General features: G+C 38.3%; 5 protein-coding genes across 5 annotated transcripts in view; 3 read left to right on the top strand and 2 right to left on the bottom strand.

Moving 5' to 3' along the window:
• The window catches only part of naglu (N-acetylglucosaminidase, alpha), a 7384-nt gene extending 3229 nt beyond the window's left edge, over window positions 1-4155 (bottom strand). The window contains exons 1-5 of the mRNA XM_030770090.1: window positions 3698-4155; window positions 1775-1922; window positions 1418-1564; window positions 1090-1175; window positions 600-856 (exon numbers count right to left, since the gene is read on the bottom strand). Coding sequence (XP_030625950.1) covers window positions 600-856; window positions 1090-1175; window positions 1418-1564; window positions 1775-1922; window positions 3698-4116 — 1057 coding nt within the window. The 5' untranslated portion in view covers window positions 4117-4155. The remainder of the gene's footprint in view (window positions 1-599; window positions 857-1089; window positions 1176-1417; window positions 1565-1774; window positions 1923-3697) is intronic.
• Window positions 4156-5490: 1335 nt separating this feature from the next.
• LOC115806353 (NLR family CARD domain-containing protein 3-like) lies at window positions 5491-11238 on the bottom strand. The gene is made up of 7 exons (XM_030767027.1): window positions 11051-11238; window positions 10565-10614; window positions 8007-9798; window positions 6650-6823; window positions 6378-6551; window positions 6245-6291; window positions 5491-6014 (listed from the first exon to the last, which is right to left on the bottom strand). Exons 1-7 carry the CDS (start codon window positions 11236-11238, stop codon window positions 5491-5493), a joined length of 2949 nt encoding a protein of 982 aa, XP_030622887.1.
• Window positions 11239-16888: 5650 nt separating this feature from the next.
• Window positions 16889-18812, top strand: LOC115808654 (uncharacterized). The gene is made up of 2 exons (XM_030770099.1): window positions 16889-17011; window positions 17112-18812. The coding sequence occupies exon 2, from the start codon at window positions 17119-17121 to the stop codon at window positions 18580-18582; it is 1464 nt and encodes a 487-aa protein (XP_030625959.1). The 5' UTR covers window positions 16889-17011; window positions 17112-17118; the 3' UTR covers window positions 18583-18812.
• A 10768-nt stretch (window positions 18813-29580) lies between these two features.
• LOC115806355 (MORC family CW-type zinc finger protein 3-like) lies at window positions 29581-43300 on the top strand. Its single transcript, XM_030767028.1, has 15 exons — window positions 29581-29619; window positions 31902-31974; window positions 32698-32830; window positions 34285-34511; window positions 35139-35298; window positions 35448-35595; window positions 36672-36806; window positions 36908-37024; window positions 37790-37887; window positions 38058-38165; window positions 38661-38789; window positions 38898-38960; window positions 41548-41766; window positions 41845-41967; window positions 42550-43300. Exons 1-15 carry the CDS (start codon window positions 29581-29583, stop codon window positions 43298-43300), a joined length of 2523 nt encoding a protein of 840 aa, XP_030622888.1.
• A 3393-nt stretch (window positions 43301-46693) lies between these two features.
• LOC115806357 (MORC family CW-type zinc finger protein 3-like) lies at window positions 46694-59098 on the top strand. The gene is made up of 14 exons (XM_030767032.1): window positions 46694-46732; window positions 48554-48626; window positions 49261-49393; window positions 50524-50750; window positions 51354-51513; window positions 51663-51810; window positions 52633-52767; window positions 52867-52983; window positions 53358-53455; window positions 53714-53821; window positions 54848-54967; window positions 55070-55135; window positions 57600-57836; window positions 58570-59098. The coding sequence occupies exons 1-14, from the start codon at window positions 46694-46696 to the stop codon at window positions 59096-59098; spliced, it is 2190 nt and encodes a 729-aa protein (XP_030622892.1).
• The last annotated feature ends 1850 nt before the right edge of the window (window positions 59099-60948 follow it).

Below are 60948 nucleotides of genomic sequence, written 5' to 3' on the forward strand. Positions count from 1 at the left end.
GGAGGAAGTGTAACCATACAGAACAGCACACAGGAAAAAAGCAGAAATCTTAAACTGACTCAATAACAGTGTTATTTTCTCAGATGTGATTTCTACAGCATAGAGACTACGGCTTCCACAACTCAAATTCCAGTCAACTTGATTTTACACAAAACCCTGTTTTTTTTTTTGTTTTGTTTTGTTTTTTGCCCTAGGCCAATGCTTCACCTAACAGACATGTTGTAATGAACAGCTCTGAAAGTTCATGCCAGCAACTGTGCTAACATTCGCCTTACAAAGAGAATAAACTCAGCCAGGTGTCACTGACGTTATGAGGTTGTTGTAGATTAAGCAACATATGTCGTTACATACGTGAATGTGACATTAAGTTCTATGCAGACCTCTGCTGAACTCACTCATATCTACTGATTGGCATTGACAAATACAACATTTTAATTCATTTACATGAATTTAAAATGTGAATCATCCTTATCCGCTCTGTGACCAGGGCTCCCATTGTAATTCAGGTGAGATTCCTGCCTGTTCTTAAAAAAAAAAAAAAAAAAAAACAACCGACAAAAACCCTAGTCATTAAGTAACGTTTCTGTTGACATGGTTACCTGAGGTCATGGAGGCAAACACAGCGCGGCTGACGGCAGAGAGGTAGGCAGGGTCAGAGGAGGCCGGTCTCATTTCATTAAAGGTGTCTGTGTTGTAGATGTGATCTGTTCCAAACTCCTTAACGAGCTGGGAGAGGAAGAGGCCACCAATGCGCATGAAGAGAGGGTCCCTGGGATCCAGCACGTACGCACAGGACAGGCTGCAGTTAAAATGGCTCCAGGCACTGAGTTTGGTGACGTTTGCCTGTGGAAACAATCTGCAGAAACCACACAGGGGATTTCCTCTTATCAATCAAAAATGCACCTATCAAAATATCAACATGTTATTTGTTTAAGCAAACATTTTAGGATTATCTTCTTGTATATACAGTATTACTGCGTATGACCAAACTCAGCGGAAGCCACATCAGACTGAACAGTCTTGCTTAGCGTGCTAGATGTTTGCCTAACAGTGTGCTTCATCTGCACAAGCACATGTTAAAGACATTACCTGGTAATTCCCTCTGGCACAATCCCTGAGAAAGCTGGGAGCACGGGGATCATTCCAAAAGCTCTCATTCGATCCAGAATTTTAAACTAGAGGGCCAAACCATATGAGTTAGATACTGGTATACTGGGTCCATCAATATATATGTTTGTATACCATGTCCATTTACGCACATGAGCAAAACAACATTTGCACTGATTATCTAAACACAACGTCAGCAACAATAAATGATGAACTGAACGTGAAATAAAATACAGAGTAACGATACAGGACAATGAAAATGCAGCTGCAATATGTCTTGACCAGGGCAATTCTAAGATAATGTGAGAACCTGAAGGTAGAGCTGTTTGGTGTGCCATGACTGGGGCAAAGGCCCGCCCCACTTAAACAGGTTCCCCATCCGGTTCCACGCCAGGAAGGCTGGGCCTGTGAAAAAGTCATCCAGCTCTGTCTGATTCAGCCCCAGAGACAGGTACACCTGCACCAGCAAGTGAGCAATGTATGTTAGTGTATGCGGAAACGAGACTCACATTTCAAACAGTCATTTTTAACGCTCTCTTTCATTTCTCTCTCTCTCTCTCTCTCTCTCTCTCTCTCTCGCACATACACACACACAGACACCACACACACACACACACACACACACACACTCAAACACACTCAAACACACTCTACTTTAGTCTCTCACCTCCTGCCATAGTGCCTCTTGTCCAGTGAATGCCAGGGGGAGGTTAATGCCATTCAGTGCCATCCAGTCTATCTCCCTTTGCCATCTGGGCCAGTCCCACCACACGGTAGAGTAGCTCTGAGTGCACACATTCTGATAGTATCTGAACCTGATATAAAACACACACGCACACACACACACACACAAACACACGCATATATAAAGGCTTTGTCACCCTGGTTGTGTGTGTTCTCTGTAGTGTTTAACAACGTGATTATTAGTGAGTCATACGGTGTGACAGTAATAAGAGACTGTACACCTGTTTTCACCCCATCTCTCAGGAACATTCTGCCTGTCCTTATTTCTGGATCTACTCGTGCAGGGTCTGAGGTCACACACTCACAGTGTGTGCATCAATTCATAAAGTGGCGAGTGTGTGTGCGTTGGTGTTTGTGTTTGTGTGTGTGTGTGTGTGTGTGTGGTGCATAGCTCATGCCTGCCCATGCGGTGCTAATGACACACTCTCTCTCTCACACACACACACACACACACACACGCACGCACGCACACACACGCACACACACACGCAATTACAACCACACAAAAACACGCTCAAACAATAGCCAAGGACTTGAAAGGCTCCGACCATCACACTAGTGCTCATGCAAGCCAGAGTACACATTCACGGAACGGGGTACTAACAATGCCACAATTTTTCATCAGTCTACAAGTGACAGAACATGGGCAAAACCATTCCGATCAGAGAGACTTCACGAGATACAACACAAACAAGCATGCCTGGATAGAGGATACCCCTCCAAATTGTGGGGCCTACTTGGAGTGTAGAAACCTGCAGTCCATAAATAAATAAATAAATAAATAAATAAATAAATAAATAAATAAATAAATAAAGGTGACAGCTAAAGTTTCTGTCTAACTGAATAACATAATATAATCCTGGTTACAGATCTTACATCTGCCTACACCTGCACATTATTTATGAAATAGCTATTGGTTGTTACAGTAATAAAAATGGTTATTGAAAATACATAATTATAAATACATATAAGTACACACAAAAACTGAACAGAACTGAAAATGAATTGTCTGGATCCCTCCTGAAATGTTTCAGACTGTTCTGTGAGGAATACATAGGTTTTGAAACAAGTCGAAGAAAATAAAACTGTAAACAGTATTCACTAGTCCTGGTAACTGGTTTGTTGAATTGATTGACGTGGAGTACAGCATAATCACATACTGCAAAGTTTTGAATAGTCTAAAGCTGGTCCTGTCCATGCATATAGGAACATTCTTCCAGAAATGATGGTACAAATGTGAATGTCTGACAGTAAGTGCAAGGGATATCTCAGTTCATTCTTGTCATGACTCACAGATAAGCATTCATAGACTGACACTGCCCAGTGAACCACAATCCACCATAAAACGTTAATAAACTTCTTTAAAAAAAGTTTGCCATCTCCTGACAACGTTTAGCTAAGTAATCACAACTTCAGTTTGTGCACTGATGGCTGAAAAGGTATTTTGAGTCAATTTTTGATTACAAAAAGAAAAAAAAGCGCTATACAAATAAACTTGAAACTTCAGTTTGTTCATGACACACTAATAAGCTCATGTATTACGAGAACGAGATCAACTCGTTTCAGTGATCGTTTTCACAGAGTAGCTGGTAAACTATAGCCTACTCCATTGCGGTATCTTCGACAAAGCATACAAAACTCTGCAATATAATGTAACTTCGGTGTAATTTCATGTATTTACATTAACGAGTGGTTGTCCGTAATTGTCCAGCTCCCGTTCCTATACCTCAGTAATACATTTTGGGTTTTTAAAATGGACAACATTTCAGCAACTTACACTCAAAGTGCATCTCTCTTTTCACGATATCATTTGAACTATGTCATATTTACCTGTCACTCAGCCTACCTGTGCTGTGTGTTGATTCGCAGAACACCGGTGAGCCGAGGCAAGGGATGAGGAACATTTAGTTGATCTCCAGACCAAGAGACATGACAGTTGCAGAAGTACTTCAGATAGTTGTATATCCCTGTTGCAACTGCTACCCCCGTGCTCCCAACGGCTATGATCTTGTTGTTTTTCGCTGACCGGAGCTCACAGACGTCCAGACTGTCATTAGACAACGTACGGTTGACGGATACAATGAAATCTCTGGACCTGCTCCCTAAAAGCCGCTTTAAGAGGTCCGCCACAGCTCTGGTTTGAGTTTTATCGCTCGCGTTCGGTCTTAGATGCGACAAGGAGCGGAATTCACAGTCAGCGGAGTAAACAAAACACACTATCATGAGACAGACGAGTGGAAATAAACGGTGCCAACGGTGAGTCATTTTCACAGACTCTAACTTGCATTCATCAGGTCAGGCCAAGTAACCTAAACAAGAGTCAACACTTTTGGTCATCCGAAGCCGCATCAATGAACAGGAAGCATTGGGTTTGTTACAAGTCCGATGTCCAATCACTGTACAGCCTGGGCGGGCTGTGTTGACGCTTTAGCCAATCACAATGACGAATCTGAGAAGTAATAAAAAACATTGTGTTAATGTCACATGATTCATTCTGAATCGGGTAGTGAAAGTTAAAATCTGTGTGCTGTGGTTTCTTGCTATCAAATACGCGCCCCTTGAGCAGAACGAGCGGAAAGAAGCATCTGAGACAGAATTAACAATGAAAAACAAAAAAAAAACAAAAAAAAAAACAGGCTAGTCTAACTAATACATAGAATGTCACAATCGTGTTGAAGTTGACTGTTCTCTAAGATCTCTCTTGTGTAGATTCAGTGGAGATTGCAATAAGATAAGATTAGATAAGATGAGATAAGATAGAACTTTATTCTTCCCGAGGGAAATTCTTGTACCAATGGTTGCCCGAGAAAAACAGCCTAAACCTTACAACAACATAGGAATAAAAAAAACAATAGAGTAATAAATAAAGTAATGACATGACACCAGTGCCTAATAGAACAACCATAAAAAGTGAGATAATTTAGTAGAAAGTAAGTGCACTAAAATACAAAGTTGAATAAGTTGAAAAGTCAATCGTTACACACTTAACAGTAGAGATCACTTTTACTGACAGACAGCATTTACTGAATATCACCATAGAGGATTCACAGATCTCTCCACAACAATGTGCTTTCCTCCTCAAGCTTTATCCCAATATGTCACTGTATGAGACTGTACAGTCCCAGTTCTTTAACAAAAATGCCCTCAGATGGCATCATTGCTGTGTCAGATCCTATGTAGGCCATGCCCAATACTTCCTCTATCTTTTCAGGAACTGGAAATACTTCTGAGCAGCTGCAATACCATTGCATAGTTTCATGTCCTTTGTTCTTGTGCTATTTTCCAAACACCCTCACTGATCAGTCAGGATTAAGAATTCAACAGCATCAAAAAATAAAACAACGTAAACTCAGTGAGACTAAAGTTATTATGGGCATCCATGTAGTGTAAAATGTAATACCCAGTTTATTTTTATACACTTCAGTCAAGTTTCTCATCAATAGTTTTCATTAAACGCACTAAAAATAAATAAACATTTACAGTATTCTCTGCTTCAAGTGGTAGGAATATGTTTGGATGCAACGCACTGTATGTCAACAGTGTCATGCATCCAAACAGAACATATTACTCCTGTTTGTGTTGTTGCAATTGTGGACATAAAATCTCAGAGAGAAGCAAATGTTAACTGTCTGTCAAGGTCTAACCCATATTACACAGGGTCACTGTAGAATCCACAGTAATCCCAAACTTTGCATAGAGGGGCTCAGTGAATGTAGCAAGGAATGTGTGTAGAAGGATCAGTGTGTCACTGGAGATGCTGTAGAAGGACAGAGTGCCAGCATCCCAGTCTAGATACACTCCTACTCTGGTAGAAGGACTCGGATGAGAAAGAGTTGCAATTATTTTACCGTTATGAAAGAAAGAGAAGCCGTCCTTACTGCATGACATGTTAAATGATTTGTGATCCATTCCCAATATGCCACTGTCCATACCAAAATATTTACAAGTGATTCCTACATCGACAACAGTTCCACTCCACTCCACCTCCCAGTAACAGCGTTCAGTCAGAGCCTCTTTACACAGGACTTGAGGATAGACTTTAAATTTGTTAGGATGATGAATGTATGGAAGCTCTATTGGACTCCATGTCGCTCTCCTGTTCTCCTCAGACAGAGAGAGGCTTCTGTGTGCTGTGTTTTGGTCCAGTGTGAGCTGACGGCCATCTGTAGAGAAGAAGATAGCTATCACTGTAATTTCATCATGGTGAATTTTGGAGTCACAAAGCATCACTGCTGTTTAGATGTAAAGACATGTAGAAATACTCAATTAAAAATTACAATTCAAGTGGCTGTTGGATGATTTTATTTACTTAGCAACAGGGTCTGCTGCTTCTTCATCTCTTCAATTGAATTCATCTTCAGTAAATATTGTCATAGTATAAATTTAGACTCACATTTCCTTGGTCCAGGTTTCACCCAGCACACACCACTATGATCCAATCTGCCAGGAATAAAGAACAGATAGATTGAATGGGAGGTGTAGAATCTAAACTACACCACATCAGCGATGGAGGTCAATACACTTACTCCAGTTTCTCTAGTCTACAGTGTGGATCCTCCAGCAGAGCAAAGAGTGTATTTACTCCTGAGTTTTCTAGGTGATTGTAGCTCAGATCCAGCTCTCTCAGGTGTGTGGGGTTTGAAATCAAAGCTGAGGCCAGAGAAACACAGCCTTCTTCTGTGATTAGACAACCTGACAGCCTGAAGAGACAGGCAAGATATAGCATTGGATACAGGATTAATTAGAGAACATGTGTCAAGGTGAGCACCTGAAAAGCTTAACTAAGTTCTCTGCTTACCCCAATTTCTCTAGTTTACACTGTGGACTGCCCAGTCCTGCAGAGAGCAGCATCACTCCTGAATTCTGCAGGTCATTGTCTCTGAGCTCCATCTCTCTTAGGTTAGAATGGGGAGATCTCAGGACAAGGGCCAGATCTTCACAGCATCCCTCAGTGAGACCACACCAACTCAGGCTATGGAAGGACGGAGAAGAGTAAGGCAAGAGTAAAGGAGATTTAAGATGAATGTTGTTTGTCATTCAGGTATGTCCTGAACGAGCCTGGTTGTTCACAGCACTACTAATGACACAAGAAGAGTCACAAACTGTCAAACACTCTAGTAATGACCAGGACGTTAAGCACATTCTCAATCCCTGAACCAGAAAATTATGAAAAAACCATTCAGCTCTTTGACCTGGACAGTCTCAGCGTTGCACTTAGCCTCATAATCATATTTGTGTATTATTTAAGAGACCCACAGCCTGTGTGTAAGCTCAGAGCTGGTATGCCAGACTGCGTTTAAGGATTTCAGTGAGGTCTGTGAGATTTGCCTTCAGTGCCAGTTTTACTCAGAATAGAGTTGTTGGCTCTAGTTTTTAAATAGGTTGGAACACATCCAGGGAATATAACATTGACAATCCTGAAACTGGATCAGGGAGCAGGGGGGAGCTGATCAGGGAGTAGCTGTAAAGCTGTTGGTCACTTTTGTGATGTAGAGTGAGTCTCCTGGCTTACATTTTAAGAAACTGATATGAAAGGTAATTCAAAGATCATAACATTCTGATCATTAGATAAAGACAAGATGTGAGTAACCTTTCACCAGACCAAATCGAATTACACGGAAAAATGTTGATTCTTTCTCAGAATGAGCAGTATCAGAGGGCTCATCTCTAATGAATAAATATGAAGATGTTTTTGATGCACTAAAGTTTAAAGCGTAGGGACACTCATATCCACACACTCACCCTAGTTTCTGTAGTTTACACTTTGGACTCATCAGCCCAGTACAGAGCAGCTTAACTCCTGAATCTGTCAGGTTATTGTGGCTGAGATCCAGTTCTCTCAGGGGTGAGTTCCCAGTCTGGAGAGCTGAGGCCACAGTTACCCAGGCCCCCAAGGAAAGATTACAATGATCCATCCTGAAGAGAAGCAATTAAAAGTGTATTCAGTTTTAAACACAAATACTTTCACGATATGCCTACTGGCTGTACCCTGACGAACACTGTCTCCATATAAGAGATTTGTTTATTTGATTATACGTCATTCTAGTAAGTTCTCATTTTGTCAAACCTATAGCAGATGATTGCTCTAAACCATTTATTAACACAGTACTTCATGATCATATAGACCATTCTGATTTCTGAGTCGATATAATTACCTGACACTCCTGCAGGTCCTCAGTACTGGTAGTAGCCTCTGCTGACCTACTGCTGATGTTTTGTACATCTTCAGGTCAAACTCATCCAGCACCTCCTCTGACATCAGTAGCACATAGACCAGAGCTGAACACTGGTGTGGTTCCAGCTCTTTATCTGAGAGGGTTCCAGATCTGAAGGCAGTTTGGATTTCCTCCACAAGAGAATTGTCTTTCAGCTCATTCAAACAATGGAACAGACTGATGATTGTCTCTGGTGAAGATTCCGTCTTTATCCACTCATTGATACACATAGTTGTTTTTGTCATGCTCTGCTCACACTTTTCTGAGCAGCTTCCTGATATGAGTTGTTGAAGGACAGACTGGCAGGAGATCAGAGTGAGACCGAGAAGAAAGCTTAGTAAGAGATCCAGGTATCCACTCTTACTCTGTAAGACCTTCTTCGCTGCACTTCGGTGAAGGTCAGAAAGTTTAAACTCATGTTTTCCATCCATTTTTTTTCCTGTGAAAACATTTTTGTTCTCATTCATACATGTAACATTTGCATACAATGCAGCAAGATACTCCTGAATGCTCAGATGTCCAAAGCAGAAAACCTTCTCCCTGTACAATCCCAACTCCTCTCTAAAGATCTCTGTGCACACTGAAGAGTACTCTGAAGCTTTATTCACATCAATGCCACACTCTCTCAGGTCCTCTTCATAGAATATCAGATTACCCTTCTCCAGCTGTTGGAAAGCCAGTTTTCCTAATTTCAGAATCATCTCTTTGTCTGATTCAGACAGCTTCTTTGAGATACCCACTCTGGCTCCATGGCTCTTCTTATTCTTCAAACTGATCTGAATGAGCAGGAAGTGAGTGTACATCTCAGTCAGTGTTTTGGGGATTTCACCAGTACCTGCATCACTCATCAAGTTCTCAAGCACAGTGGCTGAAAGCCAACAGAAGACCGGTATGTGGCACTTGACATAGAGGCTACTTGATGACCTTATGTGTGTGATGATTCTGTTTGCCAGGCTCTGATCACTGATTCTCTTCCTGAAGTATTCCTCCTTCTGAGGGTCACTGAACCCACGGATCTCTGTGACCCTATGGATATACTCAGGAGGGATCTGATTGGCTGCTGCTGGTTGGGAGGTTATCCAGAGGAGAGCAGAGGGGAGCAGATTCCCTTTGATGAGGTTTGTCAGCAGCACATCCACTGAGGTTGACTTTGTCACATCACAGCAAACCTCATTGTTCTGGAAATCTAAAGGAAAACGATACTCATCCAGACCATCAAAAATTAATAGCAGCTTCATTTTTTCATCCTCGATGTCTTTTATCTCTTTCAGTTCTGGAGCATAGTGATGAAGTAGCTGGATGAGACTATAGTTCTCTTTCTTCAGATTAAGATCCCTGAAAGGTAGAGGGACTATGACTGTGATGTCTTGATTGGCTTTTCCTTCAGCCCAGTCGAGAATGAACTTCTGCACAGAGACAGTCTTTCCAATTCCAGCGATTCCCTTTGTCAGCACTGTTCTGATTTGTTTTCTTTGGACAGGAAGAATCTTCATTATGTCACTGGGTTTGATTGGACAGTAATGAGTGTTTTGTCTCTTGGAGATCATCTCAACCCATCTGATCTCATGTTCATCATTGGCCTTTCCACTTCCTCCCTCTGTGATGTAGAGTTCCGTGTAGACTTCATTCAGTAGAGTTGGTTTCCCTTCATTTGACCGTCCTTCATTAATGTATTTAAAATGTTGCATCAGTTTTTCTGTAGTGGTCTCTTTGACTTTTGTCCAAGGATCATCTGAGAAAAAAATAATAATTAAAATAATGGGTTTTTATTGTTTGTTTGTTTTTCCAAATTTAAATGTGTATTCAATTCAATGTCAATTTTTATTTTCTTCACTGTAGAGGGATTTAGCTATGCATCAGAGGACAATGAATCTCATACCTAAACTATGCTATGCTCCCTCTATCTATATATCAGTGTAACAACCTCGTCTCCTCCCTCGCCAGTCTCAGCCATTCCACACTCAGCGTCGCCGGTCTACTAATCACCGGCCTGATCACTCTCATCCCGCACACCTGCCCTCACTTTAGTTTCTCATTACACATCTCCCTATTTAAACTCCTCCGTCGGATCAGTCAGTGCAAAGTCTACACTTTCCACGTGTCTACTGAGCCATCTTGTGTTGCGTGTTCTGAAAAGTACCAAGTGTCCAAGTTTCTCTGTTCCCTGTGTGCACTCCCCTCTGGTCTCCTGTTCTACCTGTCTGTGTAAAGCTTCTTTTGTTTACTTGTCTTATTAAAACCTCTGTTTGCCCGCACTTGTGTCCTCCGCCTTGGTACTTCCTGACAATCAGTCTGCCATTTGGTATCGTCTCAGTGTAGGGTATCCTCTTAGTTCTTTCTTGAACAGCTCTTACTAACTGAAGTGTTGTCCAATCAGTCATCACTCTAGTCTGTACAGTGGACTTCTGGTCCCTCTTTTTTTTTTTACATTTGTTGGTCTAATAAAAGTTGCAGTGCATGGTTGAGATTAATTCATTAGTTCTTCAGATGCTCCTTACACATGTCAGACTGGAAGAGATCCTCTGTCGCCCCACTGTCTGTAAATTCACTGGAGGGACACAGAGGAGGGGTCAAAAATGAGAACATTACTTAAATTTCAGTGCATTCATATTTTTCTATTCAACTCAAACACATTTTATTCAATTCATTTCTCATGCCTACTTTTTGTCTGCGCTTCGGTTTTTTGGGCTGAACTTCGTTTGTTGATTCATCAAAGCATCAGTCTTTTTGGAGGCACGGGTTTGTGATAGTGAAACCCGTCTCACCAGTAAATCCCTGTGAATGACACAGAAGGAAGATGGAATTTTCTCTTTTTCTTTTCCCTATACTCAGAGACATACAGATTTGGAAACTCATGCATTCATGTGGCCATAAATTTGTATGTGGTGCGTCTGGACCGTTTTGTCCGCATATGGTGCTTTGCTCAGGTTAATGTTTGGATTCACAGAAACATCAGTGGCAGAAGATAATATTTGCTTATTCACCTCTCAGTGTCAATGATCCCAGAGGGACTATTTTTGATAACAGTGCTCTCTTCCATATGTTCCCGTGTCTGACTTGTTTTAGGAGAGCTGTCTACCTCCTCACACTTCTCAGTGAAACCCACTGTGGAGGCAGAGTCCACATTTTCAAACCTCTCAGAGGGACTCCCCGTTGACCATGTAACCCCCATCTCAAGTTCTTCTCACTTCGGACAACATATCTGCAATGCACAGGAGAAACGCACTCACCCTGCTCACGTTTCCGGAATCATCCAGTCTGACAACATTCATTAAACAACATGAACACTGACTCTGCCATTGTAAGGACAACTCTGTCATAAACATGTTATATTTGTTTGTAATACCTGAAAGTTAGTGACATATTGAAGAAGATCTGAAAAACTGTCCCTGGTTCTTAAAAGGAGAGGGTGACTAAACAACACATTGGGATTACAAGTGAACTTCACTTACCGTCTGCTTCTCTCTTCTTCCCCACTGCAAATAAAAACAGAGTGAGATTTAACGCTGAGTTTTACCTGCTAAACCTGTTCGTGACATCATGAGTGCTGCAGGAAGAGCGTGAATGGGTGGAATCAACCCAGCGGGAGTAGAACCATTCACACCATATTCAGAGAATCTAACTACTTGTAATACATCAACTGGTATCGAGGACCATTCTATAAAAGAAAGAAAGAAAGAAAGACAGAAAAAACACTAACCTATCAGTCCTGCTAAGTCAAGAATAGCCAAATGACCCATTACATAATTTACTTTACTCTGGCAGATTTGTCTCTTGGTGGCCAGGCTGAAGTGGTCTATTAGAAGTGGTCTATTAGAACAACTAAATCTATTTTGTAGTTTGATGAGGCAACACTGTTAAACCATCTGAAAAATCCAAGTCCATCTAACAAAAGTATAAAGAATGAGTGATTCTACTGTAATGCTCTCAACTAATGAAAGATTAGATTAGACAGATGTAATTTGTAAAACCTGAACACAATCTCCATATGTATATTGCCACATATCACTCTTTTTACAACATTCTCCAAATTTAAAAAATAAATAAGTAAATAAATAACATGGTGACATTAGACATTAGACTCGGCAAACTGTCACATTTTACGCTGTAAAGGAGGCTGGATACATATGCAGGTCAGCCTTCACTTTATTCAAACCAAACATAACAAATGGTTTCGAAAGAATGACAATGACCTCAAATCAGTTTGACTATTGACAATGAACAGTAACAATTAAGCAAAACAGACAGTAACGATTGAGCAAAACCTCAACATTTGACAAAATGTAGGCTACTACGAAACATCTGTGACCTGTTCAAGGAAAAGTCTAGGCCTACATGGCATCAAATGTAAATTACAGGTAGCATTTTATTTTTTCCTTTTTTTCATTGCGACAAAGTCCTATGGTGCTGAATTCAAATCAAATGTGTCCAATGTGTCTTTGCAGCTTGCAGTGTGCATGAGCACACCAGAATAATAAGTAGTTTAGAATTTTGCAATGCTTGTCTGAGTCATTGCTTCACAGAAAAGCATTATCGAGATGTAACAATAGCAAAAGTGGCCTGTAGGTGTCACCATGGAGTCGGGTTGTTTTGAAACTGTTTCGAAATTTCCAGCGCAGTTGATTTGAATGTTTCAGTGTTTCACAATGCCTCGACACCTGAGAGGTGGGTAGCCACATTCATACAAGGCACTCAAGCTTAAACATATGAGACACACATATGCAGAGGGGGGAAAAGAAAGACATTAGTGAGGTTCCAGGACTAAAAGAATATAAATAAAAGAATATAAAGTAAAGAATATAAAGTGTAAATGCATTAATGCAGCAAAGCTAATGGGCGTGAGAGGCACAGGAGGAGCAAGGCCATGGAGGGTGAGCAAGGCCAGGGACAGTAGGGCATGGAGACAAAATCAGGACGTCAACCTACGGGTGGAGCCACATCCATGCAATGAGGCACAGACATCAGCACTCACACAGACAGAGGAGAATGGGTTAAGTACAGAAAAAACAACAACACGGTCGTAGCAGAAAGTAGAGGGGAGAGAGAAGAGGGAACTAAGAGAGACATCTAAACCAGCAGAAAGTTAAATTAAACTATGGCAGGAGAGCCTATGGCAGGGACTGAGTCTCCCACCGTGGTCAATTTCAGATTATACTATTCATAAGTTAGGGATAACAGATAAGTGTTTAGTTTGGTTTTACATCAATCAAGAGAGTTTGCCTCCCTTATTTCTGTGGGTAGACCATTCTAGAGGAGGGGAGAGCAGAGGGCAAAGGCTAAGTGGCCAGCGATCTTCAGTTACTACATTTAATAATCTAGCACCATGAGAGCACATTTTTGATATGAGTGACAAGCGAGAGACTTGGGTTAAAAATCACAACAAGGTTTCTAGCTGTAGAGTTTTGAGAGATGATGCAGTTGTCAAAGTTTAGGGTAAAATTACTAAAAAAAATGTTTATGTACAGGTGGACAAACAACCAGCATTTTCAGTCTTGCCTGCATTAAGCATCAGGAAATTTGCAGACATCCAATCTTTGACAGCCAATTCAGAACGGTCATTGTGCTTGATTGGTAAGAAGATCTGAGCATTATCAGCATAGCAATGGAGGCTAATGTTATAACTATGAATAATATTGCCCAGAGGGAGCATGTAAATGGAGAATTGGAGAGGGTAAGGACTGGGCCTTAAGAAACACCATAGTTAAGCCCTCAGTACTCAGATGTCACATTAGTAAAGTGGACACAGTATTTTCTCTCAGAGTTAAGATTTATACCTAGAAAGTGCCAGGCGCCGAACACCAATTTGATTTTCCAGGCGCTTTAACAATATAGTGTGATCGTCCGTGTCAAATGCTGCACTCAGATCAAGCAGAATAAGAATAGAAGTAGCTACAGTGTCCATGGCTAATAAAAGATCATTAGTTAGTCTAGTAAGCGCAGTTTCAGTAGAGTGAAAATACCTGAAGCCTGACTGAAATATTTCAAACAGACTGTTAGAGCACATATGGGCTATCAGCTGAGCAGCAACAATTTTTTCAAGTATTTTAGAAAGAAACAGGAGATTAGAGATCAGCCTATAATTATCTAAGGCTTCAGGGTCAAGATTGACTTTTTTTAAGTGAAGATCTGATCATGTCTGTTTGAAAGGTGAAAACACCAGACTTGAATGACATATTTAGAGGGCTGAGCAATATTTATTGAGATAAATGACTTCTTGACATACGATAATTGTACATCTGAGAAAACTCTCACACTATCCCACATTGTACCATATAACACCACACAGTATCACAAAATACCACACGGTACGACATATTACAACTATACCGCATAAAACCACATGTATGTGGTATAGTGTGGCACTGTGTGGTATTATGTGGTACTGTGTGATATTATGTGGTATTATGTGGTACTGCGTGGTTTTATGTGGTATCATGTAGTATTAAGTAGCATTATGTGGTATAGTGTGGTATTGTGTGGTATAGTGTGGTAGGCATTTATGTGGCATTTTGTTGTGCCATGTGGCACTGTTTGGTAATATGTGGTAGCGTGTAGTGTTATGTGGCCATTAGTAAGGCCCCTCACAACTTCCTCTGAGTAACTTCCCTTTTTCTGACGTGATTTTATCTTTAATACAGAAATAACATCAACAGATCTAAAGGTTACAATAGATCATTACCACATAATACCACATGGTATGCTGTGAAAAATGATGGGCTGATTTTACTTGACAATATAGTGCAACATTTTTGCATGTTTATTTTTCAAGTATATACTACACAACATTTCAGGTCATTTTTACAAAAATACTTAAAAATATTGAAAAATCTAAATTTTACTTCATGTCCTTACTTAAAATATATATGTTTCTCCAGCCAGTAAAATTAAGCTGTTTCGACTATTCATTCATTATTCATTATTCATTATTCACAATTTGAGTTAATACTACCACCACTAACTACTACTACGATTACTACTGTTATTATTACTACTTATTACTACTGCAACTACTTCAACTACCATTACCACTACTACTACCACAGTGAACAGCTATAGCATGTGGATTTAGTACTGGTTGTACTTGTTCTTTAAAATCACCACACCGAAAACAGTCTTTTGGTCAACTTCATCATTTTATTTGTAAGAAATGGCATAAAAGACAGGAGAATACCCCATTCTATCCTTCCTCTTCCCACTATGGCTGGGCTGGCCTATGCTCCATTTTGCCACCAACTCCGCATGGTGTTTGTGGATGATGAGGAATGAGACAAGGACAACTGGTACCTTGCCAACCGGGCAGGGGTTATTCTTACAAAGGTTATGTAAAACACGATAATATCAGTACAGCAGCTTCAAATCAGTCTGCATGCACACTTTAAACAGAGAAAGGGAGAAAACAGCAGACCGCATGTACACACACACACACACGCGCGCACACACACACACACACACACACACACACACACACACACATGTATGTATATATATATAGTCTGGCCACCTTAAAAGGACATGTTCTCTCTCAATTATGATGTTTTAATGAGATAATTAAAAAGTACATCATAATCAACTCACAGTGCTAAAGATACATTCATGTTACACTCACTCTGAACCTACAAACCACACTAAAGACATGTACTCTTCAGATACACAAGCACTGTACATTCTACATTACATAGGTATGCTCAACAAACACTTAACAAACATGTAGGTTAGGATAAGATTATATGCAAGCTACTGTTTATTTTATCCCTACTAAAATGCTTCAGTGTTGAGCAACAGAATCTGTAAAAATTATCATTTGGCCTTTATTCTTCCTTGTCCTTAATGTAAATATACTGTAATTATGTAAATACGTATATAATATATTTTATGAAGTTACAACAAATACGCTACCTGATATTTGAAATGCAAATTCATCCTATAAGAGGGTAAGTCCACAGTTCTGCTGGTTTCTCTTTACACTCAGATGTGTATGTATTAAAGTGTCTCTGTTCGTACCAATACTTATTAACATGGCTTTGTTCTGAGGTTCAGTTATTTTGCAGTATGTTTCCACCAAAACACACTGTGTTGGTACCAGATGATTGGGGCTTGTATCGCAGGGATCAGCTCCAGAATCGATTTGAAACACATATGAACAAACTGCTGATGACATTTATGTGACATTGTACCTTGACCATTTTCTTCATTGCCAGTCTTTTTGTTTAATTTTACTGTCACTGACCTGAAATAATCTCTTCCAGTGAATTTGTGCTTACTAAGTAAGGTAAAGTGTGTGAGAGGGGATTTTGGCAATTGAGGTATTTTGCATGAATCAGTGGAAGACAATAGCCAGAGCAACACTAAGTGCTGACAGCAGTCATATAATAATTCTACATAACACATGAGTACATTTTTTGTAATACTAAGATCTCTGGACAGTTCATGTGAAACCAGGTTCATAATTTACACCCCAGCTTTTTCGAGAGTTTTGTGTGAAGATACAGAAATTCCACCGTTTCTCCTATAAAAAAATGATGCACAGCAAATTAGTTTTTCTTATTAACTTATATTTAAATAAAATATTAAAGTGAACCTTCAGCTGAGGAAACCATTTGGAAACAGTTTTAAAAAATCACGTTATACGAGCAGGTTAAAGAATACCATTCCTTTACTTTTGGTGAGATTTTTTTTTTGTCAGACATAAACCATCAAAAGTGCTGGTTAAGAAGGACAAGAGGATGCTGGGTAAATGCAAGAGGGGGTTGTTTGTCTGTTTTAGAAACTGCTGACATGCTCAAATGTTAGGTGATCATTAACTACTTCTGCACAGCTTCCAGCACAACAGTTTGTACCAGGCATGTAGTGTATAAAAGCTTTGACTTACATCTGAAATCATCTCCATTCTTTTCCAATGAAGGTGTGGTCATTTCTCAGAAAAGGTGACTTCGTTAAAGAGATAGGTAAGAACATCCTTGCTTTTCTTTTTCGTCCCTTTGACAATATTTCCGTGTGACTGGACCAACCTTATGAACTGCACTTTTTGTTTTGTTTTTCCCCTAGATGTACTATGAGATTGGAAATGAAATTCCTTCATTGTTTCTTACTATGTCTTATCCACACCTCTGCTACAAGCTTTACCTTAAATGGTATTAATGACTTAGAAAATATCAAATTTGGAAAGAGATTGCCACGACATGGTCTCATGCTACTGCACTGGTTTGCAAACAATGCTTACTATGATCAGCAAGTTGGATTTCAACTTAATTTCAATCCTCTCCAAGAAGACTATGGATTTCAAATTTATAACAACTATGAAAGAGTCCTTCCAGTCTTGCGTGATACTTCAGAATTCAGATATTACATTGGAGGTAACCTAAATCTGTTACGTGCCAGAACCCAGTTCCCCAGTTATGTCACTCAGAGTTTTAAGAAAGACAGTCACACTGCTAATATCGACAGGATTATAATTAAAGTGTCAGATGACAGTCCAACCATAGCAGAAGAAGTCTATATCACGCAGTATCATGAGAGAAAAAATTATGGGACAACTTATGACCCAAACAGCACATTCCGGATTGGTAACACACTCTTAACACAGATTCGAATACTCAATGAGCCGCTCGAAATGTCTGACTCTGGCGAGCTCCTCTCCAACATGAGTAGCCATTCTCGGAAATCTCCCGATGATCCTAGGCTAAATCTTACAACAGAGGAATTCAAGAAACTGAAAGAAAGGCATGAAATAGCTCTGACTATATTTGCTAATGAAGGTCTGTTATGGTTTCTGGCTTTAGCAGACTATGACTTGCAATACACGTATATGCTCTTTATGCAATCATGGAAGTGTAGCCACTGTTTTAGAAGGACACAGGAAGATGCTGTTACGCGATGTGATATGAACAATAAAGTGCAGCTTGAGGTAAAAACCACAGATAACGGATATGCAAAAATGACATGGAGTAATATACCCAAGAATATTATTGATATGGATGGATACCTCTATCTTTTGAAGCCTGAAGAAGTCATATACTGGTACAAACTCAGTGAGGAAACATCTGGAAGCAAGGACACAGATATAGCTCTTAATCCTGGTCTTCGAGTTGCTCTGATGCTTCCAAGAAGTGCACCCTCTTATTCAACTCGGGATGTGGTATGGCTTGGTCCTGAATTTGATGAGGCCAATGGGAGGATCCCTACTCCAGTACTGGGTCAGGATGCAAGCCTACAACTCTATACCAAAGATGGGTATGCCTGTGTTCGCCTATACATCAAAAAGTCTTTTGACAAGTGGAAAGATGAATTTTCTCAGTCATGGGTGGGACTGTACTCTAGTGACTATAAAAGGGCTGATGAATATGAATACTATAAATATGTTGTGAAGTTTAAGAAAAGTTCAGATTCAAATGTCAACAGTAAGTATAACACCTACAAGTATGAGACAGGAATGACCATGAAACCTGGAGTTCAAGCTCGATTTTTCATGGACAGTGGACACAATGATCTCAAAGCTTACACTGAACCCTGGAACTGAGACAGATTTTTAGTCATCAGCAAATATGATGAGGTACAGTTGTAAAAAAAATCACTTTAAGAAATAACTTTAAAGGTCAGTCTGAAGATTAATTCCTGTACAAATGAAATGTGTGTGTGTTTGTCACTTTCTTTCTTTCTTTCTTTCTTTCTTTCTTTCTTTCTTTCTTTCTTTAACATATTGTTAATTGGAAGCTGTAATAAAGGAATAAACTTCTAAAAACTTACAAATGTTTGCAGATCTTGTGACGATCTTTGTTTTAGTAATGTAGGAAGTACTGTAATCAAATTAATGCATATCAGACTTTTTAATGTAATACATATTAGCGCAATACATTACATTACTACACTGAGTAAAGCTCCAGACTGCTAAGCTCCTTGTTTGAATGCTTCACTGCATAGTTTGACTACAAGAACTGTTACAGCTCTGAGCACTTTTAAAGGGATGAATCTTTTTTGGGGAATGAAATTTCTTGTTTATCAGTTAGGCATGTGGAGTCTCTCAGAGAAACCTTTCCATTTGAATCCACTCATGAAAAACAACTAAAGCAGCAGAAATTATTGGATACTGAATAGATTCTTTCTAAGAGTATATTTTGGTTGCATACTGTAATACTATACCACTGACAATGTGTGTAATATGAGATAACAGAAAAGATTGAATACGACAAACCTATTTATGAGGAAAAAATGATGAAATAATGTTAACTTTATGTTTTTGTTAAATTTTTTTTACAATTCAGCTCAGGATATACAGACAAGCACACAACAGATTGGTCTCATGTATATGAATGTTTCAGAGCTAATACATTACTTAATATTAATCTTCACAAATGAGGATGGCTATATCACATTACATGTAGTTGTCACATTCACATTTGGATCCAAGCATGACCAGTGTGAAGCAGTATAACCTTTCACTGTTTCCCTATGTAATCAGCAAAACAAGGCTGACGGCCTGTACTGAGCCGTATATGAATTTGTCATTTGTCTTAACATTTAAGTTTGTAAAATATGTTTAAACATTGAAACTGATGTGAATAGTGTAGCCATGTGTTGCTGCTCTCTGCGGATCTGGGAGAAGCAGTGGTGAGGCCTGGCTCACACAGTTAAAGAACAGAACCTGTTAGAAAGATCAGTGACCACAGGCTCACACAGTTAAAGAACAGAACCGGTTAGAAAGATCAGTGACCACAGGCTCACACAGTTAAAGAATAGAACCTGTTAGAAATTCCAGTGAGCATAGGCTCACACGGTTAAAAAACAGAACATGTTAGAAAGACCAGTGACCACAGGCTCACACGGTTAAAGAATAAAACCTGTTGGAAAGACCAGTGACCACAGGCTCACATGGGTAAAGAAATAGAACCTGTTAGAAAGACCAGTGACCACAGGCTCACACGATTAAGGAATAGAACCTGATAGAAAGACCAGTGACCACAGGCTCACACAGTTAAAGAAAAGAACCATGAAACAAAGGCATACTACAGAAAGGCTGATGATCCAGCCATCATAGCTGATGACTTGTGTCTAACAAGAGGGAAAGAGGAAAAGTTCTCATTAATTACAGCCTTTTAATGCAGATAATTCAGAAAACTTTTCATCACTACCCTTTGGTTGGTTTTTAAAGAATTTCTACATGGAGGAGGATGTAAGTCTTAGTTATGTAAACTGACTGAAGTGCAAAGACTCACAATAAAATAAAATAAATAAAAAAATATAGAGAGTAAACCCATGCATCCTAGTGATTTTTTTATTGTAATATTTCTATGGCCAAAGATCCCCATGGTGCTCTGCCTAAGGTTATGGTATTTGCACCTATTTAAGGAAACTAGTTTGTTTGTTTGTTTGTCTGTTTGTTTTTGCCAACTTTGTAGAAAGTTTCATTTTATTACAATTACACATTTTCTTGCATGCTCTTACATCTGTACCAGATCCCATCTAACAACTGTGGGGAAAAAATATTGCTTTGCTTTATGGCTGTAACTTTTTGAACTAAAATGTGCCTCATGGCTTTTGTCATGATGAAGTACTAATATTATAGAGACCTGTGTTTGCCTAATTACTATACGCTGCAAAAATGTATCTGTCTGTTAAAACAATAGTGGAAGATGTGAACAGTGGCATTTCACGTTCTCCAATGTGTTTCACTGATGATAAATCATTATTTAAGAATTGTGACAGCCGCCAATCAAACTGTGTAGACTTTTTTTTTTTTTTTTAACCAACAATAAGTAACAGTCTTACTAAGAAACAGGCGTAACACCTCCCTACCAACAGAGGACATATTATAACCTCACTATAAAGTGCAATAAATGCAAATAGTAACTACCTAAACAAGTCCAAACAAAAATATCACTAGGAGGAAAAAAACTGTGCAGGTCATACATAAGAAGAATCCAGGGGCTTAGGTCAAAGTTCTCATTATAATGTTTGATCATAATTTTTTTTTTAATTAATATTACTCATCATTTTAAGTGTTTCAATCAGATTGTTTAATTCTAACAGAAATATTACACATTTAGGGGCAGGCTTTAGAAACTTCTGTTTGTGGATACTTGACATTAAGAATAAGAAAATTGACCACAAACTCAACACCTTTGTTGTCATTACTATAGCCACATATGATATCCTTGAGTGAAAAATCGTACATCTTATTCAGAGAACCCAAAACATGTGGGCTGAGACCTTTCTAGTGTTGGGGAGTCTCCTATTTAAAAAAACAGATGTCTAAGGGTTTTTACCTCCCTCTCACAGAAGACACAAGTATTATTTACCTCCATGTACTTTGAGATTGAATAATTACAAGGATAAATATTATGCAACACTTAATTGCGCTTCCTTGACCCTGTTGGGGATACAATATTTACAGGGCAACAACCACACACGTTTCCAATTAATATTATCAATAAGAGAGTTCCAGAAGAACGTATCCCTTCAAATGAAGTTGGATATATACTGAAAAAAGTGTCTTAAAAACTTATCATTGCAAGATTTATCAAACAAACTCCTTCCAACAGAAGTTCCAGGTATATTCTGTTCTTGTCCCCATAACTTTAAATGAGCTCCAACTAACTGATTCAGACCATTAGGTATTGCTTTGATTAAAGAATTGTTTTCTTTGTCGGGTAAAGGAAAATAATGCAAAGTCATAAAGTGTTTATATGATAGCACATTCCTGTCCTTATCAAAGACATCTGTCACAAAATTGATGTTTATCAAACTATTTAGGAAGGAAAACTGATTCATTCCCAATAGCAATGAGGCTATTATTCCATAATATAGCTTTATGTGGCAAGAAATCGTGGACAAAACTAATCTTCCAAGACAGTAATGCATGCTGATAGAATCTGGATAATTTGTACAGTATTCTTTCCGGTAAATAATTACATTTCAACAAAAAACTAAGAGCACCAAATTTTCTGAAAATATTAATTGGAGTGAAGTACCGCATTGATCCAATATTAGACAGACACCTCATTTGCCAGTTCCCCTCAAAAGTGTTGTTGACTTCGACAAAGTTTAAAACCCCAAAACCACCCTCTGATTTTTTATTTGAAAGAACATTCTTTTTTAATTTGTGTAGCTTGTTCCTCCTCAAGGAAACATTTGTTAATGTCTATGCCTCCTAAAGCATGAACAAAAAAAGATAGGGTCGGATAAACAAATCTTTGTAATCCCACTGCTTTAGGTAAAAGAACTCTCCCGAAAGTTGATAAATCTCAAACCAGTTATTGAGGACACACTTTGTTTTCTTCAGCCTCGGACAAAAATTCACATTTTGTCTCACTATATAATTCTTGGTTATATAAACTCCTAAATATTTCACTGAGTCTGTTATGGGGATGCTTCCCATTTCTTTGTCAGTCGTCTTGTAAAGACGTAAAAAAATTCACATTTTGCTATATTCAGTTGCACACCAGAAGCCACAGTGAAGGCATGTATCATATCAAGGGCATCGGATACCTGATTCTTATTTCTCAAAAACAGAGTGGTGTCATCAGCAAACTGTGACACTTTTATTCTCTACCAAATATAGAAAAGCCCTGAACCTGAGCATTATTTTGGATGTCAATAGTTAATATTTCATCCACTAGAAGAAACAAAAATGGGGAGATAGGGAAACCCTGATGTACACCTCTGTTCATCTTAAATCTACTAGACTTGTCTAGGTCCAACACCATAGAGCTGTTAATGTCTTTGTAAAACAAACTGACCACATTAATAAAGCTTTCTCCAAAGCCAAAGGTTTTGAGTAAAAATGGATGTTCGGTTGTGTGGAAGGCTTTACAGAACTCGAGGAACAAAATGACAGTCTCCGCATCAATTTCACCAGAATAGTCCAAAAGATTGTAACTAATATTGTAACTAATGTCTTGACCCTTCATGAAACGAGTCTTGGATTCACTAATAATTATGTCCAGTCTCCTCTTTAACCTACAGGCATATACAAGAGCAATTAGCTTGTGAACAAAATTCAGTAGGGTGACAGGATGGTAATGATCAATTAAAGATGTATCTTTGTCTGGTTTGGGGATGAAGGAAATGATGCCTTGTTTCACAGACAGCATTAACTCTCGATTTTCTGTGCATTCCTGAAACATGTTAAATAAGGATATTTCTAAAATGTCCCAAAACTGTAGAGAGAACTCTCCTGATAGACCATCGGGTCCTGGAGATTTCCCTTTTTCTCATTCATTTCACGGCCTCCCGCACTTCAGCAATTGACAGGTCTGAGTCACAACATAATTTAAATTCATCAAGTACTGGGACATAATCTCTAACATGTTGAATGTAGTCATCACATCTTTTTGTGTCAAATTTGGACACATACAGATTCTCATAAAATAAACTGACAAAATCTGAAATCATTTTTGGGTCCTGACAAAGAACATCATTAATCACAAGGGCCAAGTCTGACTTTGTTTTATAGTTCTTTTTTTCCAGTGCGAAAAAACCAGTTGGTGTTCCTTTCGCAATCCTCTATCCATTTTGCCCTAGATTATATGAAAGCTCCTTTAGCCAATTCTGTATAAAATCCATCCAGTTTAGTTTATAAAACTTTGAGTTCTGTCTCATCTTGTTCAGATAAAACCTCTTTCTTTATAAGAATATCAAGCTTGTACACTAACTCCACTTATCTCATATTCTTTATGTTCTTTAATGTCTTACTATGATTGACAGCTAACTCCCTGACTTTAAATTTTAAAAATTCTCCCCTTACTTCTATGTCCTAAATCATTTTGTACAAAGATATCTGGTGTGAATGTTTTAATACCTTCTCTGAATATATGGTCCTTCAGAAGGATATTGTTAAACTTCCAGTACGCATGACTAAAGTGAGCCATATCTCCCCACTGTGCCTTCCACAAGTTAGTATCAAACTAGAATGAATGGGTTTCCTGGAGAAGAATCAAGTCTGTCTTACTATGTAAAAAGGAAGCTTTTCTTTTAATGTTGTCTAAGCCACCTGACATTGAAAGATAATATTTAAAGAGCGGATCTGAATTTGTGATTTAAGTTTTAAAAAATGAACACTAAATAAAAACTGATAAGCAGACAAAGGTGGTGAGATAAACAACTAGGTAAAATAGCAAATAACACTGTAAAAGAACTTAAAAAGTTAAACAACCCTAGATGGGGTAGAGGTGGTTAATAGGTTGAGAACCCAGCTAGGTAAGATGTACAAAACAAATAAGTGGATCAGTGGGCAATGATGATTACTCATGGATTGAATCATGTTACAGTCAGACATCAAAGTCTAATACAGAGAGAGAACAGTCAGACATTTCACTTCATGCCAGACCAGCGTCAGGACACAGGCAAGGACTCAGATGCAGATCCCGCAAAATCAGGTTTATTAGCCAAGAGTCAAAAAACAGGCAGAAGTCAAAACCATACAAAGCTTACAGATCCACAGGCAAGAACAAGACACAGAATATGGTGAGACAAACAATGGTGAAAAACTGGCGGACTTAAATAGGCAGAGGCCAATGAGGGAACTAGGAACAGGTGTGAGTGATAACAGGTGAGGGGTGGAACCCAGAGCACATGACAAAAGGTAAACAGACAGCACATGGTGATGAAAACAAAAACAATACCACAAGTGTCAAATTCTGACAGACAGGGGGAGACAAACATACAGAGTTCATGTGGGAGTACTGACAACCAGTCAAGTCTCTTGCCGTCAATATCTGTGAACAGACCACTGAATGATGCCCTCTTTCCTTCCTGTCTTGCCTTCTTCAAACTTGTTCTTGTTATTGTGGTTTCTAGCTGAATGTTGCTAGTAGGCTAATAACCTGTTGTTCCTCTTTATTAGTCTTTGGTGTGGTAAGTGCTGTATGTCATAAGCTTGTAGGTCACTCTCCCTACTGTCATTTCCTCTCTCTCTCTCTCTCTCTCTCTCTCTCTCTGTCTCTCATGTAAATGCTACATTTGTTCTCTACCACAGTACAGTGGTTAGATTGGACATCTAATTGTGCTATATTTTTTTCACCGAATAGATGTTTTCGAAATGGAAAAAAAAAAAAAAAAAAAAACTTGATCAGTATGCCCGACATGTGCTTTTACTCAAACATGAATACCACTAGAACCAAAAAGGCATGCGGACAAAAAGTGAGATTTTTTTTACATCACAGCATGAAAAAAATGAGCTGTTTTTGTCTTTATTTCTGTATATCACTATGTGAAAATAAAACTACTGACTACTACGCCAGTCGCACTAATTTCACTCATAATTACAATGGAAGGGTAATGATGCAAAACAGGGGTTGTTCAATTTCAGCTCAGATGCTGTTTATTATTATGTCACTTACTTGATACTTGATATTTTATTAATGCCATGCAACAATGTTGGTGGTAATAGTTTTGGTACAGCATGGTAGCTCAGTTCCAGTGCAAACAGAAAAAGAGAGGCAACCACACCATGGATCAGAACAACAATACACACAAAACACAAAACACATGAATGCGAGGATATGTACAGTGAATATATATATATATATATATATATATATGCGGCACGGTGGCGCAGTGGGTATCGCGTGGGTATCGCCGGTTCCCGGCCGGGTCCCTTCTGTGTGGAGTTTGCATGTTCTCCCCGTGTCTGCGTGGGTTTCCTCCGGGAGCTCCGGTTTCCTCCCACAGTCCAAAGACATGCAGGTTAGGTGAATTGGAGACACTAAAATTGCCCTTAGGTATGAATGTGTGTGTGAGTGTGTTTGTCTGTGTGTCTGCCCTGCGATGGACTGGCGACCTGTCCAGGGTGTTTCCCCGCCTTTCGCCCTATGTGCGCTGGGATAGGCTCCAGCACCCCCCGCGACCCTAATCAGGATAAGCGGTTTGGATAATGAATGAATGAATGAATATATATATATATATACAGTGCAGTGCTACTTCCCAGTTGGTACCCAGGCCAGGTGTATTTTGATGTGATACTTCGTACAGTCTCTGCTGGGCCTTTTTGATGTTGTCGTTGGTGTTGATATTCCATTCTGAGGAATTTGGAGTCTGTCAGGGTTATGAGTTGGTCTTTGAATCGGGTCTTTGATGTTTGTCTTCTTCCTGACGTCTATAGCTATTTCCATTGTTTTTGAGCTATTGAGTAAGAGGCTGTTGTTTCTGCACCAATGTGCAGCCCGATACACTTCTTGGCAGTACTGGGTCTCATCATTGTTACTGATAAGTCCAATGATAGTGAATATTTTGACTGAGCTGTGGTGAGATGTAAGCTCATTGGTGTGGATGGAGAAAAGCAAAGGTGAGAACACACGGCCTTGTGCCGCACCAGTGCTGAGGGTCAGAGGGCGTCATGTAATGTAATGTTGTTAACCTTGACAGACTGGATTCTGTTTCTCAGAAAGTCCAGTATCCAGTAAAACAGAGCTGGGTTGACGCTCATGTCTTGAGGCCTGGAGAGGAGTGTGAGAGGATTAATGATACTGAAAGCCAAGCTACAGTCTATGAACAGGATGTGTGCATAGGTATCGGTTGATTCCAGGTGTTGCAAAGTGAAATGAAGGGGCAGGTTGATAGCATCCTCAATGGATCTATTAGCAACTATAACCAAACTGAGACAAGTCTGTCAGTGGGGATATGCAGGATTTCAGATAGGACAGTCACAGGACTAAGCACTTCAACACCTTCATAGCCTCTGAAGTGAGAACAACTGGCCTGAAGTCATTGAGGCATGTTATGTTGGCTGACCAAGGGACCGGGATGATGGTAGATTATTATTATGTTATTATATTATTATTATAAATTGTAATGTAAATAGCCAACCTATTTACATTACATCAGGCAGTTTCGTTTTACATTTCGTGATAATGTTGTTTACTTAATAAACACCATTTTCATAAGTTGTCGTTCTCTAAACATAATGATACTGTACTGCATGCTTCAATAAACATAAGCGATATAAAGGGGCACGCCCGTACACACACTTGTGTACTCAATCTAATTTCTTATGATCATCGTGAAATATTTGGCCTTGTTTTTCTTTTACGCACACATTAAGATCTCTTGTGCTTGGTTTATATTCATTATTTAAAGCAATTGCAAAGGAGTACACTCTCAGCCTCACAGATTAGGAACCGCTCCCGAGTGTAGGAAGCAGTTCATCTAGTATCACTGTGGTGCTGTGTCCAGAGGTTCAAACATGTATGACACAGCATCCTATGAGATGTATTTTATTCATATCTATAAGATGAATAGTTACTGTTGAATACTGTCCTCATTGTCTCTTTGTGTTTTGTGTGTTGCGAGTGGATTGGAGGTGTGATGGTGATGGAGGTGTGATTGTATGCAGCTAATCAGACAGTCAGGAACTGAATGGGCCTCGTTTGATGGTCGCGAGTGCTCACCTTTTTTATTTTGGTACCGTGTGCGAGTGTGAGTTAGGATGGCATTTATGACTACTGCAGTGGTACCTATGTCTGTTTTAAAATCACAGGGCAGTTGCACCAGCAAAGCTTTGCTGACATTAAATCCTCTAGATATAGCCAACCGGCAAGGTGCTTCCAAGCCCACACCTGCATTTTAGTGACATTAAATTCTAAAGTTCAAACTTTGTAGGGTTTTTTTTTTCCCCACACGTGACTGATTGAACTGTTTGAAGTGAACTGTACTATCCTTAATATATGGCATGGGTATAAACTGAATCGATGTGTCTCTTCATGGTGTGTATCTCCCACATTAAGTTTTAAATTGACCCTGTATTCCCCCATGAATTGCTACTTCTGAGATTAAAATAAATTAAATTAGTTGAATGCTTTGTTGTTTGGTTTGTACTGCTTGCCATGAAGGCATCAACCTGAATACTAGTTAATCAAAATCATCTTTAGAATCTGTTTTTTTGTTTTGTTTTGTTTTGTTTTGGTTTGGTTTGGTTTGGTTTTTTGTTTTGTTTTGTTTTGTTTTGTTTTTGTTTTGTTTTTTTTATCATGGAAAGATATATCTAAACACCTCTTAAAATCACCATAAAGGGAAGTAAGAGTTGTATTCATGTTTATTTATTATGTTTCAGTTTTGATACCGAGTGATTAAGAAACGTAACTCGGCACATGATGCTCTCTGTCTTCTCTAAGTAAACGGTGACACACCTGGATTTAGGTTTCAGGTTTACCTTACGTGGCTCTCTGTGACATCAGAGGCACACAGTGGGCGGGTGAAACCAGTCCAGAGGAATTAAAATCATCAACACTGAATCTAAAGAGAATGTGAAAGTGATTCAGCGGTTCATGCAGTTAAGATAAGATCGTTATTGCTGTGTGTGTGTGTGTGTGTGTGTGTGTGTGTGTTTGTTAATTAAACTACAAAGTTGATGTTTTCTTCTCACCCTTCCCTTCCTAACTGCCCTCCAGCAAGTGTCACAATGAGATATATAGACTTATAGGTGTTTACTGACCTTTTTGTGGAATTTATCTATGGGCATATGTTTTGGGAATACTAGTTAATCAAAATCATCTTTAGAATCTGTTTTTTTGTTTTGTTTTGTTTTGTTTTGTTTTGTTTTGTTTTGTTTTGGTTTGTTTTGTTTTGTTTTGTTTTGGTTTTTTGTTTTGTTTTGTTTTGTTTTGTTTTTGTTTTGGTTTTTTATCATGGAAAGATATATCTAAACACCTCTTAAAATCACCATAAAGGGAAGTAAGATTTGTATTCATGTTTATTTATTACGTTTCAGTTTTGAAACCAAGTGATTAAGAAACGTAACTCGGCACATGATGCTCTCTGTCTCCTCTAAGTAAACAGTGACACACCTGGATTTAGGTTTCAGGTTTACCTTACGTGGCTCTCTGTGACATCAGAGGCACACAGTGGGCGGGTGAAACCAGTCCAGAGGAATTAAAATCATCAACACTGAATCTAAAGAGAATGTGAAAGTGATTCAGCGGTTCATGCAGTTAAGATGAGATCGTTATTGCTGTGTGTGTGTGTGTGTGTGTGTTTGTTAATTAAACTACAAAGTTTAATTAACACTTGCTGCCCTCCAGCAAGTGTCACAATGAGATATATAGACTTATAGGTGTTTACTGACCTTTTTGCGGAATTTATCTATGGACATATGTTTTGGGAGTTAGGCTAATTCTGTAAATGCTACAATGAGTTCTACTTGACTTCAGGGAGCATTTCTCAGAAATGGCCTCGCTTCACATGACAATTGTTGTCAGCTTAATGTAAAAGAAAAAGAAAAAGAAAAAGGTGCAGCAAATAAAGAAATTATTCTAAAAGTTGAAGAAGTTTGAAAAATTTTAGGTGGTTAACTTATGTCGGGTCATTATTACATTCCCAAAGGGCATTCAGTCACATACCGATCATTTTCAAATGTTAATGTCATAAACAAGGTAACAGCACCTCTATGACACGCCCTGTACCTGCCTATATATGAATGAACGGGGGCTGTTATGTTTAATTGTAGACACTGCTTCCAACTGGAATACAGCATCTTTGACCCTTCTCTTCTTACTCCCTGTATTGTTAGCTACAATACACAGGCGAAATGGCAGCACAAACAAATGGAAATATACCTGCTAGCAAGGTAAGTTATCATTCCAAAGTATTTTTAACAACGACTAATTTTTAGTTGTGCAGCAGTGACATCATCACTAACCATTAATTAACTGTGTTATCGTAACTGAATAAACCAGTTTTAATACTGCATAACTATGTTTCACATTCGAATGAATGAACTGAGCCCAGAAATTGTGGAAGGTTTAATCAACGGGACCTTTTTCATTTCCGCCAAAGAAAACCGTGGATTGTGACTTTCTCGCATAGCAAACGGTTTCGTTCATTCCTAAGAGAGGGTTGCACACGCACATAGCCCGGAATTGGTTTGGTACATCTGTCTCTGTTTCATTTTAATGTCACTTCCTATTATATAAGCCGATGCCCAACATAACAAATGTAATTGCAATTCACATGTCATTTTAAAGTGTAGTCTAGCCATTTTTTGAGCAGATGTTCCCTTTTTTTCAGTGGCACACGTCAAACCGATAGTTGTTACAATCTTATTGATAATGTCTGGTCATTTATAACAGCTATAATGAATCGTGAAACCGTTTTGAATATATGTCTTACAAAGGAAACACAGTGAATAGACTTCCAAACCCGTCGCTCTTATGTGAAAGTCAGTGTAGAGAATGATTTAAAGGTCTTATTGTTTTATTTAAGTTACTTTACTTTCGATTCATCACGTCAGCAATCGTAATATCTTTCGGCTTTGTGTTAAAAGTTTCGTTTCTCAGTAAACACCATTTTAGTAAACAAGCGTGCCCCTTGGTTAGGCGGTGACGGGGAACCAACCGCAGGTTTGAATCAGCAGAAGATCTAAAGTAAGACGTTGCTAGGGCAGCAAACTTGTATATCCTGTCTCATTTCCTCCAAAAACTAGTGAGACATTTTTTCTTTTTTTTTTTCTTTTTCATTACACACTCTAAAGAAACTCTTGAGATATTAATATATCTCTGTCATAATTGTTATCTCCAGAATGCATGAGGAAATGGCCATGTTGCCCACTCTCATCAACAAATAAATTTTGACTATTTTTACTATACTTTTTATGTAAGTGTAAAATCATGAAAACAAAAATAAAACAATTATGAGTAAAACATAAATGCAGTTTTTTGTGTAAAACTGGATGGGGACCGCATGCCAAATATTTTCAAATTAGAAATGACATTTTTGAAGAATTTATTTTATGGGCCTTAACTCAGTCAGTGGCTCACTGAGCTCTTCTTTACCTCAATTGATACTTAGGATTTTTTACCTTTTTATGACAAATTAATTATTTCTTAAAACAAACAAACAAACCATGTATTTTACCTCCCTAAAACTGAATGGGGAGCCCAAACTGCAAATTGTGGACCTACTATCTGCCTCTAATATTTAGCTACATTTACCACAATACCAAATGATAATGCTATAAATTTATAAATTTATTTATAAGTGCAGTTGTTATGAACATATTTTTGCAAGTCTTGTTTTACAACACAGGCCAGGTTTTTTTGGTGTGATTGAATTGCCTGAGATGATGAGCCACTTAGACTAGGACAGAAAAATGCCTGCAGAGAAAAGCAACATTCAGTTGAGTGTTCACTGTTCATCAGCTGAACTTTGAACTGTGCTGTGTGGTATGATTGTGTGGTCCAGACACACATACACACAGATATACACAGTCAAACTGATGCTTTGTAAGGGTGTACTCAAGCACTCCAGTGATAACTAATAGCGAAATTGTTCTAAATGTTCTGACTGTGGTAGGATACTCCGTTAGTTCTGTAACGTATTTGTTTTGATGGAATAATACTACAATTATTTCCTTTATTCATTGCTTTAGTTTGATTATTTATTTCTAATCAAATTCCTCAATAACATTACATAGTCAATTATACAGCCCTCTCATTTCAAACCCTGGTGCCCCATTCTCTCATTTGGCCCTGGTTTGTCTTACACAAACACACACACAAACACACACACACACACACACACACACACACACACACACACACACAGACAAACATATGCACACACATAAATTTGTATTAAAAAATTTGATTTTTTTGCCGAGAGCCATTTTTCCCCTCATATTCCACAGACTGAGACAAACAGATTTCTTTAGCCCAATATACCTCTGCCATCTTGGATTTTTTTTTTTTCGCTACTTCAACAGTTTTGCAAAATCAGTTAGGAGAAGTTGCTTTTTCAAAAGTAAAGGATAAAGAGAGACAGATTTGGCTTGAGGATGAATTGAATTGCTTGATCATTTACCTTGTTGTTTCATTATGACTCATTTTACTTTCCCCGGTTTCCTCTCTGCAGGTCAGTCCAAAATACCTTCACGCAAACTCAACCAGCCACACCTGGGCCTTTGGTGCTATCGCTGAGCTTATTGGTGAGACACATTATATGTATATGTGTGTGTGGCTGTGTGTGTGTGTGTATATATATATATATATATATATATATATATATATATATGTATGTATGTATGTATGTATGTATGTATGGGATAATTGTCCATACTGATGAGTAGAGAAGATGAACCCTAGTTGGAGGGATCTCCAATGTTCTGCTGCAGATCTCTTTTCCTTTTAAAATGAAAAAAATAAATAAATAAATAAACAAATAATTTAAGAAAAAAGAGAATTTTGTCTGGGACCAGAACTTTACACCATCAAGAGTATACAGAATGGTCTATGTCGCTACTGGAAATGACCATCCTTCACAGAGCATGACACAGCACACTAAATATGAAGTCTGATATAGCTCATGGCACACATCTCATTTAAGAGATAGAGTTAAGGGACTGTCTGTCAAGAGACAAGAGCTACCGAAAAGAACAGCATTTTCAGCAGCTCACATGTAGTTCTTCTGAAAACCGAAAAACAAGCCAATAAGTTGAGAATATGGAAACTTAGCACTCTGCATTATTTTGTCTCTTGACCTTGCTCTCCCAGTTCTACCCTGTCGATCCTTTCATTTATCAGTTTATACATTTTTAAGTTTGCTGAGAAACAATGCATGTATTTCCCTGGAATGCTATGATCCCAATATGCTGTTCATATTCTTTTTTTTTGTTTGTTTGTTTTTTGTTTTATTTTGTTTTTTTACTCAGACAATGCATATGACCCAGATGTGAGAGCAAAGAACTTCTGGATAGATAAGAAAGTGATCAAAGAAAAGATCTGTCTCACCTTCAGGGATAATGGAGTTGGCATGGACTATGAAAAAATGTACAAGATGCTCAGGTATGTCTGATAAACATGAAGAACTGCCCTTTGGCAAAAACTGAAAATGTCAGGGAAACTGTTGCCTTACTGATTGATTCTTGATGAACAAACCTTTTCTTTTGTTTTGTTTTATTTATTTATTTATTTATTTATTTATTTATTTATTTACTTTAACAAATCATCTTGATGAACCTGGTAAACACCCTTTCTACTCTGACCTACGAAAAATGAGGAGGGAACTATGCACCTATGTAATGGTCACACTCTGTAAATCTTCTGCACATGTTTGTATCATATAGCCTAACTTTAACTGTGATAATATCGGTATTGCTTTAAACATCATCCTTAAGACAACTGACAACAGTACATGTTATTCCAAACTTTAAGCAAGACTACTTGATTAAGGGCAAAGATGAATTTTTAGATAGTGGCCACCTGCAACCCCCATTAAGAAATAAACTTGGTAGATTTGTTAAATTTCCATGTTACATAGCCTATAAGCTCACGGTTTCATAAAGGCCCGGTTACAAGATAAGATGTTGATCAAGATACTAGTCTGTGTCCATAAGATACATAAAGCAAGACTATGGATTAATGAATTTGTGGCCACCTATTTTATAGTGTCTGCAAGAAAATTTCTCTCGATGTCCCACTCTACCTTATGAAATAGTTTGTGTAACTTATTTCATGCAGAAGTGGTACTTACTACCCAAATTTCAGAGACTTCGATTCTATTCAAAATACACATTGAGCATAACATATGCATTGCATGATATGTGTAATTGTCAGGTATGAGGGGAATTTCGAACAACACATGAAGTCATCTTACCTGCTTGCCTTTGTTGCAGATGGTGTATGACTTTCAAATTAAGCTCAGTAAAACAATGCTCTTATATAATATAATAAAAAAGCTGTTCAGCTGCACTTGAGTTTCTATATTCATTAAATGGTGAATGTGTTTGACCTGATGGTCAGGCCATACTGTTGCAGTGTAATAATGTTATACTTTTGGAGATAATCAGATTTGCAACCAGAGCAGCTTATTGTAAGTTATTGCAATGGCTTGTTATGTTATAAATATCGACAGTCTTAGTAATACCACCCAAGCAAATTGTTTTGTAAAGAACCCAGATATCTGAGTAAGATTCAGCAAACAAAATGCATTTCCAGGCCTTGGTCACCATATTGTGGTTCATGCACTCTCTGGCCATTGTATGTTTCTGAATACTGGAAATAAGCAGAGAGAGCAGTGGCTTTACTGTTCTAATTGCGCTAAATAAATCTCAGTTGCTTTTTCAGTAATGTGGCTATCATGTGCGTTCATGGCCAGAGTCAGTTACTGACTACATTCCGCAGTAGGATCCAACACACCCATGCTTTTCATCCTCTGCATTTACTTTCTGCTATATCTGTTTCTCATCTTTACCATTTATCTCTAACTCTTCTTCTCTTGTTTGCTCACACTTTTACAGTTTTGGCTTCAGTGAGAAGGAGGAAATAGATGGTCATGCTCCAGTAGGTCGCTATGGTAATGGGTTCAAGTCAGGCTCTATGCGACTGGGGAAGGACGCCATCGTGTTTTCGAAGACCAAGGAGACCATGTGTGTGGGCCTGCTCTCCCAGACATACTTAGAGGAGATAGGAGCTGAGAACATCATCGTTCCCATAGTCACTTTCACAGATAGTGGGAAGAACCAGAGTATCCTAACTGGGAGGAGAAATGTTGACCTGCAATGAAACAGAATACTATTAAGGAGAGAGACATATATATATAGATATAGAGAGACATAAGACAAAAAGAGCAGATATCCTTACAGAGAGAATAGTTTATCTTCATGAAAAATGTCTCATCTATCCACAATGTGGGTTTTAAGCTCACAATTTGTGAAAAGGCAGTTGATGTATCCAATGAGATATTTGCATTCCCAAATCAAAGTAAAATTTAAAGGGGTAAATGACGGAGACCAAAGATGTGTAGGAGACAAAATATTAATAAATAGGCAATAAGGCAAGACACCTTGTTTGCTTTAACCGTAGTTAATTAGCTTGCTTCACTTGTGGTCAGTGTTTTTTTTTTTTTTTTAAACAGGATTTCTGAGTTACATGATCTGATCATGCATTAGCATGTTGACAAAACGTAAGAGAGCATAACATATGAATATAAGATACATGATTCAGCCATGTTTCAATGTTAATCTTTATTAAATTCAGCCTTGTAATTTGTCAGACCTAGCTATTCATATGTACATAGTGATTAACTTAGATACAAAGCTGTGGCTGTTCTGGGTGCAGTGAGTCCTTTATTGACCCTTGACCTGTGAACCAGTCCAAGCCTCCCCAGAGCATGCAGATTGTCTGAGGGACATTCTGAAGCACTCTCTGTTCCAGAATGTAGAGGAACTGCGGAAACAATTCCAGGCAATCAGTACACGAAGCCAGACGTATGAGAAAACGGGAACATACATCATCATCTGGAACCTCCGCAAGTAAGAACATCGGTCTGATAAAGAGTGAGAATGAATACAAATAAGAGAGGAGAATAGATTAAATTCAGTGCTTGTCTAATATGATACACTTACTGAGATGCCCTTGTATTCAAGTCTGTTATATATAACATATCTTTTCCTATCAACAGAACATCAGAAAGGCCAACAGAGTTTGACTTTGATGAGAACCGCTTCGATATCAGGATCCCAGCAGATCAGCATGAAAACAAGAAAAAGACTTTCACAAAACCAGAGCGTGTCTTGCAATCCGTCCCTGAAAGTGACTACTCTCTGCGGGTAATAAAACTAAAGATAATACTGGGTTCATCACTATGATTGAGCAATATCACTATGAGTAAAAAGAGTGGTCTTACACTCAGCTGACACATGGACAGTACAGTACCTTCTGAATTACCTGGAGGTGCAGCTGCATTTTATTCAAAATGTTCTATTTAATACTCGCAAGCAAATGATCATTTCTGAGGCATAAAGAAGTTACACTTAAAATGTATGCTGATGGTACACAAGGAGTCCAAGACAGTGGATTCACTTTGTAACAAAAATTAAAGTTACAAAAATGTTTAGCAAAAAAGCAAGCCATCAAAACAAAAATAGCCATTATTCCTACATTGTACTGAAATAGTAAACAGCTGCAATTGATGCTCACAAAAGTGCAACAGAAATGTGACTTATTTTAGTAATTACACTAATTTTAATTATATAGCCATGGTATTGGCATTGAGCCCCATTAGAAGACCATTGCATTGTGCCTATGTGCACTGCATCTGTGCTCTCCATGAGTGAGATTCTAACCAGCAAACCTCTGATTCCTGGCATGGAGTCCTCACTTAATGAGCCACTGTCATACCTGCAGAAACGGTTCAGTTCTCTGTGCCCCTTTTAAAGCATCTTTTTTCAAATGGGTTTCTGAAAGGATTATGTAAAGCAAATCACAAGTCTAGTTTGTCTTGCAGATTTTGTGAATATTTCTGTTGTGTACAGTGAATCGATTGAATGACTGAATATGACTAAATTTTAGCTTTAGTGTCAAAACCCATTTTGTCATACAACTCCTGAATTTGAATGAACTTACATGTTATGTAGAACTCCACCATGCAGAAGACAGCTGCCATGATGTAACAATAGAACGTTTTCTGAAACAAATTATGGTTTCTGTGACGACTCCTGATAGAACTGCTTGGCAACTTCCAGCTGTAACTCATCAATGTAAAGTATTAGTTTGGCCCTATTGATCAAAATTTATGTAATTCATTACAGTAATGCAGTGGGGTAAGTAGGAGTGTTGTAGTGGATTTTTAGTAATCAGATCTGAATTACCAGATGTGCAATACTGTATTTGTGTTGGGTCTCAGGCATACTGCAGCATTCTGTACATGAAGCCCAGGATGCAGATCAACATTCGGGGAAAGAGGGTAGACACGCAGCTCATCTCCAAGAGTCTGGCATTCACCCGAAGGTATTTCTACAGTCCCAGCTGCCGTCCATCTGTATCCTTATAACTAGATCACAACGACAAACCAAAACAGCCATGAAATTTAGTACACTTTAGTACATGCATTCTTATCGTGTCCTTAAGTCAAATTTTCAGAAACGTGTTCCGATCAATTTTGGGTTCAACACCAAAAGCAAAGAGCATTATGGACTCATGATATACAACAACAACCGACTCATAATATCCTACAAGCGCATTGGCTGCCAACTCATGGTATGTGCCTTTTCTTTAGCAAGTTTATTTTAGACAAACATTTGGAACTCTGAAACGCTGCTTTTCATCATCAAAACAGCAAAAGGTTTAGAACTGTCATTTGTCAGCAGTTATGTGCTTGTGTGATAGAGCAAGAGGAGTTTGGAAACACAACAGCTTCACATGTATATCTTTTCCATTCAGCAGTCAATAGTTAGCCATATCAAGCATAATATGATGACATGAGCCTAATGCATAGGTTTGATTTTAATGAATGGGACATGCTGACACCACCATCAGACACACCCTTCCTGTAATGCATGGGCAGCAGACTCCCCCTCCAACTAAAACAACTGTTTTATGGCAATAAATACCATATGTTGATTAAAATTTCATAATATATTAGTTACTGGTTGTTTGCAGCGTCATTTTCATACATGGGCTAAAGTTTTAAGTAATAGGCCTAACAATATCTTTTTCTGCTATGTTTTTTTTTTTTTTTTTCTGTGAATTGACAGTTTGGACTTCTGGGGCACAATATTTGACACAGTCATGTGAATTTTGCCATGTGGCAGCTCCATTTTCCTCTTAATACCTCTGTTACCTCTGCTACTCCAGTGTTATTATGATGTAACAGATACAATCTTTCTTATAAGAGTAGTGCACAGTGTATAAACTGTTGAAGAAACTGTCTTTATTTTCTGTCTTTATTTTTCTCTTCTTTGTGGGAGAACTGTAGAGTGTCATGTGTGTGAATGAACATCTGTCCACTTCTTCTTTTGTCAGCCCAGTGATGAGGGAGTGGGAGTCATTGGTGTGATCGAGTGTGATTTCCTCACACCAACACACAATAAGCAGGACTTTGATAACACAGTAGATTACAGGTCTGTTTGAGGGACAGCTTCTCTTCACTCAGTTTGTCAGTATGAGATGAAAATGATCATTTTACTCAAATTATTCTATAGTTCAAAGACATAATGGATTTTTTTGAGTGTTTTGTGGTGATCATGCATAGTCATATTTGATTACCTGTTCACTGGTTTCTACTGTACAGAAGAACCATTAGAAATCTGGAGACAAAGTTGAAGGAATACTGGAAAAAAGTCTGTGCTGAGAACAATTCAGGGGATCCAAACAGCTCTGGACCTGTTGAGGACATGATGTAAGTCTCCTCTGCTATCTCTCTGTTGCTACTCTCTGTTGCTACTCAAGAAACTACTAACTAACAAGTCCTTTTATAGTTGCAGACAGATTGTAGGGGAGAGCACACTCCCTCAAGCAGCACCATTCAACTCTTACTGTGAAGAAAATCACTGAATACACATATGTTGCTCACGTAATTAAAATTGAAGGAGTCCTGACCATAATAAAGAATAAAAAATGTTGAATTTTGTGTACTTTAATTGCTCCCCATTCTACTCAGAAAGTTTTGACCCCAAAAAATCTCTTATTCATAAGAACTTTGTGCAGTTGTCACCTATCTTGTTACACATGCTCTCTGTGTGACCGCAGAGCCGCATTTCATATCTGATATATGAGTGAAATATTTCACCTGTTTCATTCTCTATGAATGAGTCTAATAAGGCTAGCACTGCATTTGTAATTTTTGTGTTTGGTTTGTGCGTGTTTGTGTGTTGGTGTGCGTGATGTTTTGCAGGGAACGTCCAGACCAGATTTGGAAGCAGTGCAGCGATTGCCTTAAGTGGCGGAAATTGCCAGACAACACTAATCCTGACCGGGTCCCTGAGGAATGGTCCTGCAGTATGAACCCTAATAAACAGTTCAGGTAATTTACTTGTCCCAAGTGTATCTCTCCTTCATACTGTTTGTGTGTATGTGTGTGTGTGTGTGTGTGAACGTGTCTCTCTCTGTTGACCTTTTTGGTCTTTTTCAGCTCTTGTGATGTTCCAGAGGAACAGGAAGATTCGGGCGATGAGGAGCAGACCCACCTGAAACAGTGAGTTCAAATACACCGTACTTCTGTCTTAACTCACAAACAGTGACCATAAAATGCTCCAACACTGAGCAAAATTCTAGATTAACACTAATAGCATCCACTGAAAACTTTATATCATTCCAATAATGTCCACATAGTCAGAGGAAGACTGCAAAATACTGTACAGGTAGATGTGACACCATGTAAGTTGATGGCTGAAACAAATGACTTGAGTTAAACAAATTTAAGTGAAAGAAACATCACAGAGGGATAAGATTGTTTTAACTTAGGTATCGACTTAGCCATGCTATAGCTTGAAACTGTCACAAAGCATTAATAGTTTAAAACCGTTTCATGTCCCATAAATGTACTGTGGTTGGTGAAAATGCTGAGTAGACTTATTTAGGAAAATCTAAATACTGATATCTCTATGAATGTGATTATGAAAAGCCAGACCAGTTTCCAAGTGTAATCTCTCAGAGGAATGGACCACAGCAGCACTTAATGAGTTGCAGCCACTTGTAGCTGCATTATTTAATCATGTTATGTGCACTGCTCTGTAAAAATTAAGAAGTAAACCACCAACTAATTGCCAATTGAAAGATAACAAAGTCTATCAGTGGTAAATTCTGATTTTCTACGTTTATGTGTATATTCATATTCTGTGTTTCTAGGTACTGTTTTAACTGCAATTTCTGAACTGATTGTAAATACATTTAATTATACCACTGATCTCTACCATTGGTGTAGTGCAGCTATTCAGCTTCATAGTACATATATGGATTGGTCCAAAAACTCTAAATGGGAACTTGAACCGATACTCATGTGTAAGTTTGATAGATAGATAGATAGATAGATAGATAGATAGATAGATAGATAGATAGATAGATAGATAGATAGATAGATAGACAGAAAGGAACACAGAAAGAGAGAAAGAAGGAAATGTTTAATGTTTATGTTTAAGATATCTTAAATCTATGAATATTTTACAGTTAATATTTCAGAAACTTTTTTACGCTTCTTGTTATTCATCTGAACAAGTCAGACAAATATGGTAGCTTTACATGGTCATAAGACTTTGTGTGATTGGAGATATTTAACTGAATGCTACATCACATTAACTCATAATGTTTACATCAGTCTTTTGAGTCTCTGAGGGGTTGCAGTCTGGTGATAGTGATGCTTTTTTTTCACACAGGGAGAAACAGAGTCCAAGGAAGAAAAGTAATCAACAGGTAAAATTTGTGTGTTGTATATGTTCTGTTAGATCTAAATTTGTGGTTAGAAATTAGCCTTCTTTATGACTGTTAATGAACCAGGTTGACTTAGTGAAGTTGTAAATGATAGTGATAATTGAGTGATGTCAAGGACTGTTTTGAGAATTATGTCATAAAGTGATGTGTTACATTCTCCTAGTCTAACCATTTAGCTTTATCGGTTTGTTTTTGCTGACTGCTCAGTTAGTTGTTGTATTAAGAGCTGAATGAGGGAGTGAACAGAGATTTGTTTGACCACTTTATCAAAACCTATCATCACCACATAGTGTTCAGCAGTGTCTTTGCTCCAAGAATAACCTGAACCTCACTTTCTCTTTCACTGTGCTCACTGTATCCCCAGACTACCCAAACTCCCAGCCCTCGTAAACATACTGGTGAGCAGATTCTCCCACCGTTTGTGTGTGTGTGTGGGTATGTGTGTGTGTGTGTGTATATATATATTGGTTCACAAAATTTCCAAATACATTGTGTTAAATTTTAAATGATTTTACATCAACTAGACTTGCTTGTTACATTCTTTATCCATTTGAGTAATTTGTCTATATGCTCTGAAAAGCACTACTGTATAAATCCTAAGTAATGTACTTATGTGTGAGCATCTGTAAGTTGAACTTATGTCAGGACTGGAGGAATAGACTTATGGATTTCACAACCATCATGTTGTACCTTTTGTGTCTCACATTTATTGTAACTGCCATTAGGTCCTGAGGGGAGAGCAAATTAGCAAATTGTTTAGTCATTCACACTAGATCCCCCACCAGGCCAGTGGCACACTGTATGAAAACGCCTGCATAAAACTCACATTCCTTGTTACTTAAAATTCATTAGAGTTATGACAAATCCTGTTGGTGTTGACTGGAAACTTTACTTTTGTCCCACCCAGCCTCCGCCTCATCCCAGTCACACCTCAGCACCCCAACGAGGTATCTCTCTCTCTCTCTCTCTCTCTCTCTCTCTCTCTCTCTCACTGGTCCTTTGACCAGGCACTGGTCCTTTGACCAAATCTTCCAGGCAGAGAAAATGGGGGATTCATGATGACATGGGTACTATTTCAATATATAGGTCCATCATGACAGACCACAGTTTAATCACTTCTGAAATATGGCTTTATTTCTGAAAGGTGAAAAGGCAAAATTACCTTTAGTCAGTTATCTAGATGCTTTGTGATTAGTGTGCCAATTCAGCTGAGTAAGCACTGGAAACAGAACAGAAATTAGGCATTTCTTAGTCAGTGTGCAAAACAGAACGAGGACCCAATTTGACACATTTTATTTTTTATAAAACTATATATCTCATCTTCAGTTACTGAAATCTCAATGTCTTTTCCTCAGTCCCAAGAAAAAAGCTGGTCACAAGGCTACCCTAAGAAAGACAGGGGTGAAAAGAGCAAAACAGAGTGAGTTTGGTGATGAGAGTGACTCTGAGAAACCTCCAACATTCACCTCAATGCCAATCAACTCTGAAAATGATGATGACGATGACGATGTGGTTGAGGTGGGGCAAACCCAGTGTGACGACAGCATGATGGATACAAAGCAGGAGCGGAGAAGGTGTGAATCATGAACACTCTGACACAGTTGTAGACATAATGGTTTTCATTTTATGAAATCTCTATTTCTTTTCCTCAGTCTTCGGAAAAGGAGAGGTCGCAAGGTGTTGGAAAATGATGATGATGATGATGATGATGTGGTTGAGGTGGAGCAGACCCAGTGTGATGACAGCATGATGGATACAAATCAGGAGAGGAGAAGGTGTGTATCATAAACACTCTATGAGGCTGGATGCATGTATTGAATAGTGTATGAAGTTGATTTCCAACATTAGATAGCTGAACAAGCCAGGATCAGAATACAGTAAACAGGCGCATACACACAAGTATAAGAATCATAATCAGAGAACCACAAAGCTGATACACAAAGTATAGTATTAGACAGGATATGCATGGTAAACTAGGCTTGGTGCACTCAGAGGGAATGAAAGACTTGGCAAAGAACGGGTGAAACATGGAATATATATATATGAATGAGTCAGTGAGTAAGAGACAGGTGTAAGTTCACAGGCTAAACGAGGCGGTGTTTGATAGGCCGGCAAAGTTGAGCGTTGAGTTGCTTAAACAGACTGAGGCAGACACAGAGTGTTGACAGTGTGAGGAACAGGATGGACAGACTGGGTCAGTGTTCAGCTGAGCAAGGACTGGAAATAGAATATAAATCTGACATATTTTAGTATGTGTGGGGAGGAGAATAAGTAGTCAGATAGACTTTGTACACTGATCACACATTCACTGATGAACCATTTTAAAATATCCATCAATTTCTCTTCCCCTCTATCAGGGCGAAGAGATTTCTTACTTCTCCCAAAGAAAATAAGGGGGTGAAGAGAAGCAAAGGGAGTGATGGTGGCCATGCTGATATCTCTGAAACACCTCCAACCTTCAGCTCAATGCCAGAACTTCACATAACATCAGTGTCCCTCAGCACTGTCAATTATGGTGAGGGGGAGCAGAATGGGTGTGATAGCAGCCTTAATGAAGGACAGAAGGAGCAAGGTGGGAGCGAAGACGGCCTTAGGGAAAGACAGGAGGAGCAGAGTGGGGGTGAGGACAGTCTTCAGCAGGGACAGAAGGAGCAGAATGAATGTGATGACATCCCAAAGGAAGTACACAAAGAACAGAGTGAGTATGACGACATTCTGAGGAAAAAGCAGGAGGAGCAGACCACGTACTGTAGAGAGCTGGAGAAACTCCTCAGTCTGGGTCAGAGCTCACTCCTTAGAATGCAGCAGCAGCAGGAGTTACTGAAGCTCCTGAAGACTACAATTCAGGAGAGAGATGACCTCCAGAAACTACTGAAGGCAACACGCCAAGACAGAGATGACCTCCAGAAAAAACTCACGATGCTACTGACGACAACATGCCAGGAGAGAGACAGCCTCCATAAGCAACTAAAGACAACATGCCAGGAGAGAGACGACCTCCAGAAACAGATAAACACTCTCAAACAGCAGATAGAACAGCTTCAGAGTAGAAACATGAAAGAGACCTGTGACTCAAACACACAGATGCAGAGAACTGAGACATATTGACAACTCTACCCAGAGTAAAAAAAAAAAAAAAAAATGAAATGCCTGGACAGGAAAGGAATGCACTTGTGCAAAAGAAAAGAGATTGACAGGGTGGTGATTTATCTTTCTGTTTAAAGCTCTTGCCTTTGACCTTAATCCGATATGAAACATAGATAAAACACAGGAAAAAGATTCAATATTAGCATAGAAGTAGCTTTGTTAATGTAAAATGATTTAATCTTCGTAAATGTTTGTTGTTTCTGTCTTCATATGATGATTATTCATGCTGAAAAGCTTGTTTTCGATCAGGATTAGTTTACACAGCAACTTTTGCAGTCAGTTTTCCATATTACTGTTTGCAGTTTAGGAGTAATTCTTCAACTATGGTTCATTTTGGTCAGGAAAAATGTAGCATTTAGCATCTTATTTTCTTTTTATTTTCTTTTAATGCATTGCTATGGTTTACTTCTCCATTTTGTAGAAACATCCTGATTAGTGGCTGTGATGATTTTGTTAAATAATATATAGTTCACTCTAATATTAAGAGGAAATCATAATTTCTTATTGTGGAAATGACATTTGTCATATTTCTTTTAAAATCTATGATATGCTTGCCTGCTAATGTCAGCTTCAGAGTTATCATTAAATATACAAAAAATCACAATATTACATGAAATTGGTACAGATGTTTTGACATTCATATGAAATATGAGCTGCTTGGAAATGACACCCAATAAACATACTCTCAATTTAACTCATATTTACCCTGAGTTTTCCTCTTTGTATTACCCCCTATGGAGGTCACTCTCTTCTCCAGCCATGTGTTCTCCTGTTGAGTGGCTGTTACTATGGTTACCAGGTATACAAACCCACAAACATGGTCCCAGAATTCTATTTAGTACAGTGTGGTGGAAATGACAGTGAACCCATGCGGCAGAGGTTCTTTGAAAAATACCAGAAAATAAAAAGACCGCATTTGATGGTTGGATGTGCTCCTCTTTTTACTTTTGGACCTGTGGTTAAGTGAACGACTGTGAGTTAGAAAAGCATTTATGACTGCTTCTTTAAATGGGTGTCATTAAAGTCTGGGGCCGAAATTAAAACAAAAAACAAAAAACCCTTGACCAGTATGTACATCATGTGCTTTTACTTGAACATGAATGCAAAACGACATGCAGACAAAAGGCGAGAACACTGACATCATGATGTGACAAATAAGTTATTTTTGTGAAAGTCTTTATGTCGGCATGCGAAATTCAAACTTCCAATTTCGACTACGTCAGTCGCACTAATTTATATTGTCATTGAAATTGCAAGGTAATAATGAAAAACAAGGATTGTTCCATTTCAACTCAGGAGCTGCTTACTATTATGTCATTATGATGTTATTGCTATAAATTATTATGTCAGCAGCCAACCTACCCTAGGGAATCATCAGGCAGTTTCGTTTTACATTTCGTGATAATGTTGTTTACTTAATAAACACCATTTTGGTAAGTTGTCGTGCTCTAAACACAATGATACTGTACTGCATGCTTCAATAAACATAAGCGACATAAAGGGACACGCCCGTACGCACACTTGTGTACCTAATCTAATTTCTTACGACCATTGCTAGAATATTAATATTTGCCCTTGTTTTCTTTTACGCACACATTAAGATGTCTGGAGCCTTATTTATTTTCATTATTAAAGCACAAAATAATAACAAAAGCAGCACGCTCTCAACCTAATGGATTAGGAACCACTCCCGAGTGTAGGGCGCAGTTAATCTGTTATCACTGTAATGATATGTCCAGAAGTTCAGTAGGCTTTTGTATGAGGCGACATCCTATAAGATATATTTTATTCATATTTATAAGCCACTGCTGAATATTGTCCTCATTTACTGATTGTGTTTTGTGTGTTGCGAGTGGATTGGAGGTGTGATGGTATGACATTTTTACTAATTGTATCCAGCTAATCAGGAAGTCAGCAATGCAATGGGCCTTCGATAAACAGACCAAGTTTGATGATTGCGTGTGCTACCCTTTCAATCTAATAGCCTGCGGTGAGAGAGTGCTAGTTAGAATCGCATTTATGACTCCTGTTATTGTATGTCTGTTTTCAAATCATAGCGCAGTTACACCAGGAAAGCTTTTTTAGACGTTAAATCGTCGAGGTATAGCCAACCGGCGCAGCACTTCCAAAACCACACCTGCGTTTTGGCATTAGATTCCAAAGTCGTAACTTTGTAGTGGCTTTTCCCGCACGCAACTGTTTGAACTGTTTGAAGTAAACAGTACTATCCTTAATGTATTGCACGGGTATAAACTGAACCGATGTGTCTCTTCACGATGTGTATCTCCCACATTCTGTTTTAAATTGCCCCTGTATCTCCCTATGAATTTGCTACTTCCGAGTTTAAAATAACGAGTTTGTTCGGATTGTACTGCTTATCATTAAAGCACATTTGCCATTACGTCACCTTAAACACACTAATTAGGCTAATCAAAATGATCTTTATATTCAGTGTTATTTTGACCACGCAAAGATATATCCAAATGCTTCTTACAATCACCGTAAAGTAAAATCAGGTTTGTAATCGTATTTAAACGTAACGTTTCGTTTTGAAGCCAAGTCATTAAGAAACTTAAATCGAAACTTAATTAATGTGATACTCTCTGTCTCTTCTATGTAAATGGTGACACACCTAGATTTCATTTTCAGGTTTACCTTACGCGGTTCTCTGTGTCATCAGAGGCCAACAAGGGGTGGGTCAAACCAGTCCAGAGGCACTAAACCCACTAACACTGAATCCAAAGAAAATGTGAAAGTTATTCGTCAACAGCTCATGCAGTTAATTGGTGACCGTTATTGCTGCGCGCGCGCCCGTGCGTTAGTTTACACTGAAAAAAGGCTTTTCATTTTTTTTCTGCCCTCCAGAACATGTCACATCCTCTCATTTTGCAGATTTGTAGATTTGTAGGTTGTTGCTGACCTTTCTGTGGAATTCATCATAGAACTTATGTTTTTGGATTTAACTCAGTAAATGTTATGCTGAGTCCTACTTTATCTCAACGAGGACAAATTGCCTCTCCTAACTATAAAATAGTTAGTCAGCTAAATGGAGAAAAAACATGCTTTGGATTAAGCAATTCTTTTGGAAAAAAAGAAGAAGATTTTAGGTGGTTAACCTATGTTGGATCGTTATTATCGGCTGTACCCAAAGGGCATTCAGTGACATATCGACCATTCAAATGCTGATGTTATAAACAAGGTCAGAGTATCCTTATGCCACGCCCAACACCTGCCTATGTATGAATGAACGAGGGCTGTTATGATTGATTCTAGATACTCTTCGCGACTGGAATACAGTATTTTTGAATCCTCTCTTGGTATTGCTTTCAGTATTGGCCACATAACACAGGAGAAATGGCAGCACAGACAACTTTAAATATACCTGTTAGCAAGGTAAGTTATCATACCAAAGTATGTTTAACAACGACTTATTTTTTAGTTGAGCAGCAGCGACATCATCACTTAAACCAGGTCCAGACTAAACAATTTTACCGCTCAAATTACAGATTACAGATTATGAATCCGATGTCTTGTCGACGTTGTTGTGCGCACACTACTCAAATGAGCGCAGACAAGACTTCACAAATTACAAGATCTCTCATCTGGGATCCCCTACAGAGTATTTTATCCCTATACTCACGAAACAACACGTGAGAGGTGAAAACACGCGAAAAATGTTTATTTTCTTGCGATTTTATCGAAATGGAGAAAAATAAAGAACATGCAATGTGTGGTCATTTGCTAGTCATTTAACATTCCTTAATCTGATGTATATATTATGAAGGAGAAATGCTCATTTCAAAAAGAACGGTAAACACCTGAGGCACACATACTATTTCGAATAGGTTGTGATAGTCGCACGGCTGACGTCTAGAACTTTAACGATAAAGTAGTCTGTTTGTGATGTTCTGCTGTTATGCTACTGATTGCCTATTGTTCGTCGCCGCTCTGGAGTCTTGTTGTAGACCATTCAGACACACCAGCTCCGATTTTGAGCCGATAATTTCACACGTTTGACAATATCTGGGTGTCTGCTACGCCTGACAAACTGTCAGGACAAGTCGAACTGTTCAGATTTAAGGACCGTTCCCTTAAAGTGATTGGTGGTCTAAGTGGTAATAGTTAATGAGAAGGTTTCAGTGTTCCATTTAAATTAATTTCCCACTTTACTTTCGATTCATTGTCAGCAGTCGCAATATCTGCCGGTTTCGTCTGATAAGTTTCGTTTCTCAGCAAACAGCACTGCTCTTCGACACTCATACAGGCGGTGACAGTGAACCGTTGGTTTAAATCAGCAAGAGTGATCATAAGGAAGACGTTGCTAGTACAGGAAACTCGGGTGTCGTGTCTGATTTCAAAAGATCAGTGCTGAGATATTTTCGCTTTTTTCGTTATACATTCTAAAGAAACTACTAACATATCGTCTTAATTGTTATTTCCAGTATGCATGAAGATGTCGAGACATTTTCTTTTTGGTCGTGTTGCCGACCCTCATCAACAGATTATAAGGACCTCTCTTAATCGGGCTATATTACTTATATAAGTTAAAATAATAGCAATAAATCATCAAATTAAAAACAAAACAATTCTGAGTTATTTCTGAATGGGGAGTGGACACAAACATTGTCAAACTGAAACTGACCTTTTTGAAGAATTTATCCTATAGGCTTTAACTCAGTGAATAGCTTGCTGAGTTCTACTTTATCTAAACTTATATTTGGGACTTTTTACTATGTTATGATAAATTAATTACATCTTAGAAAAACGAACAAACAAATAAATCATTTGTTTTTCTTCCCTAAAACTGAATGGGACTACTTTCTAGTCCTACCAGTTAGCAAGCTAACTTTATAAAAATCTTCCAAAAGGTCAGGCTATGAATTTATACATGTTCATTATTTTTCACTGCTCTTAAAGTAGCATTGTGAATATGGTAAGCTTTTTTTTTTGGGGGGGGGGGGGTACAGGCCAGGTTTTTGGTGTGAGTTGTGTCACCTATAGTAGGAAAGATAAATACCTCCATAGAAGAGAAGCTGCTTTTCCTACCTTTTCGCATCTCTTGAAAAATCTCTAAGGTGAACTTGCCATTTCATAAAATGAGGGACAAAAAGGTATGAGAGACAGATTTGGCTTGAGGATGAATTGAATTGCTTGATCATTTGCCTTGTTGTTTCAGTATGACTCATTTTACTCTCCCCTGTTTCCTCACTGCAGATCAGTCCAAAATACCTGCATTCAAATTCAACCAGCCACACCTGGGCCTTCAGCGCCATTGCTGAGCTTATCGGTGAGTCACGTCTGACGAAAGAGACAAAGAGAGAGAGAGATAGAGATCAGAAACTCATTTCAGACAAGTAATGATGTCTGCATTGATCCTTGGCTGGAGCGGTCTGCAATCTTCTGCCACAGATTTCTTTTCCTTTTAAAATGAAAAATGAAAAAATGAGTAATCCAGTCATTTAAGAAAAAGATCATTTTGTTTGAGACCAGAAGTTTACACCATCAAGAACATGCAGAGAGGTCTATGTATCGCTATAGGATATGATGATCCTTCGTAAGGCATGACACAGAACACTACATATGAAGTCTGTTATAGCTCATGGCACAGATCGAGTTAAGGGACTGTCTCTCAGGGAGAGGATGACTAGGACAAGAGCTTTTGAAAAGAAGCACACTTTCACACGTTTTTCTCAAGAACAAAAAACAAGTAGATAAATCCAGAATGTGGTAATTTAGCACTCTGCATTATCACTCAATCTTGTCATTCATAAATTTATACATTTTTAAGTTTGCTTAGAATTTTTTTTATGTATTTCTCTGGCGTTCTATGATTCCAATATGTTCTACATATTCTTATTCTTATTCTTCTTATTATTATTATTAATATTTATTATTATTATTATTATTTTTTTTTAAATCAGACAATGCATATGACCCAGATGTGGGAGCAAAGAACTTCTGGATAGATAGGAAAGTGATCAAAGAAAAGGTCTGCCTCACTTTTGGTGATAATGGAGTTGGCATGGACTATGAAAAAATGTACAAGATGCTGAGGTATGTCTGATAAACATGAAGAACTGTCCTTTGGCAAAAACTGAAGATGTCAGGGAAATTCTTACCTTACTGAAGTGTTCCTTGATGAACATGGTAAACCTTGAAAAACCTGATAAACACCCATTCTAGTCATAGGTTTTTTTACTATGTAATGGTCAAACTTCATGGCTCTTCTGTCATGTTTGTATCATATAGCCTTAATGTTGATGAGATAGGCATCGCTTTAAACATCATACAAAACCTTAAGAAAAATGAAACAGCGTATACTATTACAAACTTAATGGCCACCTGCAATCCCCTTTCAATCCCCTTTAAGTAATACACTTGGTAAACTTGTTGCACATCCATGTTACATAGTAGCTCACAGTATTGTCAGGGCTCAGCTGCAAGTCAAGCAGTTTGAACAGGACAAAAATTTGTGGCCATCAGATCCATAAAGCAAGCCCTTGTGACCACAACCACTTGTTACCACATTTTTTAGTAGTGTCTGCAAGAACATTTCTCCCGATATCCCACTCTACCATATTAATTAGTTTCTGTAAGTCATTTCATGCAGAGGTGGTACTTGCAACCCAAAGTTCAGTATCCTGGAGATTCACTGACTTTGTCCTCTTAAACTTTTTATTCTATGCAAAAGACTTACAGTATCACACATATACCCCAAAACTAAAAATTCACATCAAGCATAACGTACATGATGTATTGCATTATGTGTGTAATTGTGAGGTATGAGTAGAATTTTGGAGTGTTAGCTTTGGAGTCAAACAATATGAACAACACATGAAATCATCTTACCTGCTTGTCTTTTTGCAGATGGTGTGTGACTTTCAAATTAAGATTAGTGAAATGACACTTTTATATAATATACTACGAAAGCCATTGTATGTTTCTGAATACTGGAAATAAGCAGAGAGAGCAGTGGCTTTACTGTTCTAATTGTGCTAAATAAATCTCATTTGTTCAGTTACTGACTATATTTTGCAGTGGTGTGTTTCCCAAGGGGCGGAAATCATAGTATCCAACACACCCATGCTTTTCATCTTCCACATTTACCTTGTGCTATCTCTGTTTCTCATTTTTATCATTTATACCTCACTCTCTCTCTCTCTGGTTTACTTACACTTTCACAGTTTTGGCTTCAGTGAGAAGGAGGAAATAAATGGTCATGTTCCAGTAGGTCGCTATGGTAATGGGTTCAAGTCAGGCTCTATGCGACTGGGGAAGGACGCCATTGTGTTTTCAAAGACCACAGAGACCATGTGTGTGGGCCTGCTCTCCCAGACGTACTTAGAGGAGATAGGAGCTGAGAACATCATCGTTCCAATAGTCACTTTTACAGGCAGTGGGAAGAACCAGAGTATCCTAACTGCGAGGAGGAAGACTTATATTGAGATGTAAGGAAAAAAAGAGTAGATATCCTTATAGAGAGAATAGTTTATCTTCATGAAAAATGTCTCATCTATCCAAAATGTGGTAGTTAAGCTTACAATTTGTGAAAAGGCAGTTGATGTACTGCTCCTGTATCATAGTAAAATTTAAAGATGTGAATGACAGAGGTGTGTTTCCAAGATGTATTGGAAACCAGAGATTACCAAATAGGCAACAAGGCAAGGAATCCTTTTTACCTCAATCATAGAGGCATCTTACATCAGAATTGTAGTCGAAAATTCAGACTAATTTGTGGTCAGGGAATTTGTGTGTGTGTGTGTGTGTGTGTGTGTGTGTGTGTGTGTGTGTGTGTGTTTGACAAGACACATAAATGGTTTCTGAATTATATGATCTGATAACGTATTGTTATGTTAAGATACATTATTCAGCTGTGTTTCAATGTTATTCAATGTTAAATTCAGTCCTATAATTTGTTTGTCCAAGTTACTCATATGTGAGTAGTAATTACCTTAGACCTGTGACTGTTTTTGGGTGCAACGAGACCTGTTTTGACCCTTCACCTGTGAACCAGTCCAAGCCTCCCCAAAGCATGCAGATTGTCTGAGGGACATTCTGAAGCACTCTCTGTTCCACAATGAAGAAGAACTGCGCCAACAATTCCAGGCAATCAGTAAACGGAGCCAGACGTATGAGAAAACGGGAACATACATCATCATCTGGAACCTCCGCAAGTAAGAACATCGGTCTGATAAAGAGTGAGAATGGATACAAATAAGAGAGTGGAATAGATTAAATTCAGTGCTTGTCTAACATGATACACTTACTGAGACACCCTTGTATTCAAGTCTGTTATTTATAACAAGTCTTTTCCTATCAACAGAACATCAGAAAGGCCAACAGAGTTTGACTTTGATGAAAACCGTTCCGATATCAGGATCCCAGCAGATGAGTATGAAAACAAGAAAAAGACCTTCACAAAACCAGACCGTGTCTTGCAGTCCGTCCCTGAAAGTGACTACTCTCTGCGGGTAATAGAAAAAGCTAATATTAAAATGAGAAAGTCACTATGATTAAGCAATATCGCTGTGAGTGAAAAGAGTGGTCTTACACTAAGATGATAAACAGACAGTGCAGTCCCTTCTGAATTATCTAGAGGTACAGCTGCCTTTTATTCAAAATGCTCTATTTAATACTCACAAGAAAGTGACCATTTGTGTGGCATGAAAGAAATTACATTTCAAAATGTATGCTGATGCTGATGGTACACAAGGAGCCCAAGTGACAGTAAAGTCACTTTGTCACACAGTGACGAGAATGTTTAACAAATTAGCAAGCCATTAAGGCAAAAATAGTCATTACTCTTACATCATACTGAAATAGTAAACCATTGCAATGCACAACAGAAATGTGACTTATTTCATCTTTTACACACTAATATGTAGAAAATTCCAACACACCGAAAACAGCTGCTATTATGACAGAAGAATAGACTTTTCTGAAACAATGACTCATGTTATAAATGCTTGGCAACTTCCAGCTGCGACTGACTGATGTAAAATATACAACTTCAGTTTGGCTTCAAAGATAAAAATTCATGTAATTTGTTAAAGAAATGTAGTGGGGTCAATAGAAGTTTTGTAGTGGATTTTTAGTAACCAGATGTGAATTACCAGAAGTGCAGTACTGAATAATGCATATTGCTACAATTTTAATGACAAATGAAAATTAAAATAACATTTTAAAAATACAGTTTGACAGGCCAAGATACCAGATAAACAGGGATTCATTTCTCTGCTCTGTCATGTTTTGTGTATGTTAATTGTGTTTTATATATTACTCCTGGGTCTCAGGAATACTGCAGCATTCTGTACCTGAAGCCCAGGATGCAGATCAGCATTCGGGGAAAGCCGGTAGTGACGCAGCTCGTCGCCAAGAGTCTGGCGTTCACCAAAAGGTTGTACTACAGTCCCAGCTGCCTTCCTTCTGTATCCTTACAAGTAGATCACAACGACAAACAAAAACAGCTGTGACATTTTCTGTTTCAGTACATGCATTTTCATTGTGTCCTTGAGTCAAATTTTCAGAAACGTGTTTCAATCATTTTTGGGTTCAACACCAAGAGCAAAGAACATTATGGTTTCATGATGTACAACAACAACCGACTGATTATATCCTACAAGCGTATTGGCTGCCAACTCACGGTATGTGGTATTATCATGGTATTATTTTTAGCAGGTTTATTTGAGACAAATATCTGGAATTCCTTGCTTTTCATCATCAAAAGAGCAAAAGGTTTAAAACTGTCATTTGTCAGCACCTCAATATTTGACACAGCGATATACAATATCACATAAAAAAATCACAGCTCCACTTTCCTCCTAATACCTCTGTTCCCTGCTACTCCAGTGTTATTATGATGCAACAGACAGAATCTTTCTTATAAGAGTAGTGCACAGTGTATAAACTGTTGAGGAAACTGTCCTTAATTTTCTGTCTTTTTTTTTCTCTTCTTTGTGGGAGAACTGTAGAGTGTCATGTGTGTGAATGAACATCTGTCCACTTCTTCTTTTGTCAGTCCAATGATGAGGGAGTGGGAGTCATTGGTGTGATCGAGTGTGATTTCCTCACACCAACACACAATAAGCAGGACTTTGATAACACAGACGATTACAGGTCTGTTTTTAAATGACAGCTGCTCTTCACCCAGTTTGCTGAAAAGAGATAAATATGAATTTAACCGAAAATGTTCTATTATTCTATAATTCTAAATTATTCTACAGTTCAAAGACATAATTGCTTACTTTGCAAATACAGGTTACACTTGATGGAAATATTTTTTTAGCATTTTCTGAGAGTTCTTTGATTTTTTGTGTGTTTTGTGGTGAGACACGGTCATATTTTATTACTTGTGTGCTGGTTTCTTCTGTGCAGAAGAGCCATTAAAAATATGGAGACAAAATTGAAGCAATACTGGAAAAACATATACGATGAGAAGAATTCAGGGGATCCAAACAACTCTGTACCTGTGGTGGACATGGTGTAAGTCTACCACTCAGTTGCTACTCAAGAAAAGGAACTAACTAGCAAGTCTTTTTGTAGTTGTAGTGGAGAGCACACTCAACTCATAGTGTAAAAAACTGTGACCAAAAATATGTTGCTCACTTTGATGGACTTAACAGAAGTAGGGTGATAAAAGTGTTTGGAGAACACAACCTCAAAAGTGCAGACCCATGAGACTTTAAGAGCGTTTTAGAGTATGCTAAGAGTAGTGTATATCTCTCTCTCTCTCTCTCTCTCTCTCTCTCTCTCTCTCTCTCTGTATATATATATATATATACATACACATACATACATATATATATATATATATATATATATATATATATATATATATATATATATTTTTTTTTTTTTTTTTTTGCAGTCTTTTGGACTCTTTCAAAATACAGTCCTACAGCTGTTTCAAATTAAATACAAATTAAATTACTGTGTGTAGCCTAATTCTAACACAATATAATACAGTACAGTACTGAATATAAAATACAGCTTATTGTACTTCAAATTATAATTAAGCAATAGCCTAACATGTAAAAGTATAGTGCAGTTTACATAAAGCAAATACAGGCTAAGCCATAGCTTGGCTGGAGTTTCGGTGCATCTCTCAGTTTTTAACAGAATTGAAAATAAACTATCGGCTATCAATGCTGAACTCATAGCAGAGTTTGAAATTAAACTTATTCGTTAAATATTATGAGGAACAAGTTTCGCTGCGGCATCTTGTTGGCTGGTTTTTGGCAGTTTGTCATAAGCTTCGATGAGTCTATATTTGTGACTGAGGGAAAATGACTTTCTTTTCATGTTTAAGTGCACGCAGCATTAGCCTCAATTAGCCCCCCCCCCCCCCCCCCCCCCCCAAATCAAATCTTTAGATCCACATATAATGTGCAGTATTTCACCAGCTTCCTCTTCTATGAATGAGTCTAATAGAGCTAGCACATTCTGTATTTGTAACTGTTGTCTTTTGTTTGTGCTTGCATGCACGTTGGTATGTGTTATATCCTGCAGGGAACATCCAGACCAAATCTGGAAGCAGTGCAGCCAATGTTTTAAGCAACGGAGATTGCCAGATGACACTGATCGTGACCAGATCCCTAACATATGGTTCTGCATCTGGAACCAGTTTAGGTGATTTCTTTGGCCCAGTTGTGTCTCTCCTTTGTATTGTTTGTGTGTGTATGTGTGTGTGTGTGAATATATCTCTCTTTGTTGACCTTTTGGTCTTTTCAGCTCTTGTGATGTTCCAGAAGAGCAAGAAGATTCAGGCGATGAGAGCCAGACCCACCTGAAACAGCAGTGAGTTCAAATACACCGTACTTCTGTCTTAACTCATGAACAGTGACCAGAAAATAAACCAACACTGAGCCATATTCCAGGTTAACAATAACTGCATCCACTGAAAATCGTTAAAGGACATTTAACATATCAAATTAGGTATCGATTTAGCAGCGGCTGGTTGAGGCTCTTGGGACTGGCTTATGATCAATCTCATCCTCTTCTGATCTGACAGAAACATGATCCTCATACTCTGAAAACTCCTCATCTTCATCTTAGTCTTCATCTTCCAAAGCTTCTCACTTTTACAATCATTTCTTTACTTGTTTTCACCTACAGCTGCCCCACTTCTATTACCCTTGGGTCCATTGGACCCAAACACCATGTATGCAGTATAAATGTGCAGGGGGCTGCACAGTGGTCTTTTTTACATGATCTTCACAGAAAATGAGCCAAGGCCAATGAGTCTCAATTTGAAAAAAAAAAAAAAATGTTCATTGCATCATTTTTCTTTGAGTAAACATTGATAGCAGGCCCCACAGACCTGAGGGCCACACAAGGGTTAAAACTGTTGTCTGTACCATTAACTTACTGTGGTTGGTTTAACTGCTTATTTATTTAGACAAACCTAAATACTGATATTTCTATAAATGTCTTTATTAAAAGCCAGAACAATTTCTAAGTGTCATCTCTTAGAAGAAAGGACTACACTTGTAGCTACTTTATTTAATGACATTGTTTGCTATGTTCTGTAAGCAGTAAGAAGTAAACCTGAAACTAATTCCCTGTTAAAGATAGTCAATCAGAGGCTAATTTTGATTATTTACATAATTTTTATATTTATATTCCATGTTTCTAGGCACTGTTTAACTAATTGCACTGATTTTAAATTAATTTAATTATACCATTGATCTCTGCCTTTGGTGTCATGTAGCTATTCAGCTTCATAGTATGTAGTGGTCCAAAAATTCTCAGTGGTACCTTGGACTGAACATTTAGTACATATGTTTAAGGTATCTTAAATATGTCAAATCTATAAATGCTTAAGATAAATGTTAATATTTTAGTAAATCACATGTGTTAACCTCTTGTTATCCATCTAAACTAGTAAAAGACATACATCAGCTTTACATGGTCATAAGACTTTGTGTGATTGGAGATATTTAACTGAATGCTACTTCACATTAACTCATAATGTTTGCATCAGTCTTTTGAGTCTCTGAGGGGTTGCGGTCTGGTGATAGTGATGCTTTTTTTTCACACAGGGAGAAACAGAGTCCAAGGAAGAAAAGTAATCAACAGGTAAAATTTGTGTGTTGTATATGTTCTGTTAGATCTAAATTTGTGGTTAGAAATTAGCCTTCTTTATAACTGTTAATGAACCAGGTTGACTTAGATAAGTTGTAATTGATAGTGATAGCTGAGTAGTGTCAAGCAGTGTTTTGATAATCACATAATAAAGTGATGTGTTACATTCTCCTGGTCTAACCATTTAGCTTTATCGGTTTGTTTTTGCTGACTGCTCAGTTAGTTGTTGTATTAAGAGCTGAATGAGGGAGTGAACAGGGATTTGTTTGACCACTTTATCAAAACCTATCATCACCACATAGTGTTCAGCAGTGTCTTTGCTCCAAGAATAACCTGAACCTCACTTTCTCTTTCACTGCGCTCACTGTACCCCCAGACTGCCCAAACTCCCAGCCCTCGTAAACATATTGGTGAGCAGATTCTCCCACCGTTTGTGTGTGTGTGTGCGTGCGTATGTGTGTGTGTGTGTATATATTGGTTCACAAAATTTCCAAATACATTGTGTTAAATTTTAAATGATTTTACATCAACTAGACTTGCTCTTTTACATTCTTTAGCCATTTGAGTAATTTGTCTATAAACTTCAGAAAAACACTATTGTATAAATCCCAAGTAATGTACGTATGTGTGAGCATCTATAAGTTGAACTCACACTCCCGATTTGTTACTTAAAGTTCGTTAGAAAAATATGAAATACTGTCTTCGTTGACAAGAAACTTCATTTTTATTCCCCCAGCCCCCACCTCATCTCAGTTAGAGTTCAGCAGTCCAATGAGGTATCTCTCTCTCTCTCTCTCTCTCTCTCTCTCTCTCTCTCTCTCTCTTTCTGTCTCTCTCTCTCTCTCTCTCCCTCCCTCTCTACCTCTTGCTCTCTCTCTCTCTCTCACTGGTCCTTTGAAAATCAAACAGAGAAAGTGGGGGATTCATAGTGACACTTTATCGATCACAGCTTAATCACTTCTGAAATACGGCTTTGTTTCTGAGAGTTCTGACACTTATCTGGATGCTTTGTGATTAGTTATAGTCAGTGTGTCAATTCAGCTGAGTAAGCACTGGAAACAGAATAGTAATTAGGCATTTCTTAGTCTATAAGCAATATCCAATATTAAACATTTTATTTTTTACGTATCTATCCATCTTATCTTCTGTTGAGAAAAGCTCTGTCTCTTTTCCTCAGTCCCAGGAAAAAGAATGGTCACAAGGTTGTCCAAAAAGGGACAGGGGCAAAAAGAGCCAAACAAAGTGAGTTTGGTGATGAGAGTACCTCTGAGGCACCTTCAACATTCACCTCAACGCCAGCACCTCACAACGCTTCAACGCCAATCAACTCTGAAAATGACGATGATGATGTGGTTGAGGTGGAGCAAACCCAGTGTGACGACAGCATGATGCATACAAATCAGGAGCGGAGAAGGTGTGAATCATGAACACTCTGACATAATTGCAGACATAATGGTTTTCGTTTTATGAAATCTCTATTTCTTTTCCTCAGTCTTCGGAAAAGGAGCGGTCGCAAGGTGTTGGAAAATGATGATGATGATGATGATGATGATGATGATGATGATGGTGATGATGATGATGATGATGATATGGTTGAGGTGGAGCAGACCCAGTGTGATGACAGCATGATGGATACAAATCAGGAGAGGAGAAGGTGTGTATCATAAACACTCTGTTAGGCTGGATGCATGTATTGTGAAGTTGATTTCCAACATTAGATAGCTGAACAAGCCAGGATCAGAATACAGTAAACAGGCGCATACAAACAAGTATTAGAATCATAATCAGAGAACCACAATGCTGATACACAGAGTACAGTAGTAGACAGGACATGCATGGTACACCCATGGTACACTAGGCCTGGTACACTCAGAGGGAATGAGAGACTTGGCAAAGAACTGAGGTGAAACATGGAATATATATACGAATAAGTAAGAGACAGGTGTAAGTTCACAGGCTGAACAAGGCGGTGTTTAATAGGCCGGCAAAGTTGAGCATTGAGTTGCTTGAACAGACTGGGGCAGACACAGTTTTGACAGTGTAAGGAACAGGAGGAGGAGAGTAAGTAGTCAGATTTTGTACACTGATCCCACATCAGCTGATGAAATATTTTAATATATCTTTCAATTTCTCTTCCCCTCTATCAGGGCAAAGAGAGTTCTTACTTTTTCCAAAGAAAATAAGGAGGTGAAGAGAAGCAAAGGGAGTGATGGTGGCCACGCTGATATCTCTGAAACACCTCCGACGCTCAGGTCAATGTCACAGCTTCACATAACATCAGTGTCCCTCAGCACTGTCAATTATGGTGAGGAGGAGCAGAATGGGTGTGATGACGGCCTTAACGATGGACAGAAGGAGCAGAGTGAGAGTGAAGACGGCCTTAGAGTGAGACAGGAGGAGCACAGTGGGTATGACGACATTCTGAGGGAGAGGCAGGAGGAGCAGACAATGTCCTGTGAAGAGCTGGACAAACTCTTCAGTCTGGGGCAGAGCTCACTCCTTAGCATGAAACAGCAGCAGGAGTTACTGAAGCTACTGAAGATAACGCGCCAGGAGAAAGACAATCTCCAGAAAAAAATAAACACTCTCACACAACAGCTAGAACAGCCTCAGAGTAGAAACATGAGAGAGACCTGTGACAAAAACACACAGACAGACAGAAGTGAGACATATTGACAACTCTACCTAGGTTAAACATGAGATAGAATAACTGAGACAGGAGAGGAATGAACTAGTGCAAAAGGAAGGAGATTGGCAGGGGTGGTGATTCATATTTCTGGTTATAACTCCTGCCTTTAACCTTAATCTGATATGAAACATAAACAAAACAATGAAAGACATTGAATATTAGCATAGAAGTGCCTTAGCTTTGTTAATGTAAAAATAATTTTAGCTTTTGTAATTTTTTGTTTTTGGTTTCATATGTTGATTATCCATGATGAAAAGCTTCTTTTCAAGCAACATTAATTTACACCGCAACTTTCGCAGTCAGTTTTCCATATTACTGTTTATCGAGTTTATGTTTATTGATTTGTTTATTATTGCTTATTTGCTTTTTTCTAACATGTAAAATTTTGGATGATATATAAATACTCTGTTTGATTTTTTTTTTTTTTTTTTTTACAACAAATTGGAGTAATGACATGCCAGCAGAAACAAGCACAATACATAATACAGCTAAACAGAAATAGGTAAATAATATAAAATAAACAATGACCTAAGTTCAGGCTATATCTCACCAACAGTGTCTCCTACTCTAGAGGGGAGATGTACAAGAATTTGGGCAATTACATTAAAAAAGGGAGAATGATTCAATAAAATTCTGATACTGAAGCCTTTGAAAATCCAGACCTCCTGACTCTTGTTCAAAACATCAACTTTCCTTTTTGTCCCCCAACCTAAAAGAGACTTAGTTTTCAGTAAATATTGTGCTATGATTTGTTATGCATCCTTTATTAAACCAGGCTTAATTGATCTGTATCACAGATGTAATGATCAAAATCTTGAAACACTTGATTCACACATTCTATTCTTTTTACCATAAGTAATACACTCTATACTGATCTTCTGTCTTACATCATTCAGTGAATTAAAACATGCAGTAATGCATTTTTAACACACTTAAAGACGCATGCTCCTCGCCACACCAAGACACTGGCTCACATAGAAAGTGAATAACTTCCGGTTGCTTTGACGCTTCCAGTGTGAACGCACAGTTGTATTATTTAATCATCTCTAGTTCTTTTACATGACTGTAATTTCAGCCAATGAGAGACCAGTGTGCGTGCACTTTGAACTCTGCACTGCATGATTGCACTACATAGTACTCACTAGCCCTGAGAAACAGTGTATGCATGACAGAGAGAGGCATTGGCTGATAACTGGGGTTGAGAATTGCTCCACTTGTCATTTTTCTAATTGTGTCAGATGTGCATTCACACACACATCCACACCTCTCACACTTACACACCCTCATTAACCTTTGCAGTACTTTGAAGACATTTACTGTTTGGCATTCTTACTGGATGCGCCAGAGTGCCCACGATCTTTAAACCAGAAGTCAGTCCAATAGCCCTTCACTACAAACCCTGAGTGTAGGAATTTCATTTAATTTCATCATAGCAGTATGTCTAGAGGTTCAATTTGTACGATGAGATATTCTATTCGATATATTTTGTTTATATTAATGAGCCAGTATTGAATATCACCCTCACTGACTCTTTGTATTTTTTGTGTTGCAAGTGGATTGGAGGTGTGATGGGAGGACATTCTTACTAATTGCATCCAGTGAATCATTAAGTCAGAAGAGGACTGGGCCTCTGATAAATAGACCACGTTTGATTATCGCTTTTGCTCCCCTTTTTATTTTGGGATCTGTGCTGTCAGTGACTGTGAGTTAGAAAAACATCTATGACTGCTACTGTAAATGATTGGCCGAAATTTAGTAGATCGTCTTCTCACTCTCGGCTGATTGGTGTTGAAGAAAACGGTTCTTTTCTTGATGTATGGCAGTGGTCAGTAGGTGA

The sequence above is a fragment of the Chanos chanos genome, chromosome 3, assembly GCF_902362185.1.
Source record: "Chanos chanos chromosome 3, fChaCha1.1, whole genome shotgun sequence".
Classification (NCBI taxonomy): domain Eukaryota; kingdom Metazoa; phylum Chordata; class Actinopteri; order Gonorynchiformes; family Chanidae; genus Chanos; species Chanos chanos.

Coding starts and splice junctions, on each gene's coding strand:
- LOC115806353 (XM_030767027.1), bottom strand. CDS start 11,238: ATGGGGGTTACATGGTCAACGGGGAGTCCCTCTGAGAGGTTTGAAAAT. Junction 9,799..10,564: donor TCTCTTCCAGTCTGACATGT/GTAAGGAGCATC, acceptor TTTTTTTCTCAG/ATGATCCTTGGACAAAAGTC. Junction 6,015..6,244: donor GAAACCTGGACCAAGGAAAT/GTGAGTCTAAAT, acceptor TCTTCTCTACAG/ATGGCCGTCAGCTCACACTG.
- LOC115808654 (XM_030770099.1), top strand. CDS start 17,119: ATGAGATTGGAAATGAAATTCCTTCATTGTTTCTTACTATGTCTTATC.
- LOC115806355 (XM_030767028.1), top strand. CDS start 29,581: ATGGCAGCACAAACAAATGGAAATATACCTGCTAGCAAG. Junction 37,025..37,789: donor GCATTGGCTGCCAACTCATG/GTATGTGCCTTT, acceptor TTCTTTTGTCAG/CCCAGTGATGAGGGAGTGGG. Junction 41,767..41,844: donor ACAAAGCAGGAGCGGAGAAG/GTGTGAATCATG, acceptor TCTTTTCCTCAG/TCTTCGGAAAAGGAGAGGTC.
- LOC115806357 (XM_030767032.1), top strand. CDS start 46,694: ATGGCAGCACAGACAACTTTAAATATACCTGTTAGCAAG. Junction 51,811..52,632: donor AAAGTGACTACTCTCTGCGG/GTAATAGAAAAA, acceptor CCTGGGTCTCAG/GAATACTGCAGCATTCTGTA. Junction 52,984..53,357: donor GTATTGGCTGCCAACTCACG/GTATGTGGTATT, acceptor TTCTTTTGTCAG/TCCAATGATGAGGGAGTGGG.